Source organism: Struthio camelus, chromosome 5 (assembly GCF_040807025.1).
Source record: "Struthio camelus isolate bStrCam1 chromosome 5, bStrCam1.hap1, whole genome shotgun sequence".
In the NCBI taxonomy this organism is placed as follows: Eukaryota; Metazoa; Chordata; class Aves; order Struthioniformes; family Struthionidae; genus Struthio; species Struthio camelus.
In genome coordinates, this window is record NC_090946.1 from 51,996,329 (window position 1) to 52,068,417 (window position 72,089).

The following is a 72,089-nucleotide window of genomic DNA, read 5'->3' on the forward strand; positions in this document are numbered from 1 at the left end:
GCATCTCAGATGGGGGGATGGACAGTTAAGCAAACTAGTAGTACAATCTATATTAAACTGTCCCTACTTTGCTCATTAATGACAGCTCTCAGTCACTGCTTCCATTTCTGGGAATATCTGCTTCTTGTTTTCCATAAGTATCATTTTTAGTAAGGCTATAGGAAAATGCCTCTTATTGGATTGTTCTTTTAATGAAGACACTCAAATCACCCTATGAAAGTGAGATTCATACTTATGGGCAACATCCATAAGACTGTGTATCATATGCAACCTTCACCAAAGGTGTAATATCTTCAGTATATCACTTCCGGAAAAAAAAATGTTTTGTACTGCTAATGAGAGATCCTTGCTGTCCTGACAGAACAGATCTCTAACAGAAATGACAGTTATTAATGATATGCCCCCCTTTAAAATAAAATTAAAATATTATAGATAGCTAACTGAAATATTCTGCAGCTCTGCAGCTGAAGAGCAACTATAATGCAACTACAAAACTGCTTCTGTTAAGCAAATCCCTAACCCTATCAACAAACAGACGCATTAACATTGTGACAATTTATATGTTTAGCTTCCAGTTGAACTATTCTGTCAATTTGCTCATTACTGCCAGTATCTAACCATCTGTAATTCAGTAGATAATTTCTTTGAATATTTTTAACAAACATCGAGCTTTCATTCAACTCCTTGCAATTCCCACAGTTTCTTAAGATTTTATCAAAATAACATCACTGATTCAGAGAGCTCTTCATCTTCTCCTTTAAGATGTGTGGAATACCTCATATCCTCCTCAATTCAAATTCTGTTCTTCCTGTTCAGACTACATCACCACAGGAGATGGGGACGTCCTTCTGTTCCATGCCAGATGAGGAATATGAATACCTGCTGAACTCCTTTCTGCCTTCTGCATCACTTCTGGCAGTCTTAACATCTCTAGCAGTGACCCCAGACCTGTCCTGGTAATTCTTTTGTTGTTTCTCACATGTTAAAATGCCTTTTCACTCTATTTATTAATGAAATAATGAACAATTCTGTTAAATCCTCTCCTTTCTCTCATAATTCACAGATATTTTAAGCTTGTAAGTCAGGGTTCAAAGACACACAGTCAAGTTATGGAAGCTGAATAAATCATTGTGTCTGTTGAGCTGTGGTACCTATAAATGTGTGGGCTCCTACCCTGTAGCAAATGTGAGACAATTTCACTTAGTCTCATTTGCAATGAGGGCATTCACATGAACAGTTACAGTGTCTCAGCTGTCATGCAGTAACTTGTTAAGTTTCAGCAACTTGATTGTGTGTCTGAGTCTTTATATTCCTTTCTAAGTTTTTTTAAAACATTTTGAAAGTCTAGAGGAGTTGCTACATTTTATTTCTTCTGTTGTTAGAGGCACTTAACAACACATCAAAATTTATATGTTATACTCTCACTGAAACCAGCCGAACTGCTTACATGTTTATGCTTTGACAAGAGCTTTATATACCTGATAGCCTATTTCTCAGAGGGATATGGGTACCACATCAGCTACCTGATGTCACTGCTTTTCAGTGACTAGATTGGTCTCTAAATGCCCCAGTTTCCATACTGAGTTCTCTCCCTTTGTTGGAGGGCATTTGCAAAGCTACAAAGCTGTCATTATGAATTCTAGACCTAGAAGCTCTCAGAATGGGAACCCCTTTTCCTCTCAGCAGGAGTACTGAGGGCTCAGGACTCACCGAGGCTGTGCGCATAGCTGCACACCACCACAAGCCACACAGAACATGTATAGGTGTGACCAGGCTCTGATTCTTACATAGAAACAGGAGTTTGAGCCCTGGTCTCCCATCCCATCTCCACATCTCTTCCATGTCACAAATAAGTACTGGTCCCTGGGAATGGTGCAGTTGGGGCTTCCTCTTATTTTTCACAGATAAAGGGAGGCAGAGTGAAAAAGTCTAGCTGTAATAAAATTCAGACCCTAAAGGGAAGGATCTTCCTGACAGGCAGGAAGGCATCTGTCCCTGCCTAGAATAGCAATTTAGGAACCTAAGCCACACCCTTGTCTTCTGTTTTATACCCAGAGCAGCTGTGAATCACTTCACAACCTATCTCTTCTCATGAGAGCTTCTCCTGTGTGAGAAGTTTGGTTTGCCAGATGCACTCTTAAATTAGGATCTGCAGTGCTGGTTTTACCCTGCCTTAGTAAATGTACTTCTGAGGAAACAGTCCAAGAAAACACAGATACCATGTCCTATTAATGCAGCCTGGGTTACTATACGTCGGAATAATCACTAAGCTGTTCATCTATGCTCCTCTAGCACTCAGTAAATACAGTGCAATTACACATAGCTAGATCAGAAAAGAAAGAGGGGTAAGCTAAGATACAGTGTTCTGCATTTAATTTGGGCAAAAGACACTCTTGGGGACTGTTACGTGGCCTAGCTGATACACAGTAATTAAACTGTGAGAACCTGATTGTATGCAAATCCTTAAAATGCTTCCTAAATTGCTTAGAAAAATTCTGGAAAAATCGTGTGTGTCACTACCTCTGCATGACTTTCTTGCCTCTTCAGTAATTTCACAATTATATCAAGATTTCTTCCTCTGTTCAGTACTGGCTTTATCACCGTTATTCACCTTCACTGCTACAATACATGATCCTGACTCTCCCTCCTATTGTGAAACACGCCTGAGTATGTGCTTGTCTGATTAACAGTATCAGACTTGTGTCTTATCTTTCTGCAGTTGGACATATTCGATTGTGAGGATGTAGGGGAATTGCGTTAGAGATGTCCTGTATAACCCTGTGAAGATTAATGTACACTGCTGAATCTCTGACTACAGAAGTTCCCACTGGACAACCGGATGGGAAAGGGAGGCTATTTTATTATCTATGGCCCTGACATTATGATCCAGTTTCACTCACCATGGCACAAAGCAGCCATTCTGCTCTGAGAGAAGTTACTTGCAGGGATGATGAGGACAGAGTATCGGAATGGTAAAAATGATTAGCTCAAAATGAAGCATCCCAAACTACTTCCTTAGAAAGGTTGTAGTCTGGCAATTGCATTACCTAGCCTCATGGGGACTGGCACTTACAGACATGTGTTAGCCTGCATGATTCTGAATGTCAGGTGCTTTTAGTAATTCTCACCTCCACCTAGGCTCCAGACCTTTTATGGAATCCCCAGCATCGTTGTGAAATATGTTTCTGCTGTGATACCTGACAAGTTTTATGATCAGATAACGAGCTGGATTTAAAAGTGGTAAATATATTGCTTATTTGTATTATTTTTCTCAGATGTCTGACTGTCTCCTTCCACACCTCCTTGCCTCCCTTGTTTTGCTCCTCTTCTTTATATGGAGAAAGACTTTCAGAGTGGCTCTACTTTGCTGTTGGTCTTTATTTTTGTAGGTTTTTTAAACTTGTTAGTTTGGGGCTTTTTTCTCCCCCTTCGTCTCATTTTCATATGTAGAGCAGGCAGAGGAGGTTCCAATATGACTTTCCTTTGATGATAAAAGCAATGCCTTCTTAACAAATGAAGGGCCACTTGGGACAGTAACAGGAGTCTGAAAAATAATGGCCTGCTGCATAGGCTGCATTAGATCTTGGGTCCATTCTTGTTATAGCTTTCACCCTTTCATATGTTGAGGGGAGGGGTGTATTAATTTGTTTTTAAGTGAAATTTTAGAAACGTAGAATAAAAAGTATTTTTTGCAGTAAGAAAGATTTGGCAGACTAAAAGAGGGTGACATGAATAAAGAAGAATTCTGCTTCCACAAAAATCACTAAAAGACAATTACTGTGTGGTATCGTACTGAAGAAAAAGCCTTGTGTGCAGTGTAGGTAGCTTCAGAGTCTATTACACTACCAATACTGAGCTGTCAAAGAGCTGCTCTATTCTCTTTTCTCTCTCTCCCTCTCTCTATGTGATACTGTTCTTTAGCCTCCTGCGAAAGTGATTAAAGGAGAAGCAGCTCCAGCTACGCTTGGAAAAGCTATTTAGCTTGCTTATTGGGGAAATGTCTTCCCACCTACTTACTACCATTTTATAACACTGCAGCATATGGGATCAAAGACTAGAACTGCCACCTCCTGTTTACAACGGGCTGGAGCAGTCACAAAAGTGTCAGGGCTGCTTTCTTTCTCAGTGTGGTTGAGAATAAGACTGACAAAGGTAGGTCGCTACCAACAGGTTAGTTTCTTTTTCTGTATTTCACCCACAATATCAACAAAAGTATAGCTAAAATTTTGAACTAAACAAAGAAAGTGTCTTTTCACAGTGATTTCAAATATTATTGAATATACCAATAATAATGGCCACAAACATGCATGTAATATTATTATTTCAGAGATAACTTGAAAGGCAAAAACATAAAGAAGAGAGACAGAAGAAGAAAACCTCAAAACAACATAGGGAGTGTGTTCAAGCTTTATAATGAATGCTGTGATGAGACAAGAACTAATATTAAACTGGGCAAATACCATTTCTCAAGGCTTAGAGTTAGAAAGGGTACTTTTGTTACTCTGGCAGTACCAAATTTGTGTGAGAGCAGTCAGTGATTTTCATCTTGCAGTCGTAATACAGTGTTTGAAAATATCAATTGGCTGGCAAGAATTCATCCTTTTAAAGGTGAAGTTAAATTCAAAGTATACAAAAGAAGGGTGAAAGCTTGGGGCTTGGACAGGATAGGAGGCATTTGGCAGTCCAGATCCTAGTTTATGCTTCTGATTTCTCTTTCCAGCTTTGAGATAGTACTTTTGTTGGTTATATTCACCAGATAGAGAAGCAGAACAGAGAGACGACAGACTGCAATTTTTCTCACTAGTCTCAGGTACAAACTTTCAGATTCCGTTCACTGGCTGTGCCTGTCAACTCAGGTACCTTAGCAGAAAGATTTGCAGGCCCATTTAAGGTTGGCTTTTGAAAAGAGAAAAAAACACAGGCATTCATTATATGCTAATAACACCTACTAAACTGAGAGACATGTACCTTTCTTCTTTGCCCTTTCTGTATATACATTAAAAAAAAAGAATGCCATTCCCTTTCCTCTCTGTGCCTTGTGCGAAAGCTAGAAATTATATCAACACCTGCATTTAGTTTTTCTGGTTGGTTATCCAAGGGGTGCACATTGCCATACGTGAAAAAGAAAAGGATAAAAATGAAGCTGCACTGCTGCTTTCTTTCTTGCCGTATTGGCCTTGGAGCTGGACCAGATCAGAGAGCATGTTGCACACTCCATCAGAGCAATAAGGATCTTGCGAGCATATTAGGCATCTATAAAACGTAATCTGCTTCTGAACTATACCTATCAAAAGGGACCAAACCTTTGCTTGCATATTTTCTGGTTTTCATGCTGAAAGGCTCATTTGCATGAGCAAGTATCAGTTCAGGGGCTCTGTGAGTATCTAAGAATTTACAGTGGGTACAAGTGCCGTTTTTCCTTCTTGGTCCTTTAGCTCCAACTAGAAGTGCTTATATTTTTAGTTCTGGAAGTTTCTGATTCAATTATGATGGTGATTATGCATGCATTTCTGTCCTGAGGCTTGCATACTGGGCTCATAATATTTAATGGGCTTAGACTTTGAAAAGACTGTTCCTTGGGTCTCACAGCACTGTAAGTAAAATAATGTGAGATGATACCATTATTTCTACTTCTCTCATACCCACAGATCAGCTATTTTCAGTTTAGCACATTTGAAAATAACAGATATTGTTTTCCCTGCACTAAGTTTTTGCAGAAATTTTACAAAATGTTTTCTTTTACAAAATTGATCAATAAAAGCAGTACAACTTGCACATTTTTTAGCAATTAGATATTCTCAACTAATTCATGTTTTTACATTAAGGCTAAAAGTAACATGAAAGCTCAAAAACTATGCTAGATCAAAAGTTACATTTGAAATTCCTTTCCTTATGGTTTTGTATGTGTAAGAACGTGTGCCTTATACTTCTATAAAATACTCAAGATTAAAAAAAAAGTAGTTTTTTCTTACACTTTTTTCCTTTATCTGGATTGATAGCTCTGTAAGTCACTGAATTCTCCTTAATGTTTTTTCAAAAATCCTCTTCTCTCCAAAAAGTGATTAAGAAACAGCAGATTTTACATTTTAGGTCTGTTAATGCAATCAAGAAATGATGTCAGTAGAGATTAGTTAAAGAAAAAAAATCTGGTACTTGGCAGATCAAAACATGAATGGGACTCTAAAACATGGCTTACACTGAAGTTCTGCAGCTCTCAGCCCAGTTCAGCTAAACTATCATAACAAAGTAGAGTGATTATAATAACTACTACCCACTTATAACTGTATCTTCTAATTAATTATCTTTTCTCATGGGCATCCAGGCCCACACATTCATGCATTAAGATTCAAGCAGCATTTTTTAATCTTCTTCTTCAAACTTGGTGTCCTTGTGTGTGTTTGCTCAAAAGGGAAGCCAAGAAGGACCATTTACTTCCTCTGCATTTACCAAAAGCTGTTATTAAGTCCAAGGCACAAAGCACACTTGCTTCAATTCTTGCATATCAGGCCTACTTCAAACAATATTCTAATACCTTTCTAGCTGTTACTTCTTGCCTTATATATTGATTTTAAATACCGCAATCCAGTTATTCTCTATGTGCAACTGTCTGTTTAAAAGGCTGCTGCAGAGAAATCAAAACATTTTGATCATTATTGGAGCACTCTAGAGTATTTTCCTCTGCCTCAGGTCCCCATCTGGAAAAATTATTTATCTAGATAGTAACTCATCCTTCACTAAATCTTGAGGGCATTTTGCTATGGAATAGAAAAGTGTTATTTTCTGAAGAAAGCAATTGTGTGTTCTTGTCACGTAGTGGATAGGTGGTTGTGCCTTGATGTTTCTTTGCTCCTTTCTTCTAGTTGTAGTCTACAAGCCCTATTTTAGTAATGCTATCAGAGGAAAAAAAATTCCATAAAAATGCTGTTTCTGTGAAAAGCATTTTTTAATTATTTTTTTTCAAAAACATTTTTTAACTTAAATATTTTTCCTCAGACTGCCACTGGACATTCAGTATAGGCTGTCACTGACTAAGAAGGAAAATACCTCCAGGTACATGAATATCTATTTTGTGTCAGTTCTTTATACTCTTGAGAAGTAACCAGTTAATTTCTCAGACCACCTGGATAGGCACATTCTTGTTTAAGCACCTAACTACTGACTTTCACATCTGGTGCAATTAAAGAAAAAAGAATTACTAGTCAGGTTGCTTGCCCTCTTCACAAATACAGATAGAGGAGTTAGGCATTTTTTAACTGTTTCACCTGTGATTTGGATTTAATTTTTCCTCTCAGTGAACAGAGTTGTGGGGATGATGACTCTAAAATCCCTTCCCTTTGTTGATATTTATATGCCACAGAGGGGTGAGGCTAAGCTCTGACCCTGTTTTCAAAGGCTTTTCTCATCAGCCAAGGGCAGGAGCTGAGCTCCTGAGGGACCTTGGGTTCATAGCTGTACTGCCAATGAGTAATGCCTTGAAACTGCATGTAGCTCTGCTGCACTTCGGGGGTTTTTTTTTTTTTTTTTGGTACGCTGCTGGTTTTAGTGCTTTGATTAAAACTTAGCAGTTAACATTAAGTAACTCTCTTGTCACTGTATATTCTCACTTTTTTTACTATTTTTCACCACTCCTCTTTATGATGAGGGTAATAAATGGACCTCTATAGGTTTTTCTGTGCCATTTTATGCTTCTGACTCCATCAATAAAATCTCTTGCAGCAACGCTAAAGTAATGTCTCAGGCAGTTAAATAGCTGCATGACCTTATTAAATGGATTTTTTTGCAATATTTTAAAGTGACTGAGATATTTTAGACAAAACATATGCAACTGGCCAGTTTTGTGTCTTGCAATTTTTTTTTAAATTCACTAAAAGACAAGCAAGAAGCATTATTCATTCCTTCATCTACAGATAAATGTGCACTGAAGCAGTCCAGGCAAATTTACTCCCAGTGGAACATAATTGTAATTATATACAGATTTATTTAAGATTGCCCCTATTCATTCTTGGTATTTTCTTAAAGATTTGTGGACATGTTAGCTTCCCCTCACCCTTTTTTTTGTAGTATAAAGTGATGATCAGATGCAGTGTCTAATGAGGCAGCCATTCTGAACACGTAGAGACAAAGAAGTGGTTTCCCTAGCAACGAGAACCGTGCCAAAGCTTTCAGAACAGCTATTTCCCCTGGATGCGGGCTCCTTTTCTCTTTAGGATGCCAGTTAGTTTGAGTTCACAGGCAAAGCCTGGCAAGCTTTTCAGAGATTAAAACTCCTTAGTATACAAAATCATGACATATAGCTAATGCTATGTTTTATAATTAAATTAAAAAGTGGAAACTGACATCTTTTGTCAGGTCTATATTTTTATTTATGGAAGCTTAAAACAACAAGTTTGTTTTGTTTGTTACTATAAAATCATTACAAACAACTAAAGCTATTAAAGATTCTACCTACGTCTCTCTATAACTTAACTAGTCTTATCATAATTTTCTGGAGTTAACTCAATTCTGAGCCAGATTTTGCTATCTCTAGAACAAGAAATGATCTAAGTCTTAGTCCTGAAAAACTTATGCATGAAGTTAAACACATGTAAATGCAACCAAAGATTTAGACTCATACAGAATATTACTAGCTTTAAGTCTCAATTTAAAGTTAGAGCAACATTACGGTAATAAAGTATTAAATATTTATCAGTCAATTTTTACGATTTTATATATTCAAGAGGAAAATAAAAAATAATTATGATAATATCTAGTCCCTTAATTTAATTCCTTGCTTACTAGGAATAATTTGAAATCTATCTGTTTTCTGTGCTAAAGAGTTTTAAGGTCAGATAAAGACACGCTCTTCCACATCCTCACAATTTGTTAATAGAACTGAGCAGTTCAGCACCTCACTCAGTACTAAACTTGGTCAGTATCCTGAAGCTGTTCGCTCAGCCATCCAACTCAACCAAGAAATGAAAGCATTTATCTGGAAAGTGCTCTCAAAATATACCTGCTCAGACACATTAAAAATATAGCTGCAGTTTCCACTTCCTTTAATATATTTTAAGTGTTAGCCTAATGCCTAGGACATTCATGAGAGATGTTTAAAAACAAAATAAACAAACACTAAAGCCTGTATTTAATTCCATCTTCTTCTTCAAGAGATTCAAATCAATGTTCTCTTTTTTAAGAGGATTCCCTAACCAGAAAGCTGTGAATTGTTCATCTTTCCTGCTGTCCCGTTGTGTTGGTGAGAATTAAAGAATCTGTGGACTAGAAAGATACCACAGGCAATAATAAGATTTTCAGATTTAGTGGTTAGGGCACTTCCCTTGGAAAAAGACTGTGGTCCTTAATTAAAAATGAATTTGGAAATTTCTAGTTCACAGAAAATACAGAAACACCTCTACAAACAGAGCTGTTGTATCATTTCCGCATCCTAGTCAGGCTAGGAAAGTCACGGTCTCTTTCTGTTACCAGGAATTTTGAACTAACAAGAGTAAGGGAAAACAAGACCTTCCTCCCTCCTACCACAACCCTGTAATTACAGCATTGTATGGAGGGATGGACAGCATGCCAGTATATCTCAAAGCAAAATTGAAGATTGCTCCCGTAAAATTACTCCAACCTTTTAGTACAGCCACAATTTCATCTGTCAGTAGCTGAACCTTTAAATCATTAATCCAGCTCTTTTTTCTTTTTTTTTCTTCTTTTGTGAAAGAAAGATCCTGAGCACTTGAAAGCTCTTCAAGGAGAGAAAATTCAGGCATTAGGGTCCCAAGAGGACAAAACTTCCTTACAGCCTTGAATAAAGAACCTAAAAGGCAGAATTTAATATCTCTGCCTTCATTATTTCATATTGATGACCTGTAGGAAGCTAGATAAAGAGTATCTATGCATACTGAGTAGGGTGCTGCATATTCAGAACGGACCCTAGGCAGGTGCTTCCACTGGGGTCTTAAACAGATGGCATACTAACTTCCTCTGTGTGTTAGCTGGGGAGCAAATCACCTGTCACAAGTTCAGTTGGGATTGATGGGGCTGGGAAGATACTGCTTGGCTCTCGTTTATGACCTGTTTCAAATTAAATTCCACCATTCTACGTACAGTCAAGCTAGTAGTTGACAAAGAGTGAGGAAATAAGGAAGAAAAATAGAAATGAGAGAGAGGAAGGAAAAAAAGAGAGAAATTTTGCTCTGAACCAGTAAGCATGATATTCTCACTTTTTCCCCCCTGAAGATTGGAAAGGAAACTCATTTCAGCTTTGTAAGACTGCAATGATTGCTTCAGACACAAAATGAATCAGGCCTCTTGTTGGATTATGTGGGTGGTATTTCCACTCTTCCCTAGTGTGATAATTCATAGCCTGCAGCTGTGGCATGCAAACTCAAATATTTTCTCTTTCTGTTCAGCTTTAAAAGGAAGGGCCTGCATTCATTTGCTGTTTTGTAAGAAAGGGAAAAAAGTTGAAGGCATATTAAAGATTATTAGTTTGAAAGAGAGTAGTCATAAAATAAAACAGTATAAACCCTGAGTAAATTCATCTGCCTTTACAATAGTACATTTTAAAGTAGTAGTAGTCTAGTATTGAACACTGAACAATAAGGTATGTATTCGCTCAGATGTATAAAGAATCAGATAATGATTAGAAACAATCTGAATCATCCTTTGCACTGCTATAGGGTCATAAATATTTTTTACCTAATATTCACTTGCCTGCTTTTAAAGAACCAATATTTCTTTAAGGTAAAAGGTTTATAAGGTAAAAGTATTTGATTTTATTAGTACCTATTAAAACATATTTCTGGGGGTCTGTGTGTAATTTGAATACATCAGATAAAACACAAACCATGAACTTGAAATTTTCTATCATTAAAACAACTTTACAAATTCCCGTCTGAACTTCACTTCCAAGCACATTTTTAGGAATCTAGGAATCTCTTCTTACAGTAAAAACATATAGGTAAAACTTGAATTCAATGCTTCTTTGCTTGCTACTACAACGTGAAGCTGATCTTCCACGGCATGTTTCTTAAAAGCTGTTCTAAACAGGTTTTCCATACTCTGTAAATTATTTTCTTTCCCTAATGGTTTGTTGTATTGTTTGCCAGTACAATGACTAGGAAAGCACTATTAACAGTGAAGCTAATTAAGGTTTTCAGAAAACATTGGTTACGTTGTTCTCATTAACAGACTTAGAAAAAAACAAACCATGCTATTCAGAGGTATGAAAAAAAAAGATTGCTTTTAAATCTCAAGAAAAGAATGTAAGTGTTCATATTCTGGTGCATTAACAGTTTGTTCCAGTACATTGATATTTTATGTGCAAATCCTGCTCTGCAATTAATATGCCTGATGCAAATTGAAAAACCCATAATCCATCCTTCTCTGCTGGAATGTAAGAGTATATTATTATTGAGAAGCTACAGGATACCAGAACCATTTTTTAAAGTTGAATGCTCATTACCTTAAATCTGCATATAAAACAGTTTGTATTCAGACTAGGTAATATATAACTGAATATACCATGATACACATGAAAATGTACCAAATAATAATAATAATTTTAAAAGTCCTATGGGTTTCGTCTTTAAGAAATATTTATGTTTTCTAGCATTAGGAATTAAAAATAGCTAGAAACTAAATGTGAAATGGTAATGAAATGCCTGACTTCTGGCTAACAGGAGACACCTGAGTAGTCACTGTGATTAACTGAAAATCAGGTTATCATTGTTATTCAGACACCTTTTGCTAGGAATTTACCAAGTTCTACTGAAGAGAACAAATCTATTTTTGTACATAAAATAGCAATTAATGATTGCGTAAATGTAAATAAAGTATGCCACTGCCAGTTAGCGCCTCCTGGTGACATTTTTAGCTGAGCTGATTACTTGGTCAAGCACTGAGAGTAAAGTGCCTTTTCTTTTTTGATCACATTTGGAATGCTTATTATTCGTACATTTTAGTGTTTTCTCGTGTTAAGGCTCTTCTGGGTAGAGTCCTCTTCAGAATAACCATCCAAAGTAGATAAATATCATTGGAGGTGTTATTTTCAAGAGAGCTGCGTATCTAATTTCTGACCTAGTATCTAGAAGACTTTGATTTTCATGCTGACTGCAATATGAAGAAAAGATTTTTGGGAGAAAACATCTCACTGATAAGTGCAAGTTCTATTTGCAGGTGATATCAGCAGGTTCTGAAAGCATAGAAATCATACCTGATTTCCAAAACCAAATATAGCTAGTAAACTTTTTTGTTATTGATTTTTTTTTCCTTCTTCCTCTGGAGGAATATACGTACCTGGTAGTCTCTGGGTGTTTTTTTCCCAAGGGACTGTAGAACACTTTCCAGCTCCTTAACCAGAGCATATGCTACAAGTGACATAACTTCACAATGTGGTAAGAATCAGGTGTCTCCAGACAATCTCCAGGCGTCTTCACAATAAGTTAAGACCCTCAGCTGCTGGGCACATCTTGATTTCTACAGAAAGGAAAAGAGAATATGCTGACTAGAAGGGAAGCACAGTGTTCTCCAGCAAGTGCTCAGTTTAGATGTCATGAGATCAGAACTGTGAAACGTGCCCAGCCTGCCCACAGACGAGTCATAGTCTGCTTTAACCTTTGTCCAAAGATCTTAAAACACTTTGCAAACAAGAATAGTCATGGCTGGAAAAATATCTGGGAATAACTTCTACAAACATGAAGAATAAATAGGGCATCTTTTAAAATTATTCACAGATGGCACAAATACGCCAGACATATATCCATGGATTCTAGGTTACTCATATTTACCATAAAAACCCTAGAAACCTTTCGGAAGGGTGACAGCAGTTGCAGAACTTTTCCTCAGCCTCTGGGATAGACAGTAGGAGATTTCATTTTTCATTGAAGTTCACCATCTCTTTTTTCTGTCACAACCTCAGTCTGCCTATGAAAAGGATGTAACAAAAGAATCAAGCTGTCATGTTTGGCCACAGCATTGAGCACTGTGATGTGCAGGGTCTCAATGAACTCTCTGTGAGAATTTGGGAAGGGACTTTACCTTTATGATACAATTTCTCCTTCTGATGTCTGCAAGTTGAAAGTTCCTTTGGAAAGTTGCCTCTGTGGGAGGTATTTTAACTGTAAACTAATGGTGTTCGGTAATAACTTCTCTGACCTCAACCTAGTCTTCCTATCGGGGGTTATTTGTGCTCTAAGCGAGTAATGGGTTGCTGGTCTAAAAATTTTCTCGTCAACAATGACGGCTACATCTCATGAAATTGTGTCTTTTTAGAAAATTAACAGACAAATCCCCAAAAGGTGTTACTAAATGAAGTAAGTTATTAATTGTAGTAATGATTTGCACAAAGTGAAGATGAGAAAGTGAAGTGAATCCAGAAAACCCCAGGATTCTTTTGGGGTTGCCGATGTTGTTGTTGACAATGTTTGGTTATGATTTTTTTTAATTCTTTTATAGAAAGGGAAAATCGTTTATGCGGTGCTATTGCTTGTTCTTTTCATGTGTGGTTTAAAGACCAGCTGCCACAGTGAAAACAATAGGAGCTGCTCTGTTTACTTAGCTTCATTTTCAGCAGGTTGGTTCTTTATTAATAAAATAGGTGTGTGGTTATTTGCTCCATGTTTATTTGCTGTTTATTCTTTGCATGAGATGAAAAATTAAACATCGGTTTTTATGCAGGCATATATTATGGTGAGGTGGAAAGTGAGAGGGAAGAGACGGTTGTTAGAAATACAACATTACTATTTTGTGTGAGTAAATCATAAGGAAAACTCAGAAGAACCAGTAAACTGGTAGAACCAGTAAACTAGATCCTGTAAAGATCCTGATTGGATTAAATTCAGAGGATGATTAGAAACCTAGATTTGCCCTTGCTTATAGTTGTATTTTTACGTAATATACTCTGGAGAGTGGGGAAAAGCCACAGAAAACAATAACAACAACAAAGGAAAATCCAAGTGTGTGATTTATGGCTTTACTGATATTGTATTATAGCTTAAAAGTTTTTTGGCTTTAATGTTGTTTTTAATACTGTCTGATCGTCAAAGCTTTCTTCATTTCACAAATCATGGTCTCTTGATTCTCAGTCAGAAGAAAAAAAACTACCATCGAATCTCGCACCCAAGAAGAAAAAAATACACAGCTGAATGTCCACTGTTGTCACTCAGTAATGCTAGCTAACCTTTCTGTATCAACTTTTCTATGCAGGTTTTCATCTCTTATTTTTTTACTGTTTCTCTCTTATCTGAATGTCACTGATCATGTAAGTAAAGAGAAGTCCAGCGGCTTCATCAAGCCTCTAAATTCACCCTTCTGTCAAGAAAAGGATAAAGTTAAATTAAAAGAATCATTTTCTACTGTTACAGCTAGGCAAGAATTAATGTTTTGTAGTTTATCTTTGCTACCTGCTAAAATATGTCATACTGCTACAAAAGCAGCAGGAAGAGGAAGAAATTCAACAGAATAGCCCATTTACTTTATTCCATTTACTGTAATAGGAAAAAAAAAAGCTATCACGAAAATAGATTCTTTTTTTCCTAATTGTGATAGTGTCATCAGGCTACTTCTCCTTGATATCTACAACTCTCTGCAACAACAGCAGCATAAATCACCTCTCTTGTGTCTCCCCCTGCAGGTTTCCTCTTTTCTTTTTAAGCTGTTGAAGTATTCAATGCTGAGGCAAATGAAGGAAAAAAGGCTTATGGACATAGGGCATCATCTAATGATTGACATAAGTGCTTGTTGTCTACATATTTCCATGAAATCAATGCTGTACTGCTGTAGTATGAGAGAAGATGTCCCTGCTGCCTTAACCTCGACATTGCTGAAGCAAGCTGTGTATGATATATCAAATGAAAATTCACGTTCAAGACATTGTCTCAAGTAATGCACCTTTCCTGGAAGATCCTTAAGAATATAGTGTAATTTAAACTAGTAGCAAGCTGATGGAGGACTTTACAAACTTTTGGGAACCCTCAAAGTTCAATCAATATCTGCAGTACCCTGATGCATTCCTAAAGGTCTCTGGCTGTAAGTCTTCAATGGAAAATGTCACTCCCACAGTAAAACTTTGTGTTACCAGATCCTAAGCATGTCATCTCAGTGGAAGAACAGCATAGCAGCTTCCTGCAGCTGGCTAATGCTGTGTTGGTGTGCTGGTCACTGCAACACTAGTGCTGTGATTTTAGGTATTGTCGCAGCTGTGGGAAATAAACAATTCATATATCACATTCCTTGAAATCCTCTTTAAAGCCAAACAAAGGTCTAGGTACAAGTAAATAAATAATATGTAGCAGCACATCTACTCAATTTAGAGGCACCATGTCTCTGTTTGTGCTTTAGAACTCCAGGAGATTTGGCTTTCTGATTCATGCAACAAAAGCAGTTAGGATAGTACACAAGCCCTCCTTCTGAGTACTGCTCTCCGAAGATCCCCTTTCTGGGGATGCATGAGGCTTTGTTAAATCAGAACTTCCCTGGGAGTTTTTTCAGGTTTAAATCTATCCATATGAAGGATATCTTAATCAGAAAGTAACCTTTAAGCTTCCTTTTACAGAAGTATAGAATGCCTGACATAAACACTGCTGTCTTTTTGATATTACAGAGCTATCTTGGGCCTGGGCTGTTAAAAAATATTTTAAGCACGTTAGCTTAGCCATAAACAAATAGTTAACTAGATGTGAGGATAAAGGGATAGGTTTTGTCCTTCCCTACTTGATTTCTTCATACTCTGAAATATATATTTTTATAAACATATTTGGTACTAACAGTATCTTATAGGAGAAAATTAAAATAATGAATGTTGTTTGTGACTAGCTCTGGGTCAAAACAAGACATCACAGCAGCCAGACAACTTTGAGGTGTTAGTGACCAGGAGGTGAAGTTGATTTTGAAGGGTACTATTGCAGTGACTTAGTAAAAGATTCCAAAATTTTGCAGAAATTGACCAATATCTTAACCTTTTAAGAAAATACTTTAGAATCCACAATACTGATTGCTATAGCATTTAGTTTCTTATTCTATGGAAACAGATATCACATCAGATTTATGGAACTGGCCCTTTATAACATATACCCATATTTCAGGCTATGTAGTTGCATAAGCACATTGTTTTTAAAGCAGCTAAAGCAAAGCTAAAGCCAGGCTTTGTTCTCCCCTTTACCCTGAATGACTGTCCCGCTGATGTCCCTCTAGTAAAGGGCACTAATATTTAATGATTCCTTTTGGCATGGGAGTTATATTGGAAAGTATATTACCTTCTTGACCTTACAATGGAAAAGTTTAATGCTTCACTTCTCCCCATGATGGACCAGTGTCTTAAAAGCACAATTTTCCCCTTCATTTTCTTTGAATTTAGGAAATTCCAAAACAACATGGGAAGAAATTTTAGATTGTAAAGTCTTTGTTTTTACCTTCAAGAAGGATTTTATTGAATAGCGCATTCTTGTAGGGTTCTGTAATTCGACTTAGCATGGAGTACTTCCATAGCTTACACTCTGGCTGCAACTGCAGTCCCTCTGGGAGATGCCAGCCTGTCATGGACAGAGCAGCTGGCCAAGCTAAGTGAGCTGCACACTGTAAGGCAGACTTATGGCTGAACAGCCACTCTGGTGGCAACAGGCAGATAATGTTCAGAGTGGCTGTGACAGCTGACAGAATGGCACCAATGACGCTTTCTTCACATTAAACAAATTCACGAAGGGTTACCTGAAAACTACCAGTTCCCAAAGTAAAAATGAGGATAAAATTTAAAAACTGAGGCATAATTTCAATTAGAGTTTTATATGCAGAGTGGCTTCCTTTGAAAATAACTGCATGCTATTTGTAATTATATATACAATTTTTTTTTTTTTAGCAGCTTTTTCTCTCCTCTTCATTCCCTATTAGGCTGCTGATTTTTTTCTCTCTCTCCCCAGTTTTTTTTTTTTTTAATATAAAAAAACCTTCACTCTCTGTCTGCACTTGTTCCACTTTGTTCTTTTTTCAACATCACTCTTCAAAGACTTTCAGGAGTTGGACAAAGTTCTTTTAACAGAGTAGCACTTTCTTTCACAGAAGAGCCAAATTCTCTATTTAAGTCAGCAGCAGTCTAGGTATCTTTGTAACCTTTTTCTTTTTTTTTACTTCTAATATATCCTATAACTGCTATTGCTGAAAATGTCTGAGAAAATTCAGTGAAATACAGTTGTTAAGGGAGGCCACATGATTTATTCTCTCCACATCACAGAGGGACTCTCAGTTAGAATCTGGAATATAACCCAGGTCTATTTATCTATTATAGGATTTCATATCGATGTCCCCAAGAGAAATCCTCTGCTTTAAATGAAAAAAAAAAAAACCTTACCTGAGAAAGTCATTTTTCATATCATTTCTTTTAATAATTCATTAGTTTTAAAGACATATTTAACTCAAGACTTTGCAGGAAGGGTGAGGTGAGAGGCACTTGAGGTATTTTTATTTAACCATGTAGAGCAACCCATCTCAGCATCTCTGACTCATATAAATATGAATTTATATCATATTCCTCTAATGATTGAATCTGAGTACTTTTTAACACTGATGAGTTTTTTTGTTTTTTTCACATAGACAGGTACTCCAATTTACAAAAGTTAAGTAACTTAGCAACAGATAGATGTCAGCTATTGTGTTACAACTAGGGCAGTGCTTTAGTGCATATCAGTAAGGATGTTGTGACATAACAGAAAAGGTAATGAGAATTGGCCCAAAGCAAAGCCGTAGAAACCACTGATGCTTTCACTTTTACATCAAAGCTTTTTAAATCTTACCATAGTATTAACATGTAGTTACTTGAGAAATTTGGATCATCTTCTGGACAGAATATCTTTCACTTATAGAAAGGCAGAGTCTGTCATAATCAGTTTTCTGGTTTTTTATTTTAGTACATGTTATAATTTTTTTCAAACTTAGATAAACCTAGTAAATTACATAACAGCCTAGCTCTTCACATACCCACTTTGAAGGGTCAAAAAAAAAGACATCACGCTGCTCTAGGAAATTACAATTATGACCTATTGAAAAAATACTGTACAAGTCCAATGCATATTTCAATAAAGGAAATTAAGTCTTTAGGTGCTAGCTATCATTGGTAGGACATTTTAAAGTTGTAGAGAGTAATTGTGAATTTAAAAAGTTAGTTTCCAAGAGAAATATAAATACTTCTTGCATAAACTCAAAACTATTAAGTAGATACCCACAGACTTCTGGTAGGTAAATGTTAGTTTCTTCAGCCTTTCAACCTGCACAAATTTTTTCTTCCTTTAAATTAATTTTACAGAATAGTACAACGCCTAAAAACTCCCTGGGGACTTGAGCTAATTGAAAAAGGAGAGTTGTCGAAGTGCTGTGTACAAGACAAATACTGTTTCCTGCTCAGATACAAGTAACCCACACATGCTTCCAAATCATTCCAGTGATTTTAATGTGTTCTTTATCTTGGAGAATGATCTCAACTAGACTTGAATCCAAACACTGCTTAAATTGGTGCGGTCTAAAATCTAGTACTAAATGAAAGTCTGATTTCTAGGGACTAGATTCATCTTTAACTTCTGTGTGTGCGCAAATGGATAACCTCTACCAGTTAAAGCATATTTGTGTTTACTATCTGGACTATTTAGATCATTATAATGTAATTCCAATAACCTAAAATGTTACTTTCATGCTGTTCCTTGTCAATTGTTTGTGAGTTTATTGACCAATGTGTTTAAGCAGCTTCTGTTAGTTTGCTTCATCTATGAGACCATGCTGAACTTCCCCCTACTGTGCACTCTCCCATAGGTGATACCTAAAGGGATTATGACTGTGAAGGCTTCACTGGACCAGAATAAGCACAGTCCTCTGTCCAAACAAAGCTAAAGGGAGATGTCTTTTCAGGCTTTCACTAGAATTTGGTATTCTTATAACAACGAGTCCAGTTTAACCCTGCAATACAGACTCACTTAATCCTTTCGAAGGTTATTCTTTCAGCCAATTTTTCATGCTATCATCCCCCTGACAACTAGCAGCCTCTCTATTCTATGCGGATTAAGTGTGAGCCAGCTGCTGTTTTTTCTCAGATCCCTGTTACGTAAACTCTGTTTTATTAACAGGGCCATATTATTCACAGTAGTAAATAAATAAATAAAATAGTCAAAAAATGTTCCCTGGGGTAGTTAATTAGGACATTTGTATACTGATGACATCAAATCTGTATAGGTTATATAACTTGTAAGTTTTTATATTATAGTATTTACCCTGAATTTATGCTATAGAATTCTGAATGTTTGCTCTCTAACAGCATGATAACTATTAATGAACATGAAAATGAAAAGCCTCTCATATATTTATATATGTTATTTCTGGGTTTAATTCATATACATCAAACACACAGCAAACACACTTTTTCATAATTCACATAAAATTAAGCCAAAGTCGTCAATATGGAAGAACAAATCCATGTTTTGAAGCCTATGTTTTGTCTGATACTCTAAGGTGGATATGCAGAAGATCATTATGTATTCTTCACCACAGGTCAGTTGCTTAGCTACCGGAGAAGTAGAGAACTACTAATTGAAAGTATTCAGTACTGCTGGCAACATTTGCTGCAGGACACTGGACTTGGAAACAGTCAGATATAAATGTTGCAGGAGGAAGGATGAAAGAAAAGTCTACACAGTACCAACTTGCTGAAAATAACTAATATCTTTCTTCAATATTACCATATATGGATTTTCATCGGTAAAATGGTGCTGATCCTGATGATTAGTCATCAAATGATACTGTGATGAATTTAGTACTTGTGGAGATTAGTTATTCCCCGCAAGTTAATACACTGTGGTTGTATTTTAAATATAATTATTGTTCAAAGTGCTGGAGTAATTTCATATTTGTATAGTTCCAGCACACTTCCAAGTGTTTAATTACCTTCAGGGATCTCTAGTTAATATGTACAGCTATTAACAGGGCAAAAAAAAAAGAAAAAAGAGGATTGGCCAAAGTAACAGTCTCTCAGGAGACCCCTAATTGCTAAAGCACTTGCGTTTGGTTCGAATTTAAACCTGAAGCTCAGTAGTGAAAAAGGGGAACCTTTTTTTTTAGCTCAGATAAGAATTAGACAATACAATATCACCAGCTTTTCTTTTCATGATATGCTGCAGCATAGGTGTTCTTTCTAATTTTTTTTTTCTTTGTAGTCTCTGTTTTATAACTTCATTTTCTACCACTGCTAATGTCTTGAATATAAAAATTAAGGCTACCTTGTTTGGATAAGTGAGAAGCTCTCTTTAATCTATTGTCCTCCCAGGAGACTTTTCAAACGAGACATTTGAAACCTTTACCTTTAGGTTACGGGTTAAAAAAATAAAGTTGATTTAGAGTTATATTCTGCTGCAGTCTGTATGTATAATGTATCAGGGAAACACTCCTTGAAACAAAGTCTCAGCAGTTTTACTGAGAAAATTAAAGGAAGTTACTTCCACGGAGAAGTATTTTCCGGATAGTTTCACACACGTTTTAATAAATCTGTATTTCCGTAGATATATAGGTTTCAAAGTTAGGTGGGATTTTAATGATCATTTAGTTTATATAACTTTTCACAGATTTGGCAGAATGTGTGCAAATGAAAGATACACAGCCATATTTATCCAAATCCCAGAAGACTTCACAGTTAAGATAAATGCTGAGAGTTTCTGGAGCTATTTAAAATATATTATTTAGTTACTATAGAGCAGGTGATGAACAGAAGCCTGTCCTTCAAATTCTTGTGCCCAAGTTTAGCTGTTTGAATACCAGAAGCTTGGTTTTCAAATTCCTAAAACAAGGAGGATAATCCTGAATTTAAGCAAATAAAATAAGTTTAATTACCAGAATGCCCTATTATTAAGTTAGTATATTTTTATCTACCCCTTCTTTCATCTCCTAGGTGTGTAACTGAACCAAGTGTGGCATATATCTTGTAACTCAGTTAATGTCTTTTTCTAATTTCACCATTCACTGTGAATTTCAAAAACCACTATTTCTTGCTTAAATTTTACGTCAATACATTACAGAATATTTCTGTATTCCTGAATGTCCCTTTAATGTCTATCTGAACTGTCCCTAAATGTAATCAGAGGGGAAAGTAGTAAGTGCAGTTTGTTGGAGACAACTTCCACGCACAGCTACACATTCAAAATAAGACATCCAGTTGAGCATCCGTGTATTTATGACTGCATCACCTTGCAGCAAGGAAAAGGTTGGCAAGGCAGCTTACTTCGCTTTTCGTGGAACTAATACGTGAAGCACATGGGACACAGCACAAATTACCACCTGAAGTTCAGAGGCCGGTTTAGTATACCAGAGCTTCCTTAGTTCAAATCTATGAATTCAATCCAACCTTAAATTTCCTCAGGCAGAGGAATTTTTTCTCCAGCTGTAGAACAGTTATTGTTCTACAAACACTAAAGCATCACTTGGGACTCTCAGCAGACAGTTGATATCCCAAAGCGTAGGTAACATGGGCAATGTCACTGCTTTCTTGTCATCCCTTGGGACTTTCCACAGAAAGTTCTGCTGTATTTAAGCTTTACAGTTCTCTTGGTTTTCCTTCCTCTGTCATACTCTTTCAACTCTAAATTTCCTATTACATAGAGAAGGTATCCTAGTAGATTTAACTGGAAATGTTATCTTTGCAATTCTCCTTCTAGAACAAATTAAGTGTTTAGTTCATTTGCCTTATTCTTAGTACAGACTCAAAATCCCTGGCTAACATGTATGACTCAGCTTCCTCTGTGCAACAGAAAGTACAAGTTCATCCCAGCACTGCTGCCTGCTTCCTGCCCCTTTCCTCTCAGCAACCCCTGCCACAATGGCCAGTGCTCCTCTGCGGCCTCCCTCTCGCAACGGGTGGGTGAGGAAGGCTGGGAAAAATTCATCCCATCTGCCAAAGTTCTCTTGCTGCCCTAACAATAATCAGTTTCCTACGGGTGCTTTATGTCCTTCCCTGCACTTTTTGCTTAAACTGTTTATTTCTCTCTTTCCTCTGACAAGTGATTTTTTTCTTCTGTCACTTCTTCAATTTATGTGGAATCCATAATGACAATTAAGGAGTCAATGAAGCTTTGATCCCTTTTTAGGTGTTGCTGTGTGCTGGAAATAATAAAACCTCTAGCATAGAAAGTCTAAAGTGTTTCAGTAAATATTATTCTAAATTTGGGAAAGAAGAGGTGATAAGGTAAAAGCAACGACTTAAATATTTATAGATTTTTCAGTCTGACCATTCTCACAAAGCAAATAGCAGAAATACTGATGCAAGATTCATTAAAGAGATTTAAAGAAAGTTAACATAACTAATGTCAATTAACAATTTTATAAAAAATAAAACTTTTTAAACTATTTTCAAGAGGATTCACTTGATGCTTCTCAACACTTTGATTAGAAAATTGAAGCAGTAGAAAGTCATTATGATATATTAATTAGTTTAAAAATGGGCTAAGCAGTAAGTCTTAGTTGTAACTATCAACAAGACATTATTATTAAATAGGTAAAAAAATTAAATCTGTCCCCTTTCATTCTCACAAATTAAACTATTACATGAGCCAGCAATGTGTCCTCGTGGCAAAGAAAGCCAAAGGTATCCTGGGCTGCATTAGGAAGAATATCAGCAGCAGGTCAAAGGAGGTGATCCTCCCTTTCTACTCAGCCCTGGTGAGCCCATATCTGAAGTGCTGTGTCCAGATCTGGGCTCACCAGTACGAGAGAAACGTGGACATACTGGATCTGGTTGGAGCATATGTCATACGAGGAAAGATTGGGAGAGTTGGGATCATTTAACCTGGAGAAGAGAAGGCTTAAGGGGATCTTATCAATGTGTATAAATAATTGATGGCGGGGAGTAAAGAAGACAGAGCCAGATTCTTTTCAGTGGTTATCCAGTGAAAGGGCAAGAGGCAATGGAAACATATTGCAATACAGAAAATTCTACTAAAATGTAAGAAATTTTTTTCATTGTAAGGATGTTCAAACACTGCAACAGGTTGTTGAGAGAGGTTGTGAAGTCCCCATCCTTGCAGATAGTCAAAAACCTGACTTGATATAGTCCTGAGAAACTTGCTTTACTTGCTCTATTTTGAGCAGGGTGGCTGGACTAGATCTCTAGAGGCCCCTTCCAACTTCAGCTGTTCTGATTCTATGATACAATAACTAAGGGTCATGACCAAAGGAGGACATTATCACATTCCTGAGGTGTCCTAAAAAAATTGTGTGCAGTAGTCTGAAATGCACTTTCCCACAATGCTTTGTTATGAGATACTGAAATAGTTTTAGACGTTGAAATTGATGTATGAATTGTTAAAACAAGATGTGAACACTTATCTTACCAACTTTCCTTTTCTTTCCCTTCCTTTCCCTTCCTTTCTCTTACTCCTTGTCACATAGGAACACAGAGATATATTTTACTTTCTCTATTTATACAATCAGGCCTATAATGCAATTATAGAAAATTTTGAGGGAGTCTTAAATTTTTAGTGAGTTACTGTCACCCTTGTTATTTCCAGTTTTCACAGTAAGACACATCTTTCTGATAAATAGACGCAACTGTGAAATGCCTAACCGCTGGGCACTGAACCGGAGCTTTCAAGGTTTCAGTTTCCTACACGTCCATCAACGTATCAGATCTGGGGGGCATTCCTCTAAATAAGAACTTGAAATTTTCCAGCCAAAACATTTCTATTATTGTAAAATGTATTTTCCTTTCCAAGAGTTCTCGGACTTTCTACCTTTATTCAATTGCTCCCTATACCAATTTTCAGGATTTTCTCAGGAACATGGAATTCTTACCAATTTTATTATCAAATATTTCCTCTATATTATTTTCATATCTGGAAATTAAAATAAAAGCAAATACGTATACCACAATGGTTAAGTGGTTCCCTTTAAGAGTTTTTCCTATTAAATTTCTGGAAAAAATCAAAAAAGCAGCCAGTATTCAGGACAAAGAAAAGTCAACTGAGAGTCCTGTTATTGTATGCTTCTTAACCTAGCATCTAATTTCCCCCTCAGTCATACATTACTGACTCTGACATAGAGAAATATACAGTACCATACTATTAAACTGGTGGCTTATACAAAGGAATGGTTTCCCACTCATTTTCTGACTCTCAGCTAGTCTTTGAGAATGTCATTCTTCGGTAATTGCCTCCCATCAAAAAAGCCATCAATATTTGTTTATTCCCAAATTTATGCATCACTTTCATGTCATATGCAGAAACTGGTCAATTGAACTGAGCTTGTAATTATAAGCCAAGTATGCTGCTCTCTGAAAATTATTGTTATTACGTGACTTTTGTCTTGCTGATGTAGGTTCTCATTGCACAAATGAATCAATCCGCACGGCCTCACTGAAAGCAGGGGTCCCTATTGAGCCAGCTGCAGAGTCATCATTGTCCTGGAGGTGGTAGTAAGCATTTCCCACCACAGCCCTTATTGCTGCTCTTCATTCCAGGAGGAAGTAGGTAGTTAAAATGGCCTCTGTAAGTAGTACTACAGCAATCTATCAAAATCTATCATTTCCTTTTCAGTTAAAGTGTCATCTTCCCTGTCACATTGCTTTAGCATCCTGGAAATCTGGAAAAGGGAAGAGAGGGGCCATACTCAAACATTTCTTGACTTTCTATACCCACAACCAGGCCATAATCAAATCTCAGCCTTTCTGCTGCTCCAAAATATCGCCAATATATCTCTTGGCAGTTTGTCAAAAAGCTAAGACATTCATGAGGAATTTGATCACTGGAATGGACAAAAAGCAAAAGTGTTTTGTATCTGAGCAAAGCAGATGTCCACCTTACGCATTCCACCCATTCTGCTTTTATTTCCTATTGTTTCATTCCTAACACTCTCCTCGTGTTTTCCTACTTTTAATTATTAACTTTTAGTTACCTTAAAGACAGTGAGGACATTGAAGTCTGACAGTATGCCAGGCAGCCTCTACTTTTCCATTTTATCTCCTGTACTCTAAACTATAAATGTGCTCTCTCTCCTTTAAACCAGTTGAGGCACTGACCATCAAGACCATGTTCCTTTTTCCTCCCTAATCCTGCTTCCTAGGCCACCCTGCTTAGAATTCTGAGTGCCCATGGGATTTGCTTTATGGGTTTATGTCCAGTAAGGTTTTACAGCAATAGAATAATAGATATGGAAACACAGAAGAAGAATAACCTTCTAAATTCCTACCTGTTCTAACATTATTTTGAGCCACCCAAAAGGCAAATTTACTGAATTTCGACTTACCTGTGTACTTTTTAGTTTAAAAATATGAAGAAGTGCTCATTTTTTTTCCATATGGATTCAGCTTTATGCTCAATTTGTATGCAAAGCAAATAATTTGCCCATACTTGTAAAGGATATGCATTATCAGAACATAACACCTGCAGGACAAAAGAGAGGTTAATTTCATTGTTGCTATGAAGCAAAAGAGATCATTACAGAGCCTGCAGTAACCAAGCTCTGTGAAATAGCTGCATTAGTCATTAACTTTCCAGCACTAAATTTCATATCAAACTCAATTAACTACTACATAGCTTTTAATGACAATATTTTTCAGATGCAGCTCTTGTTTACTAATAAGATTTCCTATCACGACCATCTTTGCCATTACTTTGGTGGTGTTAATATTCAAGTCTTGAGTCTCTACAAAGAAAATGGGGCAATGAAAATCACATTTGCCGAAAGTTCTCCTTGAATTATGCTTCTAAATAGTAAAATGTTTAAATTGCACTTTAGCAGTAAAAGTGAATAAGAGTATAGAAGACCAATGTCATCTCTGCATTACATCCACAGAAGAAATTGGAGCTGCCGCAAAAGTTAAACATATTTGACCAGAATATTTCTGTTGTATTTAAGATTTTCGTGATACAAGCCCTTAAAATTGGTAATATCCTTTATGTTTGTTATTTTTTGTCATACTGAAGGTCAAAGCCCAAACTAAAAGAAGTTACAAAGTTAATATCACAAGAAAATAACTTACATAGATACTTAGCATAACATACACATATGAACAGCAACTAGATTAAGGGATCAGATCACCACAGCCTACAGCAAACTGTTCTAGTCTTTAATCTCTCTGGTGTCCACCAGTAATTGCTGCTCTTTTCAAGGACTGGGGAGAGATCTTTAGATTCAGGAAACACCATCTGTACCTGTGTCTCATTTATTCTTTTATTTTGATTGGTCTCTCTGACTTCCATGTGCCATTGTATCCTTTGCATTATTTCTAGTTGTTAATTTTGGCCTGTGCTGTGGGAGAAGTATATATGAAAATGGTTAGCTTTTACATCAGAGTTAGATTTCTGTTTTGAAAACACCCAGTCACTCATGGATTACCTGTGAGAACCTAGTTTTGAAAGCATCTGTGATAACACTGCCCTCTAATTTGGAAAGCGCTGATTTACTCAGCATCCACAGTTGCTGACTGGTTGTGTTTGCTTTCACAGCCACAGAAAGCCTAAGAAACAGGGCTGTACTCTAAAGAAAGAACTATAGAACAGCAGAAAGGTTTGTGGACTTAGTGGTCAAAAATGGCTAATGAAGATACCCAATGAAAAGGATGGTAAAAATTAGTCTTAAAAGTTGATTAAAAATTATATTTTTTCCTATAGAAAACAAACAAACAAAAACTGTTAATGCTGTAGCACCAAATGTGTATTCCTGTTTTTATAACTTCTTCCTCTCCAGTCTTTTCACCTCCTTAGTTCAGTCTCATCTCCTGCATGTCTATCAACTGCTATGTTTTACTATTTTTCTTCAGATCTGTGGTTGGAACTATAGGAAAGAATCAAGTGGTGAGTGAGATTTATGCTGTTTTTATTTTATTTAACTTTTTTATAAAGAAGTTCTGTAGCCCAGTGGCAATCAACATAGCAAGGGCAGCACTTAGTGTCTTGGCCAATAGACATATTAATTATAAAACACTAATAATGACCACTATCAGTAGGGTTCATATTCTTTATAGAGATCATGCCATAAAGAGGAATGCTGGGGCAGGTTCCCCCCCCACACCACCTCATAGATCTGCTATGAAGCATTCCCTTTCATTCTGCATGTGCTGAGGCTAGCTAGGATTACTGCTTTATCTATGCCATTAGGTTTTCTTAGGTGGTACTCATGGCCTTTTGTCATCACATTTTGTCTATGGTGAGAACCTAAAAATGCAATGCCTAAATGGTATGATAAATCAAAAGAAAGGCCTGTATTTAGTACAACTCTCAAATAGGGAGCAATAGTTATCTGAAATGGTGTATCTACAAGCACTATTGCAGATCTGCATAATAATATTATATTGCACAGAGATGATCCATTGTATCTCATGCTAAATTCTTATGTTACGGAAAGAAGAGGAGGGAGCCCCAGCCGCTTTCTTCCTGGAAGCAAAATCCATTCTAGCTTATGGTGACCCTCCAACACTCCAAACACAAGGTTGTAGAAGACAGAGAATAACTCAGATCATATTAAACGAAGACAAAACTGGAAAACGGAATTTGGTTCCTTCACAGAATGCAGGGGGAGGAGTATATATTTGTGTGTGTGTGTGAGTGTGTGTGTATGTATGTGTTCATTTTTTATTCTAAAGTTCCCAGTTTAGACAGAGGAATATGGTTTTCCTGTTGAGCACTATCAAGGAAAAATGTGTTGTTAAAGAGGAATGATCCACTCTGTCAAATGAGCAAATAAAGCAACATATGAGGCAGTGAAAAATTCTCTTAGAGAAATGTTGTGCATTTTAAAAGTATTTGATGAAAACTGTGAAAGGAGTTTTGTTTCCCTATCTCCTCTTTTGCATGTAAAAGTATCCTACTAAACAACAGAAGAAACTCACTTCATTTGTCTTTCATATAGCGTAGAGGAATAAGACCTCCCAAGCAAACTGTATTAACGAAAGAGATCTACTGCCTCCCTTCCCCACCCCCACCACTGCTGTACACACACACACACACACACACACACACACACACACAGTCTTCTTCGCAGTGTAGCAGTATGGAGGATCTCTCACATGTCTATTGGGAAATTTTTTTCTTTCCTACATGGAATAACTTCTACTAATAACAAAAAATGGTCTCATGCCTGCAAATTTTTGCAAGCTGTCTAAGCTCATAGAGAGAGATCTCCAAGGTTATACAACCCTGATATAAATTCAAAACATAATTTGAAATTGGTTATTTCTCAAAGCCTACACAGTTTTAATTTGAAGTATGGCCTCAGGGGTGAAAGGCCATTAAACAACCTAGTGATCCATGAAGACAGTTTCAGAATATACAGTAGGTAAACTAATATAAGATTGTTTCTGTATTTGCATGTTTAATTTGTTGCTACTAAAGAGCATTATTAAAGATCTTACTCTTTGATATAAGGTTCTTTCCTATAAACTAGTTGAACTCTTTAGCAATGCCAATTGCAGATCCACCTTGAGCCTAATAGGTAGTTCTCTGGATGCTTTCTATGTTGCCATACAGCTACAACAGGCTACAGCTTGGGAGATACTTGAGTTTACATGTAGCAAGGAGCTTCCACCTTCCTCCTCTCCAAAATCACGTAGTTTATGAACATGTCTGAAGTAAACAAAAACACTTTCTTCTAAATACCTCACTTACTTATTTACATTTTTCCTTCTTTCAGTGAAATAGGTGACTGTAAACTAAATGAAAACCTCTCGTTAATAAGAGGATGCCATCTTCTAAGAGACGATAAGCCTAATTTTACACCGAATGAAAAATTACAGTTGATGACAGATTAACATCCTAAAGGATATCTTTGGTCCTTGACATTATTAAACAGATGATTGACTGTTGAATACATTAAGTGCAAACTTAGAAAATATGTTTACCAGGAACAGACTACCCTTTAATTTTTTTTAACGTTTTCAGAAGGAAAAGTTGTATTACTTTACTGCATTGTAAAATCATAGAGTTAGAAAAGTCTAGGTTTGAAAAGACCTCTGGAGATCATGTGGTCCAACCTGCTGTTGAAAGCAGGGCCTTAGATTAGATTGTCCAGGGCCCAGTCAAGTTAAGTCTTCGATATTTCCTGTGAGGGAGGTTCCACCACTTCTCGGGGCAACCTATTCCAACACTTAATTATTCTCATGGTGACAATTTTTTTGGTTCTATCCAAGTGGATACAAGGGCACAAAGCTGGCTCATGTTCAACTTGCTGTCCACCAGGACCTCCAGGTCCTTTTCAGCAGACATACAACCCAAACAGTCAAAGCCCATGTTGCTTTGTACTGCAAATTGTACTGCTGCTGGGGATTATTTTGTCCCATCCGAATAATTTCAAACAGTCTGCTCACAACAATGAGAGAAACTGGTGCCTGGACATTAACAAGTTTTTGATTACCTTTTTTTGGGTTACCTTTTGTTATTACAAATTACTTGTTGATAGAGTTACAAATTATTTGTTGATAGAGTTTGTTAAATTACAGAAAGGATTAGATAACAAAAGAGCAGAGCCACTGGAGTTACAAATTAAAACGTTACTTATATCTTCTTAATATACTCAGGTGTAAACGATCCACATGTTTTGGGGCTGGAAGGAATTTTCCCTAGGTCAAATTGCCAGACACTACTGAGATCTTCTCTGGTATGCCTCATTGTCCAACACTTGAGATGATCTGAGAAAGATTTTACCTTACAAAGATAAAAGACCCATGCCCCTGCCCCCAGTCTGGTGTTACAAAGATCTAAGGCATTAGTGAAATCATTGCTTTCTTCTTAGTATCGTCCTGAGGTAGACTGTATTTTTCCCTGTTGATACTAGCTTTGATATAGCTTCTTGGAAATTGTCCTGTAACTTGGATTTATTAAGTAATATAAAGTAGGGTATAAAGTAGTGCAGTGTACAGAATGTTATTGCACGATTCCTTGTGACTCTGAGGGGATGGACTCAGTGACTCTAAGACATGTAATTCACATGCATCAGAGGCAAAAGCAGTTCTGAAATGAATATTCAGTTTTCAGCACTCACAATATCGCATTAAGTGTGTGAACTGTTTTGAGACTTCAGAAATGATAAGCGGTTGGATCATCTTCATCCTTCTCTCAGCTTTAGTTTTGAGCTATTATATGAATTTAAACATAATTAAGTTGCACTTTACCATTTATTTGGTGTGAGTATGACTCATTCAAATTATAACTCTTTTCATCAGTTTTGCAAAGGAAAAGTTTTCAGCCTAAGAATTGCTTATGCTGTTTCTGGATATATAGTATGTGTCTGTTTATTTAAATTATATGCCAGTCATACTGTATTGCTTCTATACTAATTTTCCAAATTAATACTTTATTTAAATCGGTGATTCAGTTTATCTATAGCAGGAAATTAGTCTACAAATGGAAGCAAAAATAATCTGAACATTTTTCAGGACATAGTTGACACTGCAAAATAGAGTAACGTAGTTGTTTTATTTTGCTTCTGGTGTGCAATGTTCAATTCAATGTTAAACTGTAGGTGATTTAGCAGAAAACTATTTGTTTATTTGTTTAATTGTATGCCTGAAAAAATCTTACTGTAACATCCTGGTTGGAATTAAACCTTGAATCATACTGAATCAGATACAAACTAAAGAATTTTATGCAAGATGCAATGGCCTTTTACCAGCAGTTTACCATTTAGGTTGGCCTTTAAACTTCCCCAAAAGAAATGGCGGTCAGGCTACTCTGTACAAATATTTTGAGTAGTTTTGTGAGACTAACCAGTACACGTTAAGGAAAAAAATGAGAACATCCAACCAGTTTAATGTTGCCCTAAGTTGGTGGCTGGTTGTGATTAAATACCTGTCCCTAGCGGTGAAAATCTGCAGTGCCGACCCCTGACAATGGTTTGAGAGTACATTTCAAATATATATATATATTGCATCAAAAGCATATTGCCCTCACCTAAAAATTATTTACTGAAAAATAAATTTTTACTTCATATAAGTGGGTCTATCAAGATCAGGCAAAGAACTGAATATCGCACTTCATTTATACTGGAAAGGCATGCTAGGATTCTGGATTTGGATGTAATACGCATGCTGCTGATACCATTTACAGTGTTTCCATTATATATTTTGTGTCTCTTGATCACAAATTTTCAGTCTCCAGTTTTCACCTCCCTCTCTACTGCTACCTCTTTCACATTTCTGCAATAATCCTTCCATTTATTTTTTCCATAACTTTTACCTATCTTGTCATCATTCATAGCTTCCCAATACGTTAAGTCTAGTGCCTCAAGAGTTTTGTGCATTTTTATAGAGCTGCCACACTCTTATCTTCCTCATTCTTTTCTTCTAAGCTCATCATTTATATATAATTTTATATGATAGGCTTCTGGGAACAGTAAAATATATTTCTTAGACACTGAGGTGATTTGCTCTCGTCAAATTCAGGATACTTGTTTAGAGATTAAAAGGTGCATTTTTGAGTTTGATTATTATCTTTGGATTAAAATAAAGAGTAGATTGTAGTTTTTTTCCTCTCCTCACTATATTCGAACAGGTCAAAAACTCATTATCATCTATTGCCGGTTAAGCAGCCAGGATGTGAGCTGAATTTGGAAAGTTTTACGATTTGGGGGGTGGGTTACAAATTGGTTTACAAATTTCTTTAATTAAGTCTACCCCTCCATGAGAAAAGATCATCTTTTTTTTTTTTTTTTTGAATTGCTGTATTTTCATACATGTAGCCTGTGCCTCTGGTAGTTAGCCAATCAAAGCCAGAAGAAGAGATGTTTCAGGGGCAGAGAGTGCTTTGGAGTAAATTTTAACTTGTAATTACCCCGATGAATAACAAGATTGTTTTTCATTAAAAATAAGGTATTCTCCTAAACCTACAGACAAATACACCAAAAATAGGTATTATTTAAAATTCTCTATATCATATCAGAAGCTCTTTGATAAGTACTTCGAAAGTATTGTAAGACTTCAACTACTGCTATTATACTCTGCAAACTTCAGTACTTCCAAACTTTCACTCCAAATGCCTATTTTTATGAGTTTTATCCAAAAGATCAGAAAGTTCCCAATGTTAGGTAGAATGTCTATCGAATGAACAAAATACATCTAGTAACATCAACAGTGGCCTTCTGCTTTTAGTTTTTAAATGTAAAAATTAAAATTGCTTCTGTTGTAAGTAAAAAGAAAAAAAGAAACATGTTAGAAGAAAGGGTAGCTTTAGCCATACTTCTCCACGCTATTGCACCTGAAAATAGTTGTTTTATATCCTTACAGTTGAACAAAGAAAGCTAAATCTTATTATTTACTTTCAAAATTCCTTTCCCCCACTGCTAGCATGTTCATCTTCAGCATACTTAAAGATGCATTCCATTTTGTATACCCTATAATTTCTAACTATGTTATCAAAATCAGACAGCCCCCTATTCTTTCATCTACTCCTTGATTTTGAAATGCTCATTGTGCGTTTCTCATCATCTCTCTAGCATTGTAGGCCATAGATCCTTTCATAGTTTCTGTTACTTTTACTAGCTCTTTAGAATTTTCCATAGATACAAACAAGATTTCTGTTCTAAAGAAATATGTTATGTTGTCCTGTTTTCCATTTGTACGCATCCACAGTTTCTCAAGTACTTCTTCAGTGATTTACTATTTTTTTGACAGATTACTGCAGTTAAGCAGGAATTTGTAAATCTTGCACCCTGAAAGAGTATTTAATTTATTAGTAGATGCCATGGCAACAGTTATGTGTGAGGTCTGACTCAAAACTCAAGAGATCTTTTCTTCTAACTTAAGCATCTGGATTGGGTCTGTGAACCAAAGGTATGCTTTTCATTGTAATTACCACTCTTTTGCATAAAGAAATCAGCCACTTAGAAGAAGAAAATTCAGCACTAGACCTTGTTTTTTTAATTTCATTATAGTAACTGCCTATGGACATGACTTACAGAATCCCTTAATAGGCTAAGTTTAAAGGTCAACATTACCCCAAAAGAGGGGCTCACAGTATGCAGAAAAGAACTCGTACTGAGATGACTATTACTGGCCTAAATTTCACTGTATGAAAAATCATGTAACGCCCAAGTTCTGAAGGAATAAGGCTGACTCCTTGCCTACAGGGCTGCTCAAGAATTTTGAGGTGTTCTTTTTTTGAAAGAAAATTAAGTCATGATAAATCAGGCTAGTGAATCAGCTTATCCTATGCATCTGCAAATCCTTTGACTTAGTCAATTTGAAACAGATCAAGTCAGCTAGCATTTCTTTCTCAGACCCTGAAATATCTAAATATTTTTCCATCAGATTTGTATTGACTTTCCCACCTCCCTCAATGTTTGAGGGATGCCCCTTCAAACATCTCTTAAACTGACTTTCCAAATACACTAGCAAATACACAAGTAAATATCTCATTTATAAAGTTAATACTGGAGTTAATGGCTTTTCTCATACCCTCTCAGATAAAAAAGAGAGTCCTTAGTTATCTAATTTATACTTACCTGACTTTTGAGTTATTGAGAGAGATAACCAGCCTGAACAGCTTTCAAGTGTGAGGAGGGGAATCCCAAAACCTATTATGGGAAAGAAAAGTCTACTAAGGGAGTGAAATATTCATATGTCAAGCTTTTTTCACTGATTATGAAAAAGAAGTCAGACTTTTCTTGTTATTCCAAGGGACAGCCGCCTCTTCTGAGTATCTCTCAGATCTTAGATCATAAATGTGGTTTGTTAAAACTGGGAGAATTAAGAACACTGAAAAAACAAAAATGGATGTTTAGATCAAAAGATCCTGTTAAAGTTCCACTCATTATGAATGAACATTAAAAGTCAGTGTGGCAGAACCGTCTTGATACCTCTCTAGGATTAAACTTTAATGCCATTATTTCATTGCAGTTCAGGTTTCAAGAAACCAAAAGGTAATGATAACGTAATAAGTGATCCTTTATCATCAAACTAAATTGCATCCCTTTGCCCTCAATTTTCTATTTTACTGTAAATTTTTATAAATATTTACAAATAATAAGTTTAGATCATTACCACTGATAAAGATCTCTGCATTCTAACTAATGGATATTATTCTAAGTACAAAGAATTATAATACAAATTAATCTTTCTTGGAAAAATCAGCTCAATCAGCTAATATGAGAAAACAAGGAAGAAGCAATTAAACTAATAAGAGTGACTGACAGTTAAAGAATAATAGCTCGTATATTTGTAAGACTCAAGCATTTTGCAACCATTCTCTTCAGTTCTTCTTTCACCTATGTTTGCCAGTATTTAGCCAGTTACCTGTTTACCCAGCTGTTCTTCAAAACCTTGAAGAATGAGTCCCAAGTCCTTTCAAAACCTGCCAGCCTACACTCGACTGAAAAGGCCAATTTATTTAATTTTGAGTATATGCACTTTCTTTACAGAACTGAAACCTTCCAGATGTCTTCCAACAGAGATAGCTGAAAGCTTGTACTACAAGAGGCATAAACAGCATCACCGTTTCCTTTTCTCCTCAGCATGAGGGGCATTAACAAATAGGCTTTGTTCAAGAGCTAAGCCCTGTCTTACCATGAAAATAAGAGTCAGTACATTAAACTGGGTGTGTTTTAGCTTTATTCTCATCCTTTAAATTGAAAGACTCTTTTACTGTGTTTGGATTAGTCTCCAGTCCACTCAGAGTACCAGGCCTCTGTTTATCAGAACAGTTACGTAAGTTTGTTAGTCCCTGAGAATTCAGTAAATCCGATTCTTACTTGTTAGATTAGCAGCAGCATCAATTATGTGCTAAAAGTTAAGCTTTTACTGACAATTAAGAGTATACACTAGCGGATGTAAGCAGTTTTGAAATGGAATACATTCTTTCTTTATTTTAAAAATGTGCATAAATAAATTAGTGAAAGTGTTTTAGTACTAAAAACACATTTACAAAATGAAAAAGGAACCCTCTGTGATGTCAAGTGTTTAATTTTGATATATTAACACTGAAGGCATTTGTTTATTAAAAACACTGCTCATGAGCTCACTGCAAAAATTCCTCATTTTCTTTTCACAGGGGATGTTAATTCTGATCCTTATTTGTAGGACATGTGCTTAGTGCCCAAACAGCAAGACATATTAACATTTCATAAGGTTATTCTTAAGCATTTCATTGCATGTTGATAACAACAGACAATAAAAGAGCTGATCCCCTCATGCCCTGCATATTCCTAGCTTACATTTGCATACAGGCCAATCAATGGCAATGGCTGTGGATCATAGTTTTATTATCAAATAAAATAGCTTGCCTACAGAAGGAAAAATAACAAGACCACAGCTCAAATACGAACGGAGAGAAATAAATCCTTATTAAAACAAATAAGCTAGGAAACTATCACAACAAAACAACCAAATTATATTCCATGTTTTGAAAATAAACTAAAATCTGCAGGGTAGTCTTGTCAATATTGTTGTGTCACCAGCCTTCAGGACATAAAAGGCCGGTGTATTAGCCAGGAACATTCCAAAGGGTCTTAACTATTGTATTCATGAAAATCTTTTCATTACTGAATGTGTATCCACATGTTTACGAAACAGCTTTTAAATGAACTACAAATTTCAAACTAAATTAAAAATTATATTGACTTTATCTAATTAATGCTGAAATTTCATCATAATGTTCTTTTATAAAGGTGCTGACCCTCAGGACAGGATGTTGTATTTTTCCCAAGTTTTAAGCACTGGCTATTCCTAAGATCCTGTGGTGATTAGTCCCTTTTGTATTAATTTGTTGTTAGACCTTCATCCTAATTTCTGCTACTTAAATCATAGTGAAAGTATGGATGGACCACAGAGAACATTTTTAATATAAGCTGTTTAAACCTCTGAATTTCTAAACAAATAAATGCATTTGAAATGTCTTCAAATTCAATAAATTCTAAGTTCATATAATCTGTTTTTCTATTTTTCTGATTTTTTTGACAAGTTCTAAAAATTAGAAAGTTTAGCTGAACTCTCACAAAAGAAGCTCTTTTTGTCAAATTTGTCCCCCAAGGACAAAAAAAATCGAGAACAAATGATGTAAAAACATTACATTGCTTTTTTTACCAAAGACACGCACCTTGGAAAATTTCAGAATTTGAAAACTACTCTCAGTCTGAAGTTAAACTAAATATTCAACCAATAGCTTAATGATGATCCAGCTCGCAAAGCTACCTCTTGCTGCTGAAAAAAGCAGAGTTTTACCTTTTCAACTCTAAATCAGATAATTTTGTTTGTTTAATGAACAATAGAATATTAAATGTTGTAACAGGAGTTCAAAATTGTATTTCTTTTCATTTGCATGGAAGTGCTGTAATTATAGTTTCAACTATTACTACAACAGTTTGAAACAATTGTAGATAGTTTAACACCATCAAATGAACCCAGCTAAGAAACATGCTTACTCAGTTTTACATGCTTTTTAAGGTTTTCTATAAGGCAATTTTAGTAATTACTGCAAAGGCCTGGGTTCAAATCCAAGCTGTTATACTGTTAGTAATGCATAGAATAATTTTAGGTACAGAGTTGGAAGGCTTCTTACTATCAGAGCAGAGACGTTCTTGTCAGCCCTCTAATAGGAACTGAGTAAAAATATCTATTTTTGAGATGGAGCTCACTAAGTTTCTAAGAGGAATTTTATGAAGTACTTGCCTGTGTTAATGAGACTGGACTTGATGATACCATTTCTCTATGTGCTTGCTCAAAATATCTATACTGTGGATCACAGAGCTTGCTCATATACCTCTTGAGTATGGATAGCTGCAGCAGGGTTCACTAATTATTCTAAAAAAACCCTTAGTGAATCAAAGGTTAAATCAAGGGGCTGGGCTCAGATAGAAGGTTTCACCTTTTTATTTATGTGAACAGCAAGAATGAAGCAAATTCCTGATGACTCTGGGACCACAGTTTAAGGTAATGCTTATTGCCACATGTATTGGCATTTTCACAACAGAAAGCAGCCCTTCCTTTCTCTAAGACCAACAGTTTTCTTTTGCCCGTGCAGTCCCGTGGCGAACCAAATTGAGAATCTGATCGGAGTTAAAATTAATCTGGCCAAAAAAAAAAAAAAAAGCAATTTTATCTCTGATTGGTTCCCTGATCTAGTTCAATGAGCAGCAGCACAAACATTTCTGCTAGCCCAAGGGAGAAAGCAAAGCAGGGTGAGAATAAGCTGTCAGGTAGAGAAGGAGGTCAGGACTACTGCTTAAGGCAGCAGTACTAGCTGATAATGTACTTGAAACTACAGCTTGAGGTGTTTCCTATTTGCATTTTTTCATCAAAACCAAATCTTCATGTTCTACTCTTGATTAATTGTGATGTTCCCTGAGAAAGGACTACAGGATGAATCTTTACTTATGAATACTTAAAATGTATTAGCCGAATGTTCTCCTTCTTTGAAAAGAATAATGAAAGTTTATTGATGAAAAAATGATGGGGTCAGTGTTTACAACAAGTGGCAATAAAAAAACCCAGACCAATACAAAAACAAATAAAATTTTAAAAAAAAAAGATACTACTTCATCAATTTAGATCAACAAATCTTTACAGCTTAGTTTTTAGTTTTTAGCAGCTCCTGGTTTATAACTCTCTGAAAAATGCATGTTGTGGAAAACTACCTCTTATAAAGTAACCTGTTTTCAAAGATATTAGCACGATATCCGAATAGTTTGCAGGCCACTGCACATATGTAGCTATTATCCATGAAAAAGAGGGAAGTAGGGGTGAATCAACATCTTAATTTGCATTGGTAATAACTCTTTAAGCGGTGATCCTGCCACATGACACCAAGATGCATTTTATGTAACTCTGAAGGCAAAAGACTCAAAAAAATAGCCTTCAATTTGAAAACCGATCAATTGATTGTGTAGCCTTGGATTCATAATATGACTGCTGCTCTTCAGATTACATTAGTTTAGAACTGAAAATCAGTAGATATACAGCAACTATCACATTCCATCTATACAGTACAGTGAAACAGCAGTTAAAATAAGGTAAAGATGCAGCAACATGCCATGTAGCAGTGATTGTTACCTATGACAAAAGATCACTTACATAGCACAGAAATCATCTGTTTTTTCACACATTTATGGATCATAGACTCCAATTAAATAGAAATTGCTTCAAATATTTGACAGCTAAGCAGACTCCGTAGGTATTGTTTAAAAAACAATTCTAGGAAAACAATTCCAGATGACCAATTGACTGTTTTAAGTGAGTGTCATTATTAAAAAGAAATAGTATTTGCTCAATTATGCATCAACAGAGAGCATCTCAGAATCCAGGGCTTACAAGGCAGCAGGATGCGATGCTTTGTTATAGCTGTCAACAATTTGCTGCATTGCAGGCTAATGGTAGTGGTTTAGGACAGCAGTGTTAATGCTAATGTTCAAAGACTCAGCCATTAACCAGTACGCTCAGATTCTAAAAAAAGACATTAATTGACCACATGGGTGTGTTAAAACGTAAAAAATATTGTCTGTTAATTTTCAACATTGATAGATTTCTGCTAGATTTTCACCTCTACCGCTACATCAATGCAACAGAATCAGAAGCAGACTTTTTATGCAGCAACCTCCTCAGAGAATTGCTTATGCAGTTGGATGGATGAGAGCAACAAAGAAGGGATAAATCTTCATTTCTGCTCTCTCTTTTATACATACATACATAAACACAGGTACATAAACACACATATGCATTTTGTTTAATTTCCCTAAGTATTCTTGGTGCCTGATATCTACTTGCAGCTTTCTTTTCAATATTTCACAATAATTTCATTAGTTTATGTTAGAAGATATCCGTAAATCAAAGAAAAATGAATAGATGGTGCAAAATGTCATAAAACGTTATAAATGATCAAGTTTTGTTTCCTGATTTAAAACATCAACAGTTCTCCCAAGCACTGATATTCAGAAAAATATCTTTTCCCTCCGATGTCCAGTTTTTAGTGGCTGTCCAGCAGAGAACAAAGATTTCAAGGGCAGACATGTATGCATGCACAGACGATCACAGCAGAGTACCAGTTAAGGTTGGAAAGAGTCCTTCTGCTTAAAAGACATCTCTGTTTTCTTTAAAATCTATATGTCTATATGAATTTCCCAAAAACTTTTTCCTCACTAGAGTTTTGAGTAGTATTAGTGACTCAAATTTTGAGTCTTTGGAGCCAGAGGTTCTCAAAATTTCACTAAAGTTTACAATAACCCACCAGGTACTTTTAAAAAATGTGGCGTATGAAGAGTCCAGACTATGTTCTAATGGTCCCTTCACTGCACTCAGGTACTCCTGTTTTTCTTAGCTAGTAGACAATGTCTATTACCTTCTTCAGGAAAAAAACTTTTGAAAATGTTACTCAGATAAGGTTTTTTCCTTTGGAACAGCACAGAAACATTCACCAAGGCGATGGGAACACTCACTCACTGAAAGGGTGAAAAGAAGCTTTGAGGGCAGTCAGTTGCTCAACCATTTGTTAGCACAGAGGGACATACTGTGATCATTGAATCAGATATGTAATCCTGCTCCATTAGATTGAATCCTTCCTATCTTAGGTCCATCTAGCTGGTAGGTATGGGGCTACCATATGCTTCTGTCAAAGGAGAGTGTTACGTCAGGGAAAATTAAACCTGCCAATTTTGCACAGTCACATAAGAGTCATTGCAGAGTATGTTACTATTCTTCTCTCCTGAGTGATTAACTAAACTGGAAGAACTGGAAGCCAACATTAATCACAGCATTTATTAACACAAAGGATGATGCAACAGTTTTGGTTTTACTCCTGAATTTAAGTTCAAGAGATTCCAATGCAAAATGCTTGGTGACATTTGCAATTTGGTTTCTTGCAACTCTTCAGTACAGAACAGAGTTTGGGAGCAACAGACTTACAGCTCAGACGGGGTGACGGAAGAGGCTGGAGGCTCTGCTGCTGAGCTGGTTGCTTGTGTGAAAAGGGTAGATGATGCATTGAATGGGAAGCTAAAGTACTAAAGGGTTGCTCGAGCAGTAGGGGAATGAAGGATTAGTCTCTACTCTTATATTCATGCTGAACACGGAAGGACCTTTCTACATAATCAAAGATCCCAGACCTCTGCAATGAATGTGAGTCATCATCCAGGAAATCCTGGCTTTCTAATAGACATGATGGTTTTGAGTTGCTTTTCCAAACTGGTTAAATGGAATAGCATTAGGGAAATTTCCTTCGGTTTCACCTGAGAGCCTGAGCATCTCTCCCTGAACTCTTGAGCAAATCAGAAAAAGAGAAGGGGAGAAACTCTTGTGCATCTTTAGGGGATTTAAATTCTTTCTTTTTTCTTCCCCTACACGCACTAACATGAAAGTTAGGGTCCACACTTCCTTCATGCGAAGCAAAACATACCTCTGTCTTCTCCTTACCTGTTGTTTGACATAGGGTTTGGAAATGGCATGTGCTAAGTCCCCTTGCTTTAAATTATGCCAGAATTGAATAAAACCTCTAGGTCACAAGTAACTAATGAAGTTTTAAAAAGGGGAAAAAATGTTAAAATGTTCATACCTAAATCATGCCTGTGATTTCTTTTGCTGAGTTTCCACCTCCAGTGCCATCCTGCCTCCAAATATTCAAAACATAATTACTACCATCAGCATTACACTGTAGGAAATGATAAAGAAGTGCACCTATGAATTATATAGCATCCTTTCTTTTAACAATATCTTTGTTATAAACCTACACAAAAACTCCAAATACCTTAATAGGCATCAGCTTCTTTAAGTACAGTTTCTGTTTCTTTTTGCAAAAGGAGAGACTACACTGATAAAAACAGAAAACAAAAAAACTGCAGAGCCAGCTTTGCCAGAGGTACCACATACCCTTCCAGAATGTTCACTTTGGAAAAAAATGAAACGTCTGGACACTGAAAGTAAGAAGAGACATGGCATGTCAGTTAAACCTTTGTCCTAGCTCTTCGAACAATCATTCAGCACATTTAGGGTATTATAGTCACATTTATCTCTGTAGATAACATAACAGAGAGAAGCAGAAATCAAATGGAGGTAAGACTATTTCTCACTTTCTCCAATGAGGGCAATCAGTCCAGTGAACAATTTACTCTTGCTTGAATTAGTCAGGAAGTCTGTCTACCAAATTCTAATATCTGCATTGTTACTGCTCTGTTAAAAGTGAATCAGGTCAATGTGCTTAGAGGTGAATCAGCTCAATTACATAGGTTAGGGAAAAAAAAAAAAAGATGGAATTTATGAAGATCCAGACAACAGATAGCCCAGATAATGCTATGAGGCTTTTTCTAGCATCTATATTGATTGTCAGCTGGGCCAATTTAGTCATAGCTTAGTCAGTCCCCTACTTGCTTTTTTGGCCTATTATGGGACAGTGCTTAAAGACAGGCCATGCATTTCTTTCAATGCCACATAAGAGTTCAAAAAATAAATTGATACTGATTCATGAACGTCAGGTTTTTCACTTACTTTACACTGCATTCTATGCTATTTCTTTTGGGAGAAGCAACCCAGGATGAGGATACCCTTCAAAATATTTTGCTAATAAAACAATAAATACCAGCTAATTATAGTCCCATACATATCCACTCCTTCTCCCATCCTTTTTCGTATAAAACAATAAAAGATTAATACTAACGGCTCTGATGAACTCATAGCCATGGACATTAAGGGGAAAGACTGGGGGAAAGCAACAAGAATGCGAAAGTTGCTTGGGTTATTGTGTATTTTCTTATGTATATATAAATAGCTCCTTGGGAAAAACACACTGGAAGGATTTTTATGGTTACTGTCTATTTAAATTTTAGAGTGGTTCTGTGGCATAAATTTCAAGCAGAAACCACTCCCAGTGACATAGCTTCTGAGCTGGGTCATAAATGACAGATACTAGGCTCTTTGAGACACACTATCAAGAATCAACCTTCAGAACCCGCAAAGGCTATCACCACTAGATTTGCTGCCTTGTCATTGAAGATGTATTTTATTTCTAAATGTGATTTTTTTTTTCCCTAGGCTGGCTCTCTTCCTGAGTTTTATGACAATATTTAGTGGAGAATGTGACATTCATTTTTGTGCACATAGTTTTCAAGTTAAATCTCACCCATGGTATTATATTTCCACGTTTTTATTCCTGAATTAGTTCCCAATTAATTCTAAAATAGGGGAAAAAATGAAAAAATGAAACCCAAGTCATTGCACATATTTTAGTTAAAAACTCATGCTATTAGTGGAGATACAGATTTTCAATACAATTTTTACCCTGAAGATATTCTTGGACAGTCTACTTTCTGCTGAAGAAAAAGGAAAGCATATGCACCAAAGCCTTTTGCTAACTACAGCTGAACATGCAATAAGTGCATAAACCCTTGACTCCTGTTGTTTTGTAAAAGAAGATATAAATAGTATAGATGATTTTGATGTAGAAACATGTTAATGATGGAAGAGATGCATTTGGTATGCACTCTAATGAAATCTTTACTTTTATTCTTTTAGTACTTCCCCCTCCTCCTCATTACTAGGCCTAGACTTTTTGTCAAATTCTTCTTGAGCTATGCCCTACTTAGGGACATTACAAAAGGAGATCTACACTATGGCTCTTTGAACTTTCTCCAGTCCATGGTTCAGATTCCTAAACCTCAATGTCGTTGCAGGAGTTGGCACATAGTGGGATGCTAAATATTAGGTGATGAGATTTTCAGTCAAGCCTGGAGGCTGACGTCTCCAGTTTACATCTCTCTGACTAGAGCAGCTCAAAGAGAAACAGAAAACTTCCATGATACTTTTGATAAAGTGTGGAGTGCGACCTTATGTCTTTACCTGATTACTATATTGCAGATGATATTATGATATCATCTGGAAAAAGCCTACAGAAATCTGCTTTTCTGGTGTTAGAACTTCACCTTTTTGAGCTGAGTCAAAAACCCTAAATGCTGAATTTTCTGAAGTTCAAATAATAATAATCTCAGCATCATAAAATAAATATATGTGAATAAAATACTACAAAAATGATACTATATATTCAAGTTAGTCATTTTGCAGAGTAAACAAGTGATGAAGGATGCCAATATCAGTGATAAAACAGGAGTATTTAAATATTAGTATCAGAAGTCCTAATTCAAAAATCTCAGTTAGCTTGTACTACTTTCATAGCACAAAACTAAAAGTAAAAAAGACATAGAAACACATGAAATTTGAAGAAAAATAATCAATGCTAATTTGATCAAAAAAGCTGATGTTTGTCAAAGTGCTTTAAACGTGTAAACCTAAGTGTTAATTATTTTTTAACTTTCTGTTTTACTTGGACATTCTGCTGCGAGCTTTATAAAGTGAGCGGGGACTTAATTTGTCCAGTGAGGAAATATCTTCACTTAGCAGAGAGGAGTGAAGGTTCAGGGACACATTTAATGGCTCACTCTGTCCAGCTCAGCTGGTGCCAGGGGAGAAAAATCTCCCAGAATTGCTTGAAGGCATACAGATATCCAAATTAGTTCCTCTGCCTCTCTTTTCTCAACCTCAGCATAGGGGACATTTCAAGGGTGGGGGAGATTATGAACAGAGGAAAAGCCAGTTGACATGCTTCAGTGATACTTCAATGATGTAAGTTCCCTAGTGAGCTGAAATGATTCAAATGAAAGTTTGTTTGAATTTGTTGAAGATTGACCTTAGAAATTGAAACAAATTACAGAGCATTTCCCATCAGACTTACTTCTTAAAATTCTTCTTTTTGATTGTCATGCATTTCAGTAGCATTCAGAGGCCTCTTTCACTGTTCATGACCCTGCTGTACAAAGGAAAATGCTTGTCCTCTTACTATAGATGGTATGCTTGTAAATTTTGCTGGTTTATGCTCACTGTGGTGACACTGGTGAAATTCAGGAGATTTTGACCCAAAATGATTAGGGGATCCTATTTTCTTGCTCTGTAATAAAAGTGTAATACAGAAGTTATCAGAAACTCATGGATGTGAAAATAGGACAATAAGAATTAACACCTAACTCCATTGTTTCATTTTCCAACATATGTGATTTCATTCGAATTACCATTTTCACTTAATAATATTTAAAAATTTTTTTGATAACATATAAGTTAATGGTAAAAACAGAAGGTACTGCATTGTTACGCGCAAATGAAAATGTCGGTTTTATGATCAGCTGGATTCAGCCTCAGGTAAAGACTTTACAATTTTTCTCAGTCTTAAAACCTATTTCAAGTTATTCCCTAAGTATGTGATTAGTATGTGATTTCATCTTCAGCAGATAAACCTAGACTTTTAGAAGAAAGGTCTGCTATACTCTATTTACTATAATAGGGTAAATTTAGATTTTAAAATCTTCATATCAGCCACCAGATGTAAAACTATGTGACTTAGCTGAATAATCAGACATCATGAATAGATAATGGACAGAGGAAAATATCTGAGAATAAATGAAATTCTTGCAGATTCCTTTTGATATTCTTCTAGTGCAACTAAGCAAAGATTTTAACTCAATATAAGGCAAAAGTAGTATTGTGACTATATATGAACAGTCACTCTTTGACAATAAAACTGCACCAAAGCTTTAGGGCTACCCTGTCCACTGTGTTGTATTTACATTTATAAAAAAGTGATATAAAATATTAGAAAAAAAAGAAAAAGCGGCTACTCACAACAGATTAAGTAAACAACAATGATATTCCTTTCTTAAAATACTGATTGGGCGGCATATAACACCTTTTTTATCCTATCTGATAGAAAAGGTAATCCTCAGTAACAAAAAATCTTTTTTTGTTATAATAAAGCACAAATATTTTTTATATAAAGAAATCTAATGTGCAAATTCAAAGGAGAATATTTATTTTATTTTCAGGGAAGGACATTAACATTGTTTTCAAACCACAGATATATTTTAGAAGAATAAAATGTAGACATAAACCAAAACAAACCTCTAGTAATAGTAAGAGGGTCAACAAAATAAAAAAGTTTCTGGGTGACTGAATCTTTCCTGAGGTTTGGAAAATCTAGGCTCAGTCATTTTAGCTTAGCAGATAGAAGCTGTAATATTTGAAATGTGATCACATATGATATGTTAAAAACTTACAAAGTATCTATCTTCAAATAAACTTGGTATTCAGGCTTATTTGGTTTAGCCAAAGGTAAAGAGGCTAGAGCCAGGTAACACTTGGTATAACAGTCAGGGTGTAAATATCAGGAACTGGAGGTGTCAGACTCCTGGGAACAACATTAGAGGCTGAGCAGGCAGCTAAGGATCTGGGAGACAGCACACACCAAGTTGGAGAGGTGAAGCAAAGCTTTGACTAGACATTGCAGTCAAAGTCAAAAAGCTGAGGAATTTATTTAGTCAGGTAAGGTTTGAGATGACAGATAGTCAAACTTGCCCAAAGGTTAACTTGGAAGAGGAACCAGGGAGGCAGTATGATAAGGAATCAAAGGCAAGATAGCCATTGTGGCTACTACCAAAGAAAATAACAGGAATTGTGGTAGATGACAAAGTGTTAGGAGTTTTTTTTTCACTCACACTCAGTTGATCTCTGCTGGTTTGCCATCTAGCTTAGCTTGGGAAAGGCATTACCTGTACTTAGAAACTTCTGACTGCCTAGGGGATGATTCAGTCCTACACTGATATTTTACTGTAGAGCTCTAATGTTCAATAAAGTGCTAAGATGAACAAATGGAACAACATTAAATTTTCCTCTTTTGCAATGAATATATGCATATTTAGACAAGAGAGAGATAATATTTTAGGAATCTGCTTTGAGAGAACAAAGACAACTAAAATACTTGATGCTTTATCAAGGAAAACTCTTGCAGAATTTCTTTCTTGGCTTATGGGAATGAAGAATGGATTTTGAGAAGTAGAACTAGAGACTTCTAATATATATGATATATATGTGACAATATGGGGGATATTTCTTTTTCAGCAGTCCCTTACTCCTCATTTAAGTAGAGTGGTATGTCTCAAAACATCCTGTTAAAGTTCCAGGGCATATGTGGAATGCAAGTACGGTGACTCTTGCCCTCCAGAAAGTGGAAATAAATAAGATGACCAGTATAGTTTCAGATGAGTTAAGTTAATAAAGATAAAGCCTAATTAAATCACAGTCCTTGCATCTTGTCCTTCCTTTCATGTCCAGAACAAAACTCAATTAGCAAGCAGTTCTTGTACATTTTGTACACTCCCCGGAAGAGAAGGAGTTCAGTTATATTTTAATGGCTACTATCTGCAAAATTTGCCTTTGCATCTTTGTAAATCTGTCATGTAAATCTGTCATCTGTCATGCGCCTTGTTATGAAAGATATACTCTTTGAATGATTTCACAAGAACACCATCCTTTCTCATGATGTTGTGTTATAGTGCAATTGTGGAAAAGATGGAGCATAGTCATGCTGATTCCAGTGTCCTTGCTACCCAGGGGTTGCTTTTGGAGTGCTAAAGAGATAAAAGAGGCAATCAAGAAAGAGATCCCATGTGACTCTCTAGTGAAGGAAGGTTCAACTTGTTTTTGTGCAGTATGTTCATGCTGGCACATGAATAAGAGAAACCTTAAGGCAAGTCCACATCCCCTCACAAGATGTAACAAAGGGTGGCTCCCCTTTTTCTTACTATCTTACTCCTTTCTACTGGCATTCTAAGCAAAGTGTCTCATAAAAACAAAATTTTATTACAAGAAAAAGTAGATCTAAGCCACGAGGAAAATTCTTCTTAAAAGAGGACGTACAGAAACTTGGCAGGGATACAGACAGCTGCATTTTTGTCCTGCTTGCTTAATAGTGTAAACAACTTTTGTTGGTTAGCTTTGTATGTGACCATTCAGGAAACCCTCTATATAGACAATGTATCTTGTCAACCATTTCCTGTGTGTGTAAAATGTAATTCGTCACCCTGCACTGCCTTGGCAGCAGCCTTGTAAAGAACACACTGAATTAATGAATATTTCATAAAGATGTGATTTATTAGCATTCCTCTGCCTTTGCTTTGAAAAAGATCCATCCTTCAAAAGCTGAGCACACAAAAGCTATCTGCAGGTATGGAAAGTAGACTGAACCCCCTGAAGACAAAAACAGGATTTCTTAATAACCTCTGGGCCATATAGACTTTAGAAGAGATATTTAGTCAATTTTATATTAATATTTTAGATGGTAAAGAAATGCAGTACTAAGCTACTATACTGAATTTGACTGTCAGAACCATGAGATACTGCACACAAAATTACTACCAACATGGAATTTTTCAAAGTTTCACATGTTTTGATGAACATTCAAAAAAATAGGTCACAGCATAGTACAAATACCAAATACTTCTGGGTCTTCCTGAGCCACACAAATTTCCATACCATGATAAAATGCTTATCCCTCCTACACAACTCACTAGCAGCTCTATCATATTCTGAAGTTGTATGTACTTTTTTCTAACCACTTTTTTTCTAACCACTAATGCCCTTGGGTAATATCTAATACAAGAACTACTGTAACCACTGATTGACTTTTCATATGATGGCTGTTATACATTGTGTTCAGTTAATACGGGTAGTCCTATGTCTTATACAGAGACATTGTTCCTTTTCTGAGAGTGCGCAGCCTCTGATAGAGGTTGCAGTGCAGGCACAAAATACATAAGAAAAATCAAATACAATTTTGATATCTCAGGTAGTTGGTGAACTTTTCTGGCAGCTTAAAAAAGGATTTTAAGTGCTGTTCATTTTTTTTCCAGTTTATTTCCTCAATTACACTCTATCAGGAATCATTGCAAATTTTTTCCATATGCCCTTTATTTACAGTGCTAGTGCAATTCCAGTGAGTATAACTTGTCTTTTGTGTGTTTGATCCACAAATCGTGTGAGTCTGTTACTTTCATATGGTTATAGAGCTGGATTAATAAGTCTTTAGCTCAAACTGTAGGAACTCATGCTTGCAATTCAGGAGTCCTCTCATTCTGTCAAGATGGTAAATGCACCTCCAACAACAGAATGTCAGATCACATAATGGCACAGGAGTCCTTCACCACAAACATGAATCACCCATTATGGTTTTGTTCTAAAACTCCTAGACTAAAACTTTCCAGTGTATATTTCTGCAAGGTATGGAAGATGCATAGTTCCAATGCATGTATGGAAGATGCATAGTTCCAATGCATAGCTTAGGTCTATGGGATCACAGGAGAAGGAAGCGTGTGTGTGTCAAGTTTTAAAGAATTATTGTTTTCCCAGTGATAGCAGATACTTCTGTAGGGGAAAATGTTAGGATCTGTCTTAACTGGTTAATCTAATAACTTGCACTGGCAGAAATAGTCAGTGTGCAGCTTTGGACTTCAGGGAAAAAGATTTGTATAGGGGGGAGAAGAGGCTTATGTTACAGGAGTGACATAAACTGGAACACTCCAAGCAGGAAAAAGAAAACTAAAGAATCTTTTTTCTATTTCTCCTGAGGCATGCTCTAGGCTAATAAGACAAGCATGGGACAAGGAGCCATATGGATTGGATGAGCCTAACATCTGCATAGACAAAGCTCCTGCAGAGTTTGTCTGAAAACCTGGAAAAACTTTCCCATCCATCAAGCTGTGAATCTGAGCCCAAAATCTTAAGGGAAGATATGGACATATTCTTCCTAGAAGTGGGTTCTTGTGTAGAGGTATTCTTCATGAAAAATTATACCTGCAATCCATCAACAGTGTGTACTAGGTATCCTGTACAGCTCAGGCAAAACTTATGTATGGTTCTAGCAAATATTCGTTGGTATAACATGCATAGTGAAATGAAGAACTACCACATATTATCTAAAATTGACAGAGCTAGACATGCCAGAAGAAAACAAAATCTTGAAGGTGCCTTCACTGCCCTTTAAGAGACATTCCCTATAGTGTTGATAGATATTGTTCATTCATTCTATGACCAACACAAAATGGAGAAAAGTCTAGTTTTGGTGATGGGCTTTATTATTTATTGTCCTTTCAGAAACAGTTCTTTTTTCTAATGCAGAGACTGAAACACTGGCAGAAGTTATATTTCACTGACTACTGACGGTGGATGAGTGAGTTTCCTGAAGAAGATACTGTCAAACAATGAACAAATATCTTTACTCTAGTTTTAAAGGATTTCTGAAACTAAATGTTAGGCTCAGAGATTCAAAGTGACTCTTATGTGCAGGTTAGTAACGTATTTAAAGAGTGATTAAGTTATAAGATTACTGTACTAACCCTCCCTAAGAAAATCTGGCTCGCAACCTGACTTAATCACCTACCCAAGTAAAAAGTCAGAATTTTATTGTGTTTTATTAGAGATTTTGGGGAGGGTAGGACTGAGTAAAAGGCCAAAGCAGTCATTGAATATATTCAATGTATCAATAATAATTTACATTCCATGAGGAAATAGGTACAGCAGTATCTAGTGAAGGAATTCTAAAGCTGATAGGTAATAAAAACTTATGTAAATGTTCATTTACGTCATGATGCCCATCTTAATTAATCCCTGTTAAGTGTCAGAAGATGCAGAATTGTTGCAAAAGGTCTTGTGAAGTGGTTGAAAAGACTAATAACATAAAGCAGGGAAAAAAAAGCCTTTTTGAACAATGTCATAACATCACCTGTGCACGCCAGTAGGTACAAATCCTATCACAGCTGGAAGGTCGTTGTTAACCCCATATGCAGTGGGGAGAAGAGAACTCAATCTGAGCACAAGATAAAAAAGGAGACTTTGTAGAATCAGTTCTAATTGTCCTTGTGGTCACCAAAGATTGTCCGCTGGTACAGCCTCAAGCACGGAGGATTTGTGGTCATTTTTGAAGCAGATCCATAAGAAGTAGGAAGAATATCGGAGTGGGGGCTTATAACCAAATCTACCTGATGCAGAAATTGTTGTATCTGAGAAGACTGTGGGGAAAAGGAAAGATAAAGTTGCATGTAAATCAGTGAAGTCAGCATGTCACTGTGCTTGATGTATATCTTTTTTGGATGGCCAACCAGATTACACAGAGCAAAGAATGTCAGCACACTGAATGCAACTGGCAAACCATCTTTCCAGAAAGGAAAAAAATTAAACCTCTTCTCATCACTGATGTGAGGCATAATTATTTTAAAAGGAAATATTTTAGGCCGATTGCTCCTTCCAATTGCTACATCCGGGACAGGTCACCCAAGCGTTGGCTGGACTATGGAGTTCTGACTACCTTCCATTGATGACATCGCCACTTTCAGAAAATGTAAACAAACCAAAGAAAGTGTGGAATTATTTGAGAAACCTGCAAAGTTCTCAGTATTCAAACATAAATTCAGAGGGCTCAGTACTTCAAAAACAACTTAGGAGATAAGGGATGAAATATATCCCAGTCCCTTAAATTTGAAGGCCATTATAAACTGACCTAACTGTGAAACCTAAAGCCTAAACTCAGTCTTTCATAGGACTTCCAAAATATTACAGAAGCTTTGTGGAAAATTTCAATGACATTGTTATTCTTATATGTAAAAAATAAAAGGCTGACAAAGCAATTTGGGCAGAAGCTTTAAGAAAGGCTTTAAGCAGGTCTTCACATGCTAGACTTGCTATCCCAAACATTGACAAAGTATTTGGGCTTCATATTGATACATAAGACAAAGAGTAAGGAGATGTGCTTATGCAATTTTGGAAAGACAGAGAAAGAAAAGAAAAAGCCACCTTGTTAACTTTCTTAGGCAAGAAATTAACCTTATGTGAGCAAAGGCTTTCTGTGACAGAGAAAGTAGACTTTAAAGCATAAGAACATTACCTCTTTGATTGTAAATGTAGGCACCTTTTGATACTAGTGCTCTTTAACCTGGTTGGACAGAATGAAAGGAATATATTCTAAATTGCCATAATAGAGCCTTCTGCTTCAGGAATTTAATGTGAGAGGTGTTCATATCAAAGGTAAAATATGCATATCAAAGTAGTGGATAATTTTTTAGGGCACTTTTCAAAATAGTAAATGGGGTGTTTACATTTAAATTAGGCAAAAAAAAAATTCTTTTCTTTCGGCCTTAACCTTTGGCTAGCATCAGGAGTGACTTCAGGATAGCTGACAAACATCAAAGCTCTTCAGTTCTATTCTTTGTCATCTTCAGAATGAGTTTATTAGAGCACTTTAACAACATTCAACTTCCTGTCTCAGGACTACAGAAAAGCTAGGGGTAATAGGAAGGTAAATCTTTAGAATCCTTCAAAGGCTTCTATAGACACTATTGATGTAGAACATCTGTGTGAAAGGAGTATTTCCTAGTGACACACTAGCCATCGAATCCCTGATAAGCAATAGAGAAAAGGGAAGACTACTTGAACTTCAGAGGTCCCTCATCTTTGTGAAAGATATTTTTTTCCACTCTGCAGTTAACTATATGGGAACTATGTTACTGCATTGTGACTGAGCACACAGATACTAATATTTTTTTCAATGACTTCATCAAAGTACCAATATATGTAATTTGGGATATTCACTTTCTGTAAAAGACTTGTTTGCATAGCTTAAAATCTGTGGGTTTTCATCTTGCTAAAACTCAGGGTTTTCGGTCAGAGTTTTGGAGTCCTAGCTCTGATACTTTCAGATGCTACTGCTCCACTGTCTGCCCTGTCCCACCCCTGGAGGGTTCCCACCCAGTGCAGAGGCAGCTGGTTCCATGTTCCAGGGTCTTCACCACTCTACACTTCAGTCTGTCATATTGCTTTATGCTTTTCATCAGCATTATTGCATTTTTATCAGCATTTTCCCTTAGACATTAGTCTGAGAACTGACTACTAAAAAATGGGCACGTTCTCAGTATCTTCACTTTAGCTAAGGAGGCAGAAAGCTCCATAGGGGAACAGGGTGACTACATCATGCAGTAGTCACATCTCAAACTGCCACTACTGAGTCTACCAGATCTTGCCTCTCAATTACACTGGTTGCACAACATGAAAATAGGTGTAAAAGAGGAAATACAGACAAAGCATAATCTGTCTCCTTTTTTTTTTTCAGAGATGTCAATATTCCAATTGCTTGCAGTATTTGCCTAGTCTAATTCAAGTGAATGGAAACTCATTCCTCCCTGTTTTGAGATTCTCAGGTCAGTTGCAAAACCTAAGCGCAGCAGGCTCAATGAAGAATGACATTTTAGCTTTAATGCCCAAATTTCTGTATTTCAGTGATTTAAAACAAATCATTTTTCTATGGCATTTAAAGAACATTATTCTGGCCTCTACCCACATGAATAATTAACTTTAATACTAGTTGTATGGCAAAATTCCCATGGAATGCTAAAAATTTACCCTTGGATGTTATTTTAATGTTTTCTTTTTGCATGTGTGAGAACATGGGATTAAGTAATGAATATAAATACATACGCTCTGTGGGGAATACAGAATTGTCTAGCAAGCAGTCTGAAAATTTTCATACATTATCGTCTTATGATTATATTACAAAAAAGGGAAATAAGCGCAACAGCAATTTACTTGCGAGTGCATACAACTTCTTATTGCTAAATGTTAATATTTAGCTGATTTATTTTATGGCACTGTTATAATGCATATGTTTTAGCTGAATTCATTCTTAATAATGTATGTCGTTGTGAATAAGCATGTAGGAGAAGTTCAAAGGATTTTTTTTATTAAGCATTCTTAATTGCACGATAAGATATTTGTTTATTCTTACCTAATAATATATTTATTAAGTTTAAATGCATAGATCTCCAATTTGCAAAGCTTCCATATGGCTCCAGGTGGGACTATGACTCTGAAAATACTTAACAAATGTATTTAACGTGTAAATTAAGTGTGATTAAAAGATCTGATCTGAAGGCAGTCCTGAAAACTTTCTTTTTTACAAATATATAAAAGTAATACTTGTGAAAGGCTTAGGTGGGTAATCCTTGAAACTGATGTTCTAAGGAGTTATACAGTAAGGAAACCACAGAAAATAGCAGGTAATATCGCACACACGCTGTTCACAAAAGTTAAAACTAGTGAACCATCAGAAGGAGCTCAACCGTGTCTTCCTTTATACTGCAGAAATGATGACTGGAATTCATTTTGCTTCATGTTGGATGTCGGAAATCTGGTTCTCTACAGCTGAGAACTACTGTAAATGCCTCTGACAGTAAACGAAGAAAAATAAACATTTTTAGGAAATTATTCCTTGAACTCTTTTACAAGGTACTTCAAGATGGTATAAATCTTTCCTACAAGTTTTTTATTTCTCTCCATTCACTATACAGGCTTTGTATGGTGATTAGCAACCAATTCAGAAATCCCTGGTCGAGAATCTTACTCTATCTGCTCATTTCCTTATATTATTGTATGCATATATTAAAAATCAGAGAATGGAAAAGAGTGTTACAAAACTGAGAGCTCAAGGTAAAGATTACACTTACAGTGCCTCAGGCTGCATGCACATTTTAAAATTTAGCTGAAGCTGAAACAAAAGATACTATAATTAATTAGCATTGTAATAGGTGCTCTGGAGTATGATAAACACAGAAGAAGGAAATATGAATCATAATCAGAAAGGAATTTTAAGGACACTGCCCAATCACCAAGAGTAAATACTTTCATGGATTTGCAGAACAGACCAGGTGGCAATAAATTATTATTAAGCAGCAGTGGAATTTACCTTCCAGAAGATTGGAATATGGTGTTCCACACCACAGGGCTAAGAAACATCCTCCTTGCAGAAGAAGAAGGCTCCACAGAGCTTGAGTTAGCTGTTGAATACTAGCAAAAATAGACAGAAGACAGTACACACAAGTACAAAAAATAGCAGAGGAGCTAGAGCACTAATAATAGTTGGCAATTAATATTACCAGATGCAAGCACTGAGAGGGTTTCTTTGTCCCAGATAGCCAGACTGTCAGGAGGGATAGGGGCAATCAGATGGCAGAGCTATTCTCTGCATTCTACAGACCATAAAATTTACTACTCCCTCCAACATCATTGAATGCTAAATCCAAGAAAGAAGAAAAAAACATATTTATTAGAATTTATATTAAAAAATAGTTAAAAAAAAGAACCAAACACTTGGAAGTTACATCTTGAGTAGAATCTGTCCACAGTCTTATTTTAGACATATTTTATACGATCTCTGAGTTAAATGTTCTTTGATCTTGTGTCAATGCAAACACATTCATTTCAACAGAATTACAGAAAGTGTTAAAATTTGCTTTAGAATTCTAAGAATCAGTTTCCATTCTCTACAGCAACAATTGAATTTATAATAGTTCCCTATGAAACCCCAAAATAGCTCTGAAGAGAACTGATATATATAAGATTTACATTAAAATTAAAGTAAATCATAGTTTTGTTTATTTTTTACATTTTTCACACACACATTTCTCCTCTTTATTTGGAATTGTTTATGTTATATTTAGAAAAATTTATGATTTTGGTTTCTGAATAAATCTAAGTAGCTACCAGTTTTTATCAAACCTCTTTCTCCACCAATTTTAACTTACAAAAACACCGATTTTGATGCTGTTTTTGTTTGTTTGCTTGTTTTACTTTATCTTATTACACTGAAAAATATATTAATCCATTAGTGAATTGTTTTGCAAATATACATGTGCATTCATATAAAGGAAGTAACAGCTGTTCTTGACAATTTACCAATTTTCAGAATATTAGTTGATCTTATCAGATTACATCTCATAGCCAAATGAAACATTGTAAAATATTTTCCCCTCCAGGGATGGAGGTTTTCTTAGTACAACTTCTCAACCTCTGTAGATTATAAGAGAAAGAAAATTTAAAAGTAACAGCTTTTACTCTTTTTCTCGCTTCTCTAGTGGGTTGTCACAAAAAAAAAAAAAGTAGGCCCTATAGCCTCTGGACTTAAGGTGAAACATTTTTCTTAAAGTACCAGGACTTTCACAAGCAAGCCAAAGATTCCCGTCTTTGATAAGGTCTTATAGAGTGGTAGAGCTACTTATTTTAAAAGAGATCTCAAAGATGCTGAGAACTGGACCAAGCTTAGACAATAAACAGGCAGGAATAACTCTCTATTATTGTCTTTGTACCACATAAATTCAGTATAAAACACAATAGAGTTATGTATTATGCTCTAGCTGCTACAAATTTTTGAATCGAAGACCTGCTGTAGCACAATCAAAGGCCTATATTCCACTAACTTCAGTGGGATCGTTTCTCTCAACTTACCACTTCTGACAAATTCATTGAATGAACATGTACCATTCACAGAATATGGGAAAAAATTAAGCAGATTGCAAAATTTGCATGAACTGTAGATACTATTGTGCTGAAAGTAATTATTGTCTCAGAGTGGCAAACATTTATGATGGCATAGGAGCAGAATTTAGTTCTTTTCTCCCTCTTTCAAGATGGTGTATTTATTTAAATTATATGTCATGGAAGTCCTGTGCAAGTGAGCTCACAGAGCACTACATTTTAAAGACATAATTAGTGCTTGAATAAACATTTAAATGAAGAAAAATTCCTACCAAAATCAGGAAATAAAAGGCAGGCATTTCCCTATTTAAGTAAAATTATATAACTTGTGCTTATTAATAAATTATAATATTCCACTATTTTATATATGAATGTTTTATTTCTAGATCTCTGTAGTGCTGTGGAATGGTGAGTAAGTATAATTATTCCATTTTGTAGTTTGGAAACTGAAGAACAGAAACAATCCTTATCTGACCCCACTGTATTAGCTAGTAAAATGCTTGGGGAAGAAAGAAAAGCAGGACAAATAAGTAAGATGTAACTATGTGATCTGGCTATTCTATGGCATCATAATAGTTCAGAATGCACCATTTATACACCGATATCATTTAAAGCACAAATCTAGGAACTTATTTCATCAGGAATTAGGTAGACCTTCAGCCAGCTTTGAAATATGGGTTGTGCACAGGTAAATCTGAATTTCATTCCTACTGTTGCAGTTGATAGAGGAATGCAATAAAGCAAAATAATGGCTTCTGTGTCTCATTAACAAAGCTTGTAGCCATTATGATGTTCGGCTAACTGTCTGAGCACCTGTGTGAATCTGCTTTATTTTACTACGACATTTTATTTTCTCTATATGCCAAGTCACTTAAAGCCTCATCTCCTAGTTCATTAATAGCTCTGAAATCTTATAAAATGAAGTAATAAAAGAATCAAATCTTTATGATATGTTTACATTTCTTTTTGTGACACGCGATGTTCTCATTCTAGAGAGGGTTTGCTTTAAGAGAAAGTAATAATAATACATTGCTATGGAAACCTTTTCCTCATTTTTTTTTTCCTACCAGAAATCTTTCATCACCAGTTATGCTGCATTTTCTAGGGCTCAGGCATGCCTTTGCTTTTACCTCTAGGTCTGATTTTGACTTCATTCATCTTGCAGTACCTTTCTCCTAAAATAATAATTTTCTCACTCCCAAAATTTTATTTTCCCACCTAAATAGATTCAAAGTAGAATAAAATTAATATATCACCGTTTTCATCTTCATAGGTTTTTTCAAGTGTAGCGCAACGTATTTTCAGTATAGGAAGATTTATTAAATGCAGTTACTGCTCAACTAGTTAAAAAAAACAATAATGTAATATTTTCCATTTTACTTACATTTTCTAAGGATTCAAACTCTTACTGGCAACCCCCCTTTCAAGCTGCGTTCTGCCCCCAGGCTTGCAATGAATATAAATAACCGTCATAAATTGTGCCAACAAACTGCTGAAGGAATTCAAATTCCTTCAATTGCAAAAGTAAGGATGCTTTACTGTGCTGCTGAGCCTATTACTTCACATACAGTACTAGTTCTCATGGTCTTATAGCATACGCGTGTGTCTGTAATGGCCTCAGCTGCTCTATAAAGCATCTTTAGTTTCTGCAGATGGTGGAATTTATACACGATTCTGATTCATTTTGAAATAACTATGTATTTAAGTGAATTAAGATTTAGCAGGAGACAACAGAAAAGGAGAAATTATGCAGGGAGCTGATGAAACTCCCTGTTGAAGTTGAAGCCATAGTAGCAGTAGGCTTAAGATGATCTCAGATGAAAGATGTATTTATGAAGTTCTTTTCCAGTAACAACACAGAATCTTAAAATTATATATATTTAGATGAATATATATTAATTATACAGGTACAAGTATATCCATAAATATGGTTAAAATATTTTTCTAAATATATAAAGACAAACATATGAGTACAGAAATACAATACATACTATGACTGTTCAGATAAATATCTACTATATATGCAAAAGCTGTTCTGTCAAAGCCAGCTGAATTCCGTACTGTATTCATTATTCAGATATATGATAAAGGTTTCCAAAATCTCTGTGTCAGTGAATAGTCTAGGTTCCCAACCTCAAAAGTCACTATGCAGTACTATGCAGTGCCATATAGAAACAACTGAAGTAGCAGAAACAATTTAGCTTAACCAATGCTGGCCTCTTCCCGGTCGAAGTATTCCTGCCAAGATGTAAGTATATTAGATGATAAGCAGACTTCCTCTTCCGTGTCAGGATGAGAACGTTTGAAACATTACCGTTAGAAGCAGATCATTGGTAGCCTTCTGGCACAAGTTACCATCATGCCAGTGGAGTGCTCACTGGTCCTACTTTAGGTAAAATAAGACAAATTAACTCAAATCTTCTGTTTAAACTAATCTTGCGTAAACTGATCTTGTTCAGCCAGATAACCTTGCGTCACTAGTCACAAGCAGAGCTATAGGGATAGCAGCCCAAAGGAGAAGCAGGGACAAACAGATGTGTAGTAGTAGTAGTAGTATAGCATCTTCAGAAGCTGGCTGTGTGCTAAGCAAATGCCTTTCCATAGGTATTAGTCGATACTAATGAGGATACTTTGATTTTACTACCTGAGCTAGTTTTCTCAATGCCAGTTCAAGTATGTACCTGCTGCCCTGCTATCACATGTAAATAGGAGTACCTCTAGAGCTGCCCTCATCTGCCTGCTTGATGGCAGTATTCATGACTTTGTTAGCCAAACAGCAACTACTGAAATCATCTAACTGTTCCCTCCTCTTGCTAAGTATCCCATTCACATTTACTTTTAGCTTACCCATGTCCTGAGAGACTATTTTTGTGGACAATCCATTATTCTTCCATGGCTTTCCTCTTTTTCTCTTAATGAAGGAGCTACTGGTAATTAGAGTAAAAAATGCTCTAAGCATAACCCTGTGATCAAATCATATCAATACATATTTTTCCCACCTAATTTGAGAAACCATTTTGAATCCTCTTGAGTGCTGGCTTATCTCACAACTCTGAGGAGCTGTTTTGCTATACAGCAGGTTCAACACTAAAGTGATTTTACAAATGTTTCTACATAGAAGGTTAAGACCAAGACTCAGGTAGCTGTAGGTTTAAGTAGCAGCTGAAAAGAAGCTTTGAAGGCTTTGGGGGAGTAAAGAGGCTGAGAAATGCCTACATAGTTTTATGGACAAGGATCAGAGGGTTTAAAATACTAAGCTGAGGAAGTCCTTTAAAGATCTAGCATTTATGACCTTGCAATTTGCAATTATAGAACTTGTTCACCTACGGAACGGTGTAGGTGAAAGAGCTGGCCAAATTAAAAAGCATAAGCTTAAGGCCACACAAGTGGTCTTTATTAGTAGAATTGAATTCTGTTAGGACTTATAAACTTGAGGAAAAACTGTTCAGAAAATAGAATTTCAATAATATTCTTTTTTTATTTCTTGAATTAGTTTTCATCTTAAATTTTGAAAATTCTAGTGAAATAATATTTTAAAAGCACATTTATTTTTATAAGCTGATTTTTGTTTTCATAATAAATTTCTGATTCTAAAGTCACATTTGAAATTAAATCCTGAAATGTTTTTATTTTGAAATGTTGAAATATATTTTAACATCATTACACCTCTTCATTCCAAAGTTTTTCTAAAAATATCAAAATCAGTAAGTTTCAAAGAAATTTTTTATTCCCACAATAAGATGTTTTCTGACAGAAAAATAGAAGAAAATGAGTGTTCACAAGTTTTTCAAGTAATTCTAGTCACTGCTATCACAAGAACGCTAGCAGTTCATTTTATGTTACAGTTCTACTTAAGAACAATAAAAATTGCCTCACTACCATCCTTAAAACATCCTTAAAAATGAATTCATTCTGTCTGAGGTATCTGAAAAACCTAGAGCACTAAATCTCTGGAAAGATTCATCTTGCTCCGTGGGACACAAAAAACCACGTGGACCCATTTCTGTACAGTGAGTTGAACCATATTTTAACTTTCCATTACAATACTGTCCTTGCTCTTCTTTACTTGGCCTTCAGGATTTTTCTGGGTTTAGAAGAGTAACGAGACTGCTTCCTAGCCATATTAAAGAACTCTGACAAGCCAGATCGGCTATCCTGTCCCCCACAGATGAGAAGGTCCAATACCCCTTCAAGGAACCAACCTATGCCTGAGAACAATAGCACTTTTCTTTATTCCATTTCCTCTGTACATGCTCCCCCCCCAAAAAAAGAAAAGGCTGATCAACCCTTTCCCCTGTTCAGGTACACAGGAACTAAGATCAAATCTTAGCGCTGTCTAAGGGATTCTGGTTCAGACTGGTATCAATACTGATGTTTCCCAGAACCAAACACATATACTTCTGTTCCCTATATGAACTCTTCCATATCCTATTTGTTAACTTCTAGCCATTCTACAAATTCATCTTACAAACTCTGACTCAGAATTATTATTAATCGCCACCTAGGAACTAAATTTCAAGAGCAGAAAGACTTCTGTAAGACTTCTGTTGAAACCTTAAGTCAGGATACTTGTGTAGCATTTTTTTGATTCTCTGTGGAATCATAATTCTTGGAATTAGGAGAGGGTATCCCCATAAGAGAGAAAATGTCTGGTATTGTCAAGGGCCACTGCTATTCTACATATCAGTAACCATTATAAAAGTCATTTGATGACTCCCATTCATTGTGACAGGGCCAAGCTAAAATTTTGGGATGCAGAGGCTGGCAATGCTACAAACATATTCATACCAGAGAACTATTGATCTAGGTGAGTTAGTACCATAAAATTTTCCTCATGTGATAAGTTAATGAAATTATGGGCTAATTAAAGCACACATGTGAGCTAATTATATCACATCTGTGATGCTTTCTGTCTGGCGTCTGATACAAAATTTCTGTCATATGGTTCTGGCCACTCGATAAAACTGAAAAAAAAAAGCTACTGAATTACTCAGAAGGCAATGTTTATTCAGAATAGATTTTCAGCGCACCTAGGAAATTGTTTCAAAGCAAAAAACAGGTGGGATTACTGAACATGTACTTTGTTCTCGTGGATGCTTTCTATTAAAGATGTAGGAATGTATCTTTGATAATGATGTTATGTGGCTCAGAATGTTAAGATGAGAAGAAATTTTGTGAACATCAATCTAACAGGAGCATTGAAGAGCCATGAAATCATTACCTTTATGGATAAATGGCTGCCTGAAGAGAGAATGCATCACTTGCAATGGAAGGCAGCAGCAGCATTTCCCTTCTATCCCACCTAGTTTTAGCTTAGGTTTCAATACTAATGGATGTATACTATGTGTCTTGGAACTAAAAGTGAGCACTGCATAATGGCAAAAAGGGGTGGCACATAATGCAAGAGCCTTTTTTTAGGGAAGATGTTCTACCTTCAAGTATAAGAAATGCTGGTATTAAGTACCTCACATCAATGTACTAATCACAGAGCAGTAGCTGGAATCTGGGCCATCTCATTCCTATATTGCCCTAGTTAGAGTGTTTCATATATGGTAATGACCGGAAAAAAATAATGGAACCTTTTAAGTGATGTGAGATCCCCCTCCACAGGAAATACTGTATAATGCAGACTTCCTTGATATCCTGTAAGTTCCCAAAATACCTCCATGCACTGCTATACTTCTCAAAACATTGCACAGCACTCTTCATCAGTCATACATCCTGTTCAGTCACTCTGCGTTTACCAGATTTCTGAAAGCCAACAGCCCCTTCAAGAATAAGAAACATACCTAGCCCTCCAACCCCAAATCTCTCAAAATAGATGCTTTTAAAAAATGAACAGATAGAGAATTGTGACATAGGATTTTTCCATATGTCATAATTTTTGCAAGATCATTTGTCACAGGCTTCAGTGCCCTCTCCCCCTAGGTAAATCTTGTGGAAGAGACATATAAGTTCAGAAAATCAGTTACTGCTCTATTCTTACTTTTTAAAAAAAAAATCTCCATGTTCTGTAACTTTATATTATTACACAAATTAAGAAGTGCAGTAATGCTTCTTTTCTAAATTCAGAGTAGGAGTAATCCACTATAGTATGCCTTTTCTCTCATGTAAGCCCAGATAGAAGTGAATTTAAAAAGACTCCTAAATAAAAGTCCCAGAGGTGAGGAACCTATGTCTATGCTAACTTGAGAAGAAATACAGTCTAGATAGAACTGAACTAGCATATACTATCCCATTCCTCGGTGTTTAGCCTCCTTGTGGAAATATATAGATGACAGACTGGTGATGCCATAAAAGCATTTAGGTTTGGTAAAACATAAAGCATAGCTAGGAGTAGAAATTAAAGACAAAAAGATTAAAGAACAAGAATATGCCTTTGTAGATAAATGTAAATAAAAAGTGAGTTACGGTAGAGAAGTAAGCAAAAATTCTCTACAGGTTTCTGTCCTCTGCAAAGGAGATATTAATCCCCAGGAAAAAATAAATAAATAGAACACTTATTACCCATTTGTTTTAGTGACTCAGTAATGTTGCCATTTCTGCATCCTCATCTGCTCCTGCTCAGCACATCTCTGTGCATAACTCTACCCATTCTCCCTCTTCTCATAGGTAAATGGCAAAATTCCTTTTACATCCCCTCTCTCTCCACCCACACCTAGTCTTCTTTCTTCCTTCATAGTCTCTCTTTTAAAAGTGACTCAGATCACACAATAGTATTCCCCTTTTAACTTTATTTTCCCCTTTCAATTGTCTCTGCCCCAGCCAAGAATCCCTGTGAAGTTACTGTCCTCTTAGAAGGCTATCCAATACATCTGGAAAACATCAACAGACATTAACCCTTTTCCAGGTCATTGATAGGGCTCTCCCTCTGGACTCTGACTTTACCAATAGCCATGTACATGACTGTTTTGTGAATAAATCACTGAAGCATCTTTCTGAGTTCTTTGGAGAACTGTTTAATACTGTTCCAGTCAGACTATTGTGTTTAGAAGTAGCTATTTTTCAGCCCAATTCCTGTTCTTAAATGGGACTCATTATCAGCTTTTAGCAAGGCATCTGTGACTGCTCGATGGAGAGAGTGGTATCACTGCGTATAACCTCCCATCATGATTTCTATGGCTTTTCTCTGTTTTGTATCCTGCAGTGACGGTGAGCAGGAGATCCTGATTCACACAGAAATGTATGACTGGAGCATCAGAGTAGTGATTCTCACACTTGATTTGTTCAGGTACCAGTATCCTGCAGACACTGATGTTGCATGTAAAACAGTGACAGCAGCCCCAGCTTTGCCAGTGCCATGAGCCCGTGCAGGAGGAGGCAGCTACAGCTCCACCTTCTCCTCTCCTCGGGCGGCTGCATGCCGTCCGCTGCTGGCTCCGGAGCTTCTGCTGCTCAGGAGCAGGCAGAGGAACAGCGGCTCTCCGTACCCTCTGAAGAAAAGACAATAGATGGATAATTGGCGGGTGTGAGAGGGGTAACAATTATTGCTTTTTAGCATCGGTAGCACCCAGGCCATGCTTTGCGATCCCTCCTTATATACATTTGAATGAATGTAATTCATTACTGTTACAATATCTTATCCTTTCATCTGAACTATCAGAGCATTGATCACCTAGAGATATAATCCTATAGCTTATACTTAGTATATAGTGGCAATGTTTATCAGAATTTCAATAGAGGTGTGCATTTTGGAGAGGAAAAATATGTGTATTACCCATAGTAAAAGAAATATTTTTTATCTTCAGACAGAAAGTGATCATAAATTACCTATATTAAATGAAATCTTTTTTTTAGCCACTTCAGTATTATAAATAATTATAAATCTTTTCAAAAGCTTTCAATTTATGTCCCACCCCAAGAAAATACCTCAAATTAAAGCTTCAACCAAAAAAGCCCTGTTTTTTTACAGAAAAGGTCAATTTTTACAGCTATTATAGCTGTGTTCAGTATTCTATATTCAGTCTTTTTAATCTTAACATTTTCTCACTAGTAAATAAAAAAAAACACACACTCTTTAAGAAAATATTGAACTTCAAAATTATCTGCGGAGTGACTTATAAAGAACAAAATGAAAACTAGAGATAACTGACAACATGTAGATGACAATTATTTAAGTTCAGGCAAAGTCTGCATTGTTGAATTTTACTGACATACTTAATGGCATGAGAATAGGGGAAGACTGAATCCTAGTTAGGTATTTCAGTGCATCATCTAATCACCTAACTGAAGTACCTAACTAGGGTTCTCAAAAAAGTTACTGTCGATTGGAACTTGACATTGCAAATTCAAGCATAAACATTGCTTTCAATAACGGCAAGACAGCCTCAAAAGACTCCATAGTCTTGAGAAACCCATAAATAGTTGTTATCTACCAACACTTATTTGGCTATTGTGTCTTTCCTATCTTCATTTCCAACTATTTATTTTTCTTCTCATATCTTAAAAGGCTGTACTTTCTTTTCTAAAAAGAGATTTGATGAAAAGCATCTCAAAAAGAACAGAAGACCTGATACTATATAAGTCTAATGCAAACTACTTGCAAAGATGCTTTTCAGTGTTTGCCTCCCACTCCCTGAAGATAATAAGCCTGCTTTCTAAAATATGATTTTCATCAGGGTCCCATGTGATTCTATTTTATCTCAACTCTAGTGCTGCATATTTAATATTGCAAGCATATCTAAAACTATTTAAGTCCAGTTCAGAAATAGAATAGTTTAAGTAATCTAAATAGTTCCTTCTTCATTTCTATGATTTTTATTTCCATAACATCTTTAACAGTGTTAGTGTCACTGTCCAATGACTACAATAAGTATGACATAAAAAAAGGCAGTGATACTACATTAATTAGATATGGTAAAAATTAAAAGTGGTGGGACTAATTTATACGTAACATCACTTAGCATCAAGGGCAGATTTAGCCTAAGTCATATGTAGCTCTCAACTTTGAAATGAAACTGAAAAACACTATTAATGTATCCTTTGTTATACGAGTTCACTCCTACAAAATGCATGTATGATTTGTTATAAAGTAGTAGTGATCTTCTGAAATGAAAAGTACACGATGATTTAAGCTCTACCTGCAACTTAGCTAATAACAGCAACAAAACAATAATAAAAAAGAGGGCTTAAAGGGGGTTTTCTGTTTATCTGAGGACAAACTGTTATTCATATCTTAGTCAAATATTTCTAGGTTTATATCTGCTTCAGTCTTAGAGAAAAGACTGTGTTTCTGTCATGCCTCTTGCCACTCATCCCTAGCTTACCAATTTTAAATATCTGCTTCCATGACAGCTCTGTTGGCTGCAGACTCTACATAACAATCTAAGGACAATAAAAAATGTTTCATGGTCAGTTCCAGATAACGATGAGACAGACAACTGGATTCCCCAAGACAGAGATGCCAGGAAGACCTAGATCCAAAACAGATAAACACTTTCTATTTCCAAATTCCCATTGCTACTTCTCAGGCTTTTCTCCAAGCTGTATGAGCCACTATCCAAGTAGAGTTCATACTAAAGAAACAGCTTGAAAAGCTATTAGGTGTGCCCTGATGCTAAGCATACCCTGATTTATTTTTAATCTCAGAGAAAGTAACCTTATTAAGGTTTAGGTCCATGACTGAAACATTCTCCAGTATGTTGCAGTTGGTAAAAGCTAAGAGGGCTTTGGATAGTAGCTGTGAAAATAATATAAAATAATAACAAAAAACCCCACAAATAGTCATACTAATTGTGCAACAAATCCATCATTTGGGATGCAAATTTCCAACCTTAGCATTCTGGAAGCAATTTGGCCTGTATAAGGAGGTACAATCTCCTTTCATAACTAAATATATTTATCACCTTAGGGTTCAGTTACAAGTATCTTCTTGAAACTGGAGCGATCCCTGAAGAAACTTAAAATGATAGATATTGCAGAACATTGGATCATAAAGGGACTTTGTTGGTCATTGAGATAATTCCCTTGCCAGTGCTAGAGCAGATAACTACATCATATACTCCACTGATCAAGCTCCATTTTGAAAGAAGTTAGTTTTATGGTTTTTGCTGTTCCCTCTTCCCTCCCTCCCTCCTGCTGTGATTCTTTCTTCTCCTTCCCATCACTGCAAGCCTCAAAATCTCCAAAAGGAAATCAACTATGTTTAGATCATGAATATTTCAAGCACAGAACTTGCAACAAATTTCTACCTGATGTAATCTTAGTTTCCTTAAGTTATTAGTTTAATTAGAAAAGAAAGGAAATGAGGAAAAAGTGATAGTGCTTTATTCTGCATCCCTATTGCTATACCCTTCTGTTTAGTTCTGTTTTCTGTCTTATCCTTTTAGCTTATAGCGTTATATAGCCTTATCCCTGTATCATCTAGCACTGACTTCATGTCTCTATCTCTCTATCAGAGCTTTCTTTTTCTTTCCCTTTTTTGTAAACTTCCTATTATTGAGAACATGTTTATATTTTAGCCATGACTCATTAACACTGTAAAGTGCATTAAAACTGATTAAAATTATAAAAGAAAGGAAGGAGTAAAGAAATGTTTTAGCTAGAACATCAGACAGCATCTGGTTCACCTATCAGATACTGCACAGCGGTATCAAATTGCTATGTGCATGTTTTTATCCACCATTTAACATTATCCTTAATGGCTAAATGCTAGCAAAATCTGTTTAGATGCCGAAGATCAGGTTTTGCCAAGATTGGTCAGAAAAAGGACTTTTACCTTCATGTCTAGCAGTCGTTGCTATTGTGAGTATATCCTATCTGCACTGATTGCTTCTTTGCTTTAATGTAGATATTTCTCAGGTACAGAAAAATGCTATACTAGAGCCTGCTGCAAATGTGGATTTCCCTTTATATGTTAAATGCTGATGTTTTAATATGTAATTCTTTCCTATATGGTGATAAAATGTCCAACTGTCCAAAATCATTCATCCCACATATAGTGTCCTAAATGCTTATATACATAAGTTAATATAAGTATAAATATGTATATACCTAGTACATATAATAAATATTTGACATTTTTAGCTTTTATGTTTTCTTTCAGCAATATCATCATCATAAACTATAAACTAAGCTTCAGTATTTTCCTATCAGAATTGCTAACATAATTTTCATGTGAAAATCTAGTTGTATTGAATCCTAATTTTTGTCTAGAAAATTTTTGACGAGCTCTAAGCTTGAACTGGAAAATTTTCAAGGAGCTGGTGGATATCTAAGAAGAAAACTGTCTCTACCTGTTATGCTACTATCGTAGTAGTTGAGAAATGTGCACATATTTAAATTCACAAATTCAGCTGTGGTTTTAGGACTGAGTAGCTACACTTCTGATACACACTTAGCATGAAATTTCAAAATACTGTATGGTGAAAATACTCAGATTCCTTCAGGTAATTCAAGTGAAAGTTTCAAAATACAGCCACGTGTATATTACATATGAACTATTTCGGAAATTTTCCCCAAGTATATTTAACATGCAAGGCCTATTGCACTATAAAAATAACCTGCTTTTTCATAAATATTAAAAAAAAATATTTATATAATAGGATTAATTAAATGTTCACAGGGACTGCTTTTTGAAGAACAAACTATTAAAATCAGACAATTCAGTGCCTGGTGGAATTATGTCTCATTATATGAAATTAAATCTGGCCAAAAAATCTACTAGAATCATCACTTATTTTCATTAATTAATTTCAGTAACTTTATCTGGTTCATTCCACAGTTTTAGTAATGATAAATCTAACTTCATTCCAAGTTTTCTTTAAGTAAAAGTTTTTGTGGCACATATGGAAAATTGCAAAGTTCAGTTAATTTTATGAATGTTTGATTTGCAAATGCCAAACTCATCGTGTTTGTTGTTATGGTTTTCTTCCTCTGCTATTCTCCTCTAAAAATCTAAATATAGCACGTAAAAACAGGCTACATTATGCTAATCTTCTCAGGAGTGCTAACCATGAAAAGAAAACCTTGCTTTATACTGTAACCTATTCTACTTGTAAAACATAATGACTGCAGTAGTCAACATATAGTTGAGTCTATCATATAGTTCTGTCTATGATTTTTTTGTGTAGATTTTACAGAATTCTAATGAAATTGCACAAACAAAAGCTATTTCTTCTATCTTTATTTGAGTGAATGAGAAATGGTATCATACCATATGCATCCAGAGGAATGAGATGCTTTGAATCCACAATGCAGATATTTCTGTTGATGCTTCACGAAGAGCTCAGACGGGATGCTCTAGCTGGTGGCTTAAGCACTTATCCCACTGTGATGGTTATCACAACCAAAAAAGAAAAAAATTAAAAAAGCATGACCATTGACGCTGATGTCTTCTAAACACACAAGACCCACTGTCCCCACTGTCTGGAATTAAACCCCTTTCGGTTAACCTATCAATACTGCATAACAAAAATAAAAACAAAGGAATGTTTCAACTGTATGCCAAAGTGTAACAGTTTACACAACAGTCCAAGACAATGGGGAGACATATATGAAAATTTATATAAATTAGAACAATGGTACAAGCTACCACAGAAACAAATTATGAGGAATGCAGAAGGGTTTTTCTTCTCTTGATATATCTTAATTAAGACAAGAGGTTCAATGTAGGTTGCTGAGCTCAATACAGAGATTAATTTAACAAACCATAATGGCGTGCTTATGCTTGTTCTTAATGGTAACGAATTTAAGGTATTCCATTTACTCCCCTAATTGGGTAAGAAGATCCTCTGAGCGATTAAGCTCCCCTATGTATTGATTTGTTTTTTTCAAGTATGGTAGGATAAAACACGAGTGTGATTCTCAGTTACAGGCTACATCTTTTGCCTGGGGGCAGTGCAGCAATGCACTTCATCCTAGTGGAAAAAAACATAGATTAATTGTAATTGGAAGAAGAAGCTCAGAGAGACACGTTCCTCCTTGTATATAGATCAGCACAGCAGGGTTGCACTGGATTGAATTGTTATTGCTAATTCATGCTAGAAACAAGTGGAGGTGCACAAAAAACAAATAAAAGTTCTGAGTTAGGTTCAACTCTGAGCAAGACCAAGAATGGGGATAAAAGAAGAGAATCCATTGGATGCAGTGGGATGCAGTACAAATAAAAAGGGCTATTCTTCTGTGGCATTTTTAAATTGGGCTGAAAAGCTGAAAAAAGTCCAGAGAATTTAAGTCTGTATATAGGTCTGTACATAAATAAAGAAATCTGAACGAAAGTAAGTAAGCTACCTAATGAAACACAGTGGCATTTTAATTTATGGATGCATTATTTGCTAAAAAAATCTTTGTTAAACAAAGGCACATCATAGTTCTTGCAGAGTTTATAAACTGTATAGGATAGATTATTGGTTTTCCTCCTAGATCACGTTGATGGGTAAGTCTCACTGTGCAAACATCCACCCTGGGGGATGATCTCTGGTCCCCAGGACAAGTGGTACAGACAGGCTCATCTCCACATTGCCCAGGGCTAACCTTTACTAGATTGGACAAGCTATCTCCACGCTGTGTAACGCTTTGCCAGGGTCTCTTCCAAACCCCATATGGTCTCCCTCTGTGATTGAAACATATTTTTATTTTATATTGATTTCCAATAATGTCAGGGCTATATTAAAGAAGATGTATATTACCTGAGGGTATTAGAAGGAGTAACTAATAGCGTAAGAAAGTCACATATTATGTTGAAGGACTGCGGAGTGCAAAGAGTCAAGCTTATGTGATTCAGTTCAAAGTGCCCACCAGGAATGATCCCTAGAGAGAACTTCCATCAAAAAAGACCTTTATCTAAAAGGGAGCTAGCTGATTTGTTCTGAAAGGAACCCGGAAACAAAGTGATGCACATGCATGTGGTTGGTGAGGAGAGGAGAAGCTGGAGGGAGCGTGAGAGCTGAATTACCTGGAACTATAAAAGTATCCAGTCTCTCACTCAGCAGAGAAGAAATTACATTCTTTCATGATAATATGACCACAAAAAAAAAATACTGTTGATAGGCCACTGCAGGTACATCTACACTGATGGTTTAGTGCTTTGGAATGGCACTTTTTAGATGCAGATTTGCTTTGTATCTATACCTGGATTCATGTGTTGTGCATTCGAGAATTCAACTGTGTACTCAGTATGATTTCCTCCATGGCTGAGCCAAGACTAAAACTGTGCTTTAGAGCACCATCTAGACATTATCACTTGCAATGTAGATGCAAGCCCTTCCAGCAGTTTGCTCTCTACAAATGCACGGCCTATTAGCAATGACAGCTAAGCAATCTGGGTTGGCTGTACAACAATATGCTTTGCATTGCCTATCAGGTATAGCTGCACAGTGTGTTGCTATACCAACAGTTGGTGCAAATTTCATTGCTGGTAAAGATGTACTCTGAACATATGGTTATATAACTGTCATAGAAAATCAAACCTTGGTTCTTCCCTCTTTGTACAGTACCAGTCAGTAACATAGGTGCACCCTATGCAACTACGTTTGAAGTATGTTTCGAAGCACAATGTTGCTTTTATAATAGAGTAAGGTACAGTGAGCCACACTTTTTATTCACAGCTAAACCTGCTCAGTACTGTAAGGATGAATCATTTTTAAAAAAAATTTTCAAATGCCTTTTCAGGAAACCAGAATATACAAGGTATCATTTGACATTTATCCATATGTCAGTGAGTTTTGACCAAAACTTCATTCATTTTGATGTAATTATTACCATTGAAAGTTTTAGTATAAAAGAGGATAAACTATTCTTCACAGAAAGATAGCCATTCATGAATATTTAATAATAATACTTGTTTTCACAATCAGGCAGATAAATTCACTGGTTGCAACACTGGGACAATTAGGTTTCCCACGTCCTGAATCCAAGACAGATTTGGGAAGCCTAGCTCTAGCAAGGACTTGCCAAAATCTGGAACGTGGCTTTACTGGAGGCAGTCTGGGTTATCCTGGCTCAGTCTAGGACTTCAAGTAATTTTGCCATGCTCTTGTCTGACCAATGATTGTATCTCTTTCTTTCTTTTGTCTTTCCTAAACAGATGGTGTTGGTGCCTGATTGTGTCCTAAAATTCTATTTCTGACTTTGCACCCAATTCTACATTCTCTTCACACTCAAATGCACTTCATTTTAGTCCTTTGCTTTTTATTTCAGTGCATATTCAAAATACCCCTAATGTTCAATTTACCACTCACGCCTTTTTTGCATTTCTGTTCTTTTTATTTTGCTCAGATGCATGTAGTCTCAAAACTGCTAAATGAATAGAGCCATAAAAAATGAAAGGAGAAAAATAAAATGTCAGCTAGAGATTATGTTCCTGTGAGGAATAAAAAGGTAACTTATAATAAACTTTCTATAGAAGTGGAAAGGCTGATGCTCAGTCATGAGCCTCTGAACTATATTGTCCCATATAAAAACATGAGGTAGCAACAAAAGAGAAGCGTTTTAGCCAAGTTGATATTCAATGAATGTACTAACTGCTTTTGTGGAATTGCAGTGTTCTTCAATATGTTGCCTTTATCACACTGAAACCTACATAAAAATGAAATGTCATACTCCAATACACTTCTAGTCAGTCATACAGTTTATTTTCTTGTCCACTGATAGAGTTCACAAATTTAATAACTGTCCTTTATCCTTGTCTCAATTCTCTTTCAGTTTGCTATTCAGCTTTCTTTCTCTCCTGGCTAGAAGGAAATGCTTCATCATCCTATAGCAATCGTAATAGAAGGAAGAAAAGAAAGAAAAGGGGTGATATCAGCTATCACCTGGAAATGTAGGAGAGGTGATCAGATGATTTAAATGGTCAGAGAAGGAAAAAAAAAGTTTTTCATTGCTATGCTGCAGCACACAGTTTAACCTCATTAGATGTTTGCTATCTGAATAAATTGAGTAGTTTAAGCTGAAAAGTTTATTAAGATTCTTGTTATTTACACTTTACATTTTGTGTGGAAAAATATAATTTATCCTTAATCAAAAATAATGGGGTTATTTGGGAGAAACTGCTGATAACATCAAAATGATTTTTCATCTGATTAAAATATACAGTGATGAAATTTTGCCTTTCTGTTTGATCCTTGTGACTGTAACTAAGAATGGCTATGTAGGTCTCCACATGATCTCTAAATGAGAAAGACAAGATCATTAATAGGTATCTATTCCTTCCAGAATGTTCACAAATGTGAATGAAGTGAAGTCAGATTTTCTCTGAATTGAAAGTGCTAAAAACTTTGCTAGTACCACCTGATATCATGCCAGATATGTGTTTCATTGGCAATATATGCAACCCATAAGAGCAAAGCCCTGATCCTTTGAAGTGATGAGAAATGTTAGCATGTGAAGGAGTAGATAGCTCCTTTACAGCTGAGAAGTCTCAGCTCAGATTATCACTAGGCAACATATTTTTGTACGTGTAATATTAATATGGGCTCCATCCAAAGGCACTGTAAATTAATGTAAATCTTTCAACAGATTTTCATGGGCCTTGAAAACAGAGAAATCTTGTATCTTCATGAATTTTGCAGGAAGTGAGCATGATGGAAGTATAGAAGCATAGGAGATGCTGAAGTACTATTTGGTTAACTAAAAAGACCATGATGTGAAAAGACAAAAAAGAATTGTAGATATTGCAGGTGAAAGTCCAGCATATAAGTGGAAGGGAAGAGGAGAATGAATTAAAGGACACAGTGCTGCCTCAAACTAAAGGAAAAAAATTGATAACAGAACTGAACTACCGTGAATGAAAGTTCAGGCTGAAAAAAAAAAAAAGATACTAAGTTTCTATAGGTGGAGTAGATAGTAGTAGGAAAATTTAAGCAAAAACTGAATTGAGTTTAGAGTTTTGGAGGAGAGATGAGATGTACCAAACAATATATATGACCTGGAGAGAGGAAGAATGTACAGAGCATATCTGTATTTCATGCTTGGGTTGCATATGTTGCTTTCTAATGCTCTGGTCATTGGTCTGTGACCACTTCAGAAAGAAAAGACTGGATCTAGGAATGTCAGATAGAGTCAGATCATTTAAATGATA

General features: G+C 36.0%; 1 long non-coding RNA gene across 3 annotated transcripts; it reads left to right on the plus strand.

Annotated features, from left to right (window-relative positions):
• Positions 1-821: 821 nt before the first annotated feature.
• On the plus strand, positions 822-52,613 carry LOC104140894 (uncharacterized). 3 transcript variants are annotated; one of them, XR_011141564.1, is made up of 4 exons: positions 822-956; positions 3,139-3,240; positions 14,618-15,012; positions 48,344-52,613. It is a non-coding gene; the product is annotated as an uncharacterized lncRNA (long non-coding RNA). The 3 variants fall into 3 exon arrangements; XR_011141566.1 differs by having other exon boundaries at positions 48,355-52,613; XR_011141565.1 differs by lacking the exon at positions 3,139-3,240.
• The last annotated feature ends 19,476 nt before the right edge of the window (positions 52,614-72,089 follow it).